Source organism: Trichomycterus rosablanca, chromosome 4 (genome assembly GCF_030014385.1).
Source record: "Trichomycterus rosablanca isolate fTriRos1 chromosome 4, fTriRos1.hap1, whole genome shotgun sequence".
NCBI lineage: Eukaryota > Metazoa > Chordata > Actinopteri > Siluriformes > Trichomycteridae > Trichomycterus > Trichomycterus rosablanca.
The window spans coordinates 41661152-41730039 of NC_085991.1; the positions used below are offsets into that span (position 1 = coordinate 41661152).

The window sequence follows — 68888 nt, forward strand, 5'->3', positions numbered from 1 at the left end:
ACTAGTGTACTAACAGTATGTGAAATATCATACTAGTAATTGATTCTTGTTTTACACACTATTTAGAAAAGTAATGTGCTGTATGGCTATATAAAGTCGTATATCTCACTGGATAAGCAAAACAATTAGTGTTTTTACAGTTAAACTGATTTTAGAAGAAATTTCTGAAGTAACCAGGGTTACAGTGGACTTTATAAATAACGCTAGTTTCCGAAAATTAAAAGGTTAAGTTTAGTTAACTGAATTACTGTATAAAGTTTAACACACTGCTTATTCTCGGGTAATTCTCTCGTCATGTGCAGTATTACATAAAACAATTATACGGTTGTTGTGTAATTAACATGTATGCAAATAACTAACGGTGATGCTAACTGGCTAAGCTAGCTACAGTTAAAACGGCCTTTCATAGCTAAGCTAACATTATCGATCCGCTACTCGGAACAAAGGCTTTTAGCTCTGTGGCTATAGCTAACCGGCTATAACAACATGGCAGTGCAACTGAAAAAAGCTGTAGGGAGTTAATGGCGCTGATAATAATTGTAAACAAAACAGTGTATCGTTGCAGGATTATAAAGATGCTCCATGATAATGAGGCCGTAACGAAGCCTCGCAATGTAAGTAGACTTGCCTCTATTCCGAGTTGTCAATCAGTCACTGTTTGGTTTGTCGCATCTTCAATGTGTGAAAATAGAAGTTGTACGGATTTTAGCTTATTCAAAATAAAAGTCTCAGTACATAGCCTGGGGTCCTTGGAATCTTTCAAAAGATGAGTTTTGCGCTTCGTTCACCGCGAGGTTCGGTTCATATTGCCGCTAACTATGGGGTTTAAGCGCAAATGATAAGCGGCAAACCTGCTTTCTGCTGGCTGTGCTACTGAGTGACTGACAGTGACTCACTGACTACACATTACTGACTGATAGTATTGATTACATGAGGGAAATATTATCCATAAATAAAGATATTATGATTATTTATTCATTCACTGTCTATTTCATTACCATTTTATCCTGGTCAGGGTCGCTGTGGGTGCAATTCACTGAGCAAAAGGTAGGCAGCCCTGTACAGGTCGCCAGTTCATCTCAAGGCAAACACACATGTTTTACACTCTTTGGTTACATTCATGACAGGAACGGTAGTTACTCATCACACAAGGTTCATCAGTTCACAAGGTTATATCAAACAGAGTCATGGACAGTTTTTGTATCTTCAATTGACCTCACTTGCATGTCTTTGGACTATGGGAGGAAACCGGAGCACCCGGAGGAAACCCACGCAGACACGGGGAGAACATGCAAACTCCACACAGAGATGACCCCGGACCGCCCCACCTGGGGAACGAACCCAGAACCTTCTTGCTGTGAGGCGACAGTGCTACCCACTTAGCCACCGTGCCGGCCCCAGGCAATTTAGTATAGTCGACTCTTGACGATACATTTTATATAAAAAGAAGGAAATTTATTATGGTGTATAGTACAGAACACATACTGTGCTGGAAGGTGGTGTGTTTTATGTACTGTACAGTACTACTGTGTATTGTTGTTTATTATTGTTTATTACAGGAATGTCTATTCTATAATTTAAGATTTAAGGTAAAATATACTTGTATTTATAACAAAATAATAATAATAATAATTGGGGGGGGGGGGGTTGGGAGGTCTGGCACGGATGAATTCTATTTACATGATTTCTTATGGGGAAAAATAGGTTTAACTAATGAACATTTTGTCAAGGGTCCACTGTATCTCCAATTAACCAAACTGTGGGAGGCAACCGCAGCACCCAAAGGAAACCCATGCAGACATGGGAAAAACATGCAAACTCCACACAGCAAGGACTCGCCTTCACCTTCACGGATCGAACCCAGTACCTTCTTGCTGCGAGGCGACAGTGCTACCCACCGAGCCACCATGCCGTCCAGATGTTATAATTAATACAATGTAAATTCAAACTCCATTTCATCTTTTCTTTTTCCTGTTTACATTTACATTTTCAGCATTTAGCAGACGTTTTTATCCAAAGCGACTTACGGCTGTAACAGTATATTGTCTAAGCAATTAAGGGTTAAGGGCCTTGCTCAAGGGCCCAACAGTCGCAACCTGGCAGTGGTGGGGGTTGAACCAGCGACCTTTTGATTACAAGTCCAGTACCTCAACCACTAGGCTACAACTGCCCTGTTAAAATTTAAACTTCATTTGTAATTATTTATTTAATTTCTTTATTATTTTTTCACATAAGCACAAGTAATTTGAAATTTAAATTTAAAATGAATTTAAAACAGCTATTGGTCATTTAATTTTTTACATCATCCTGATATTTCATGGCCATATTTAAAATGGGAATGCTAACATGGATAGAAAACCCAAGCTTCACTTTGGCTTTGCCTTAAAACATGCACAATAAATGTCAAAATCAAAATGCAATATTTGTGTTATTTTTTATAGCAATAGGCTGCATATCTGAAAATATAAATGGAAAATTGATGAATCAATAGCAAAATGAAGTTTGCAATTTAGTTTGAGGCGCAGACATGCTTTAACCTTTTCCTATATTGCGACCAGCCTCGCTGGCCCAAACCAAAATGTCATTGCAATCTTTTGGGCCAGCACAAGCACTCCCTATATATTTATCTATAGGCCATTGCTGCTGGCCGACACCGATCAGTAATCAGAAAGTGTGTCCTTCCTGTAGCTATTTATAGACTGTCTTTTGGTAATTAATAGGATTTCTGTGGGCAGGCCTAACATCTTTATTAGTTGGATAAAAGTTAAGTGTCAAAAAAGAAAAGCAGACATGAACAGATGTGCTATCACCTTGTGATTTACTTTTCGTTTCCCACTTTGCTTTCTCGTTTTTTAAGTGCACTAGCATATACTGTATATATTAACAGTGTTAATTAACAGTGGGTGGGGCTAAATATATGCCATCCTTCCCTAAAGCAGATAATAATAATAATAATAAGTTCAACTTATATAGCGCCTTTCACCAAGCTCAAGGTCGCTGTACAGTATAAAAAGTGAAAACAAACGACAACACGCAAAACAAGACAAAACAAAAACAAAACAAAAACAATTCAACAGTGTGTAAGGATAGGTTAGAGATATAAGTTCAAGAAGTAGAATGAAAATGTTGTGAGAAGAGATGAGTTTTTAGAGACACCTTGAAAGCAGAAAGAGAAGAAATAGAGCGAAGAGTCGAGGGCAGAGAGTTCCAGAGTGTTGGGGCGGCAACGCTGAAGGACCTGCCACCCATAGTGGACATCCTAAATCTAGGAACAGAGAGCTGATTTTTGTCTGATGACCTTAGATAAGTCTTCATTGCGTCTATGACAACTTCCAACCCTGACTGACCTCATGTGGGATGGTTTGCCATGGTCCCTGACTCCAAGCTTAAGTGTTCTACCACTTCACATACATTTTGGCAAACAACAGTGTTCACCTCCATGTTTTATATAATCTTCATTCTGGCAATTCATCAATCCTATTCATTATTTAATTTGCAATTTCTAGCAATAGGTTCACCATACTGCTATAATCTGCCTTGAGTGGATTTTGCAGGCAGTTCCATACCTTTGTTTATTTGAAGCTAATCTGTTTATGTGAAGAGAAAGACACTTAAATACAAATATTATTGAAGGTGACAGTGGTGTAATACTACTTTCTTCTTTAACTTGAGAAACAAACAGAAAACACACTGTACCTGCATACTGCTGAAACATCTACATGCAGAGACTAATTATAAAAAGTTAGTCAAAGTATTTGCCCATTTCTAATTTCCTTTGTTTAAGCATATTTGTCATACTCATATATTTCAGATAATCAAACTATTTCCCCATTGGCAACAAAATCAATCGCTCAACCAAATTCAATTAAAAAGTGGGTTTAATTTCACTAGCCACACCCAGGCATGGTTACAGCCAGGCCTGTTCAATATAAACGTCACTTAAAACATGGCAATGTGAATCAGGCTAGAAGGTCTTAAAAAGCAGCACAAAGTCATGTTCTAAAATTTAAATGCAGACATGAAACAAAGTCATTAAAATGTACCAGTCTGGATAGGGTTACGGAACCATTGCTAAACCTCTGAGACTCCAGCAAATACAGTGAGAGCCATTATTCACAAATAGAGAAAACTTGGAACACTGGTAAACCTTCCCATGATTGGCCAGTAACTAATATTTTACCAAAAACGCATTGGTGAATCATCTGGGAAGTCACTACAAAAGAACTACAGGCCACCACACCCCAACCATAGACAAGCATGTCTGCATGTAGATGCCCAACAGCACCGTTTGGGGATTCAAACACTGGATCCAAGTTGTAGCAGCCAAGTGCCTATGCTTACCTTAAACGCATCATAACATCTTTCAGAACATTTTAAATGGAAAATGACCGGGGTCTCAAACAACATTTGTAAGGTGTCTTAGTGTCTTGATGTATACTAGCAGAGATTAGAAGAATTAGAAGAAATTATATATAACATTATATACAGTGTATCACAAAAGTGAGTACACCCCTCACATTTCTGCAGATATTTAAGTATATCTTTTCATGGGACAACACTGACAAAATGACACTTTGACACAATGAAAAGTAGTCTGTGTGCAGCTTATATAACAGTGTAAATTTATTCTTCCCTCAAAATAACTCAATATACAGCCATTAATGTCTAAACCACCGGCAACAAAAGTGAGTACACCCCTAAGAGACTACACCGCTAAATGTCCAAATTGAGCACTGCTTGTCATTTTCCCTCCAAAATGTCATGTGACTCGTTAGTGTTACTAGGTCTCAGGTGTGCATAGGGAGCAGGTGTGTTCAATTTAGTAGTACAGCTCTCACACTCTCTCATACTGGTCACTGAAAGTTCCAACATGGCACCTCATGGCAAAGAACTCCCTGAGGATCTTAAAAGACGAATTGTTGCGCTACATGAAGATGGCCAAGGCTACAATAAGATTGCCAACACCCTGAAACTGAGCTGCAGCACAGTGGCCAAGATCATCCAGCGTTTTTAAAGAGCAGGGTCCACTCAGAACAGACCTCGCATTGGTCATGCAAAGAAGCTGAGTGCACGTGCTCAGCGTCACATCCAACTGCTGTCTTTGAAAGATAGGCGCAGGAGTGCTGTCAGCATTGCTGCAGAGATTGAAAAGGTGGGGGGTCAGCCTGTCAGTGCTCAGACCATACGCCGCACACTACATCAAATTGGTCTGCATGGCTGTCACCCCAGAAGGAAGCTTCTTCTGAAGTCTCTACACAAGAAAGCCCGCAAACAGTTTGCTGAAGACATGTCAACAAAGGACATGGATTACTGGAACCATGTCCTATGGTCTGATGAGACCAAGATTAATTTGTTTGGTTCAGATGGTCTCAAGCATGTGTGGCGGCAATCAGGTGAGGAGTACAAAGATAAGTGTGTCATGCCTACAGTCAAGCATGGTGGTGGGAATGCCATGGTCTGGGGCTGCATGGGTGCAGCAGGTGTTGGGGAGTTACATTTCATTGAGGGACACATGAACTCCAATATGTACTGTGAAATACTGAAGCAGAGCATGATCCCCTCCCTCCGGAAACTGGGTCGCAGGGCAGTGTTCCAGCATGATAATGACCCCAAACACACCTCTAAGACGACCACTGCTTTATTGAAGAGGCTGAGGGTAAAGGTGATGGACTGGCCAAGCATGTCTTCAGACCTAAACCCAATAGAACATATTTGGGGCATCCTCAAGCGGAAGGTGGAGGAGTGCAAAGTCTCGAATATCCGCCAGCTCCGTGATGTCGTCATGGAGGAGTGGAAAAGCATTCCAGTGGCAACCTGTGAAGCTCTGGTAAACTCCATGCCCAAGAGAGTTAAGGCAGTTCTGGGAAATAATGGTGGCCACACAAAATATTGACACTTCAGGAACTTTCACTAAGGGGTGTACTCACTTTTGTTGCCGGTGGTTTAGACATTAATGGCTGTATATTGAGTTATTTTGAGGGAAGAATAAATTTACACTGATATATAAGCTGCACACAGACTACTTTTCCTTGTGTCAAAGTGTCATTTTGTCAGTGTTGTCCCATGAAAAGATATACTTAAATATCTGCAGAAATGTGAGGGGTGTACTCACTTTTGTGATACACTGTATATATTACATAATACTACGTATATACTGTATCTAATTACATTATCTATGCTAACTATGATATAAGGCATCAAAAGTAAACTTATTAAATGCAGAAAGCATTTATGCATTATGCATTTTTACATTGAAAACGAAAAACCTTAGCTATTTAACTTTTTATGTTTGTAATTATACACTAATCCATAATTTGATGCTTGCAACACATTTGAAATAATCAAAAACACTGTCCATATAGTAGAGCTGAGAGTTTTACCACTGCGCTACAGGTGCACCTGATACACTGTTCTAGCAGTGCATAACCAACTCAATTGCCAACTCATTCACTTTCATTTAAATGCAGGTTCTTCTGTGCTGTGGAGGGGGGCAGATACTGCAGCTTCTGTACATACTCTGTTTCCAGCAGCAGTTGTCTGTGCTGCTCCTGCAGTTGCTGCTGGTGGCTGCGCTGAGCATGAGCTCTCTGGATCAGATGCAGTAACTCTTCACGCAGATGCTGGTTTTCCTCTGACATCTTCTGTGTATGAGAGAGCAGGCAGCTAGAGGCCTCCTAAGAGTGAGGCAGAGAAAAAGCACACACAAAAAAGGCGTAAAGAGCTCTTACCAGCATTTCTTAAACCTTTAACTGTTAGTTATTCCAGCTGGATCCACCACAACCCTGATCAGGTTAAACTGGTGGTAGAAACAAGAAAATCAAATAAAATATTTGAATTGAAATTTGAATATTTATTAGTCATTATTTTTGCATTTTCCTCCTTTTCCTCCCAATCTAGTGGTATCCAATCTCCCCGGCTGTAACTTCTTCTGTGGCTACACACCCCCACCCTACCAAGGAAAGCCGCAAACTATCACACATCATCTCTGACATGCCCACAGTCACCTACCGCTTCTATTTTACCTGCCACAGACGGGCCCATATTGTGCCTTGTGTCTAGCAAATGAGCTCCAGACTCTTATATTGTACACATAAGATAAGTTTTAATTAGAGGTAAGTTTCTTATTTTATTATAAAGACATATTTTTGAACACCAAATGTACCAGTATATGCAGGTTCCCCAATACTTTCAGCCAGGTGTTTTGCATCTGAATCCCTAAGGTGATTCTTTTGGACCTGTATATCTCACTACAGGACACTCGGGTGGCGCAGCGGTAAATGACATCCAGGGTTTGAATCCGCAGAGATCATGTTTGCTGGTCAGGTATCTACATACAAATGTTATTGGCTATGTGTGATGGATTGGCGTCCTGTCTGAAGTGTGGTATTGCATTGGACCCGGTGATTCTGGGGAACCCAGACCCATTGTGACCCTGACCAGGATAAAGCAGCAGTAAAACATGAAAATGAAATAAAATTAATATCTTACTGTCTGTGCTGTACAATGATGTTACATACTATTTGGGATTTGACAATAATTTATATCAAATTCACTTCACATTTACTTAATTAAATGCACTTTGACTACAGTCTCTTTAAAGTTATCTAAATAATTTGATCTCAAGTGGTGGGCTTTGATGCAATACTGGTAGGATACATTCTGTTTGTATGTAAATGTATGTGTGTATGTGTGCACCTTCTTCGCTGCAAGGGCGAATTCCTGCACCTTGTTGTCTGCCTGAACCTGGTGACGCTCCATCTCTTTGAGCAAGCCAGCTTTCAAAGCCACCATAGACTCAGAATGACGACAGCGAGCAGCTACCACCTCCTTCTCCAGCTCAGCTATATGACCTAACTGCTGCTGCTGCATACAAAACACACTTTTTAAGGTGGAGCACAGTTAGCAAACTCTGCATGGTGGTGTTCTAAAAATGTTGCTTTCAGTTGTGCGTAGCGTGTGCTTTTCTACTGCAAGGTTTTCCAAATATATTTACAACAGACATGCTACATACTCAGATCTAATTCTAGATGGATGGGTGGATGGGTGGATGGGTGGATGGATGGATGGATGGATGGATGGATGGATGGATGGATGGATGGATGGATAGATGGATAGATGGATAGATAGATAGATAGATAGATAGATAGATAGATAGATAGATAGATAGATAGATAGATAGATAGATAGATAGATCACTTTATTAATCCCAAAAGTAAAGCCAGTTATTACAGCAGCTCAATGTATATTAAAGTACATCAGTGTACATTAAAGTGCATCAGTGAGCCTTGGCCACCCATGATCCTGTCGCTGGTTTACCACTGTTCCTTCCTTGGAGCACTTTTGATAGATACTGACCACTGCAGAACGGGAACACCCCACAAGAGCTGCAGTTTTGGAGATGATCTGACCCAGCCATCTAGCCATCACAATTTGGCCCTTGTCAAACTCGCTCAAATCCTTACGCTCGCCCATTTTTCCTGCTTCTAACACACCAACTTTGAGGATAAAATGTTCACTTGCTGCCTAATATATCCCACCTACTAACAGGTACCGTGATGAAGAGAGAGAGAGAGAGAGAGAGAGAGAGAGAGATCACTTTATTAATCCCAAAAGTAAAGCCAGTTGTTACAGCAGCTCAATGTACATTAAAGTATAAAGTATTAAAGTAAACAAGTATTACTGTACAATACTATGTAGCTGAAATAATAGAATAAAGAAATGGTATATGTAATATAATAAACTATTATTATATTACATATACAAAACAGGCCCAAGAAAACATCAGATAAAACTTGCACAATTAGACTTAGTCTTCAAATGACTGATCAGTTATACACTATATAGCCAAAAGTATTCGCTCGTCTGCCTTTACACATATATGAACTTGAGTGACATCCTATTCTTAGTCCATAGAGTTTAATATGATGTCGGCCCACCCTTTGCAGCTATAACAGCTTCAACTCTTCTGGGAAGGCTTTCCACAAGGTTTAGGAGTGTGTTTATGGGGATTTTTGACCATTCTTCCAGAAGCGCATTTGCATCCGATGCTTTGCATTGTGCTTGATGATGTAAGGCTTGGATGCAGCTGCTCAGCCATGGAAACCCATTCCATGAAGCTCTCTACACACTGTTCTTGAGCTAATCTGAAGGCCACATGAAGTTTGGAGGTCTGTAGTGATTGACTCTGCAGAAAGTTGGCGACCTCTGCACACTATGTGCCTCAGCATCCGCTGACCCCGCTCTGTCATTTTACGTGGCCTACCACTTTGTGGCCAAGTTGCTGTCGTTCCCAATCGCTTCCACTTTGTTATAATACCACTGACGGTTGACTGTGGAATATTTAGTAGTGAGGAAATTTCATGACTGGACTTGTTGCACAGGTGGCAACTTATCACGGTACCACGCTGGAATTCACTGAGCTCCTGAGAGCGACCCATTCTTTCACTAATGTTTGTAGAAGCAGTCTGCATGCCTAGGTGCTTGGTTTTATACACCTGTGGCCATGGAAGTGATTGGAACACCTGAATTCAATGATTTGGATGGGTGAGTGAATACTTTTGGCAATATAGTGTATCAGGTGTAACTCCTCCCTGGTTTGGATTAAAACATGCAGCAACACCAGTCCTTTGCAAAAACAATTCAATAGTGGTGCCCTATTGTATAATTAGACCTCATTTTATTTGAGCCTCCATATTCCTAAAAAGGTAATAGATGAGAATGTTTAAATTATATTCCACACTTCAAACAAGCCCTAATGTCATGCGATTTATTTTTAATACAATAAAATAATCAACTGCAAATACAATTTTACTGAAGAGTAACTAAATAAATTGCCCATTTAATAATATATTAGGAATTCAGTGCATTTAAATATTTCATCAAGGTTACAAAGTAATGGAGAATGTGGTAGAGAGGTGAATAGAAGGTTTATATCAATGCAATGGAGACAAAGACAAAGGGATAAGAGGTCTGTTGGGAGAAGGATGCTGAGGATAAAGCTGCCAGGTAGGAGGAGGAGACGAAGGCCAAAGAGGAGGTTTATAGATGTGGTGAGGAAGGACATGCAGGTGGTTGGGAAGACAAATGAGGATGTTCAGGACAGGGCAAAACGGAGACATATGATCCACTGTGAGGACCCCTAATGGGAACAGCTGAAAGAAGACGACAAACAAGTCCCCACAGTATAGTCTGTTTAAGCCGTCTTTGCAACATTATCTGGCAGTCATTTCTAGCAATGCAAGACTCATATCTCTTCAAATGGAGAAGCTGATGACCACACTGAACTTGTATTCATTTGAAATTACTCTTAAAAATAAAAAAAACTATGAAGATTGACAATTGACAGAAAACCTAAATAGCCTATATACTTCATTACTCATAAAAATAATGACAATAAACACACAGGTAAGAGTGCACATGCAAGTACCCCAAGTCTACCTTAAATTCCTTCAGCTCAGCTAGCTCAAGATTAAGCAGAGCCAACTCTTTTTCCTTCTCCAAAATCTCCCGCTTCAGCCCTTGAACACACACACATACACAAAAACCAAATGAAATCTCTTGTTGTGTATAATAATAAACAGGTTTTGATAATCATTGTTTGACATCTAATTAAGAATTATGATATCAGTCTCTCAGCACACACACACACACACACACAAACCCGAATGAAGTCTCCTATTGTGATGTCCAATTGAGAATTATGAAATATTTGTCATACTCATATCTTTCAGATAATCAAACTATTTCCCCATTGGCAACAAAATCAATCGCTCAACCAAATTCAGTTAAAAAGTGGGTTTAATTTCACTAGCCACACCCAGGCATGGTTACATCCAGACCTGTTAAATATAAATGTCAATTAAAACATCACTGGCAATGTAAATCTGGCTAGAAGGTCTTAAAAAGCAGCACAAAGTCATGTTCTAAAATTTAAATGCAAATGTGAAACAAAGTCATTAAAATGTACCAGTCTGGATAGGGTTACAAAGCCATCGCTAAGGCTCTGAGACTCCAGCAAATACAGTGATTTCCACAAATAGAGAAAGCTTGGAACACTGGTAAATCTTTCCATGAATGGTCAGCTCACCACAATTTCAACAAAATTGCATCAACGACTCAGCTGGAAGGTCAAATGAAATATCTTATTGTGAAGAATAATATGCAGGTTTTGATAATCATTGTTTGATATCTATTGAGAATTAGTCTCTCAACACACCACACACACACAGACACACACCCCGAATGAAATCTTTTATTGTGAAGAGTGATACACAGTTTTTGATAATCATTGTTTGACGTCCAATCGAGAATTATGAAATCAGTTTCTCAGCACACCACACACACACACACACTCACACACCATTGCCTTCTTTCTCATATGTCTCCAGCGTCTCCTCTCGCTGTCTTCTGAGCTCCTCCAGCTCTTGTTGGCTTTGCTCATTTACAGTTACAATAGCTCTCTGGTGCTTCTGCATTCGTTCTGATATGTATGACAGGTACTCTTCCTGCAGAGGTGCAAAAATGTGTGTCAGTGTCTACAGGACTGCATATTATCCAGAGTATCAATCATTAATGAGAAAATGCTTGCTACTGATGAGCGAGAGCAATGACACAACCAAAACGTTTGACAGACAAGTTTGTGATTTGGAATTATGCTTGTGCATTATGCTGTATCATAATGTAAGATGGAAAAGCAGTTTATATTGCACAACATGCATACTTACACCGATCAGGCATAACATTATGACCACCTTCCTAATATTGTGTTGGTCTCCCTTTTGCTGCCCCATACGCAACAAACTGTGATGCACTGTGTATTCTGACACCTTTCTATCAGAACCAGCATTAACTTCTTCAGCAATTTGTGATAGCTCAGTGGTTAAAGTACTGCACTAGTAAACAGAAGGTTGCCGGTTCAAGCCCCGCTACCACCAAGTTGCCACTGTTGGGTCCCTGAGCAAGACCCTTAACCCTCAATTGATCATTGTGTAAGTCGCTTTGGATAAAAGCATCTGCTAAATGCTGAAAATGTAAATGTAAAATTTGAGCTACAGTAGCTCGTCTGTTGGATCGGACCACACAGGCCAGCCTTCACTCCCCACGTGCATTAATGAGCCTTGGCCGCCCATGATCCTGTCGCCGGTTTACCACTGTTCCTTCCTTGGACCACTTAAGCTTGCCCATTTTTCCTGCTTCTAACACATCAACTTTAAGGATAAAATGTTCACTTGCTGCCTAATATCTCCCACCCACTAACAGGTGCCGTGATGAAGAGAAAATCAGTGTTATTCACTTCACCTGTCAGTGGTCATAATGTTATGCCTAGTCAGTGTATGATCCTATAGCTACCAAAGAGCAGGAATCAAGCAAAAGATCAGTGTGTGTGTGTGTGTGTTTGTGTATGTGTGTGTGTGTGTGTGTTTATGTACTTACATTTTCCATTTGTGTTTGATTGACTTCATTTTGGAGAAACTCATGATCTCTTCTTCTGTATTTTATTTACTGTTAAATGGTCAACACTTAAAAAAAGTACATTGTCGTTTATACTATGTTTAGTGTGTGTGTGTGTGTGTGTGTGTGTGTGTTTTCAGCAAGGGGCATCATTTAGTTAGTGAGCTGTACCTGGATTAGCAGCCTATCAGTGTTTATTTGTTTATTTGTTTGTTTGTTTATTAGGATTTTAACGTCATGTTTTACACTTTGGTTACATTCATGACAGGAACGGTAGTTACTCATCAAACAAGATTCATTGGTTCACAAGGTTATATCGAACACAGTCATGGGTAATTTAGTATCCCCAATTCACCTCACTTGCATGTCTTTGGACTGTGGGAGGAAACTCGAGCACCCGGAGGAAACCCATGCAGACACGGGGAGAATATGCAAACTCCACACAGAAAGGACCCGGACCGCCCCACCTGGGGATCGAGCCCAGGACCTTCTTGTGCCTATCAGTGTAGAATCCATTATGCTTGTATCGACATAAGCTAACGTTTAACACTAGCATGTTTACAGACCCAAAATACTTAGACCTGAAACTTTTAAACGTCCATGTGTTTTCTTAGTAATTTTTGTTTGTTTTGAAGTGATTATTTACACATTAATTAAATAGTATGTTTTTAAACACACTATTAAATATGTATCGACTAGTAAAACTATAAAGTTCAATAAATGATTTTGGTAATAAAGAGCTGATTACCTCAATGAGGTATTGCAAGCCATTGCACACTTTCTATACTAATTCACACCTGCAGTCTATTTGACTCTATGAGCAAGCTATCCTCAGTACAGCAAAACCTGAATGTGAATGTTAGGGTTAGGTGTAGGCATAGTGTGTGCAGACATCCCAAGTCTCCTGGAAGTTCCGGGAGTCTCCCGCATATACGTAGCGGCTCCCTGATGCCCGCAAGCCAGATAAAATCTCCCGGAATCTAGAACGAGCGGCCAAGAGGACGCGTATTAAATCCGTTATCTGATATACAATCTAGCGCACTGTGTAGGAAACATAAATCAATTGTCTAATATACTGTCTAGTGCACTATGTAGGGAACATAAATCCGATATCTGATATACAATTTAGTGCACTATGTAGGGAACATAATTAATTATGTAATACACTATCTAGTGCACTATGTAGGGAACATAATTAATTATGTAATACACTATCTAGTGCACTATGTAAGGAACACAAATCATCATCTAGTTATACTTTCTAGTGCACTATGTAGTGAACATGAATGCGTTATCTAATATACAATCTAGTGCACTATGTAGGGAACATAAATCCGTGATCTGATATACAATTTAGTGCACTATGTAGGGAACATAATTAATTATGTAATACACTATCTAGTGCACTATGTAAGGAACACAAATCATCATCTAGTTATACTTTCTAGTGCACTATGTAGTGAACATGAATGCGTTATCTAATATACAATCTAGTGCACTATGTAGGGAACATAAATCCGTGATCTGATATACAATTTAGTGCACTATGTAGGGAACATAATTAATTATGTAATACACTATCTAGTGCACTATGTAAGGAACACAAATCATCATCTAGTTATACTTTCTAGTGCACTATGTGGTGAACATGAATGCGTTATCTAATATACAATCTAGTGCACTATGTAGGGAACATAAATCCGTGATCTGATATACAATCTAGTGCACTGTGTAGGGAACATAAACCAATTGTCTAATTCACTATCTAGTGCACTACATAAGGAACATAAATTCATATCTAAAATACAATCTAGTGCACTATGTAGGGAACATAAATCCGTTATCTGATATACAATTTAGTGCACTATGTAGGGAACCTAAATCCGTTAACTAAAACGCTACCTAAAGCATTATGTAAGAAACATAAGTCTGTTATCTAGTACACTATCTAGTGCACTAAGTAAGGAACATAAATTCTTTTCTAATATACAATCTAGTGCACTATGCGAACAGTTAGCTTAGTAGCTCAGTTAGCAGCTCCTAAAAGTTCTGTTATCACCCATATCCTTTGGTGTGTGCGAGAGGTTTTTTACCTTTTTTTTTTCTTTTTTTTTTGGGGCTTGGGGGGTCAGGGTCGAGGTCCGGGTCCGGGGGTACCTCCCTGAAATGATTTTTTGCAACTTGGGATGTCTGTGTGTGTGTGTGTGTGTGTGTGTGTGTGTGTGTGTGTGTGAGCGCACACAGTGTAAGGATACAGCTGTTCCACTCTCCTCTTAAAACGGTTGAGTGTTTCAGTCAGCATGTCATGCCTAAGTATCAGAAACCAGACACAATGCAGTAAGTTAACTTAGCTTTATAAACTTCATATCGAAGAGTTATGCCAGGTTCACACTACACAAATGGATCTCTTGTAATCTGGAGTCTTTTTAAGTCGTTGTGGTTTTCACACTACACGACTGATCAGCGAAAGGGGGTCACGCACTACACAACACGTTACTATGAGGAATCTCATACGAGTCTATCTGGTCTCCCAAACTACGTGTTTGTCTACGTGTGAGATTGTCTGTTCTGCAGAGACAGTTGGAAGTAAAATGCAACACTGGTATTATGGTTTGGCATGAAAGTCACAAATACTGTAAAGCTTGTGTGTGCTGATGTAATTTGATATAAACTATATTATGCCCCTGTTTCAAAGATTTACAACTCATCCTCCAGGGTTTCCCTTCTGTATTTTGCGTTCATAACAATTACAACATGATCACAACACCTTTCACACTACACGATTTTGAGTCCCAGACAGGTCTAGATATTTAACATGCTAGATATTTTTCTTGAGTCTGCGAGCGCTTGGTGAGCCGCTCGGATCAAGTCGTTGAACAGTTCACACACAGTAATCGAGAGCCAGTACAACAAACCCTACCCTGCCATTACCATGTCAGTGTCAGTGCAGTGTTGAGAATGGTCCATGACCCAAATAATATCTAGTCAGTGGGAGCTCAGTGGGGTTCCTCTTTCATTTACGGACATAGGTAAATGGGACTTCAAAGTGCATTTACAAAGTAGTTGTAAAGGCAAATAAATAATAAATAAATAAATAATAATACTGTAAAAAAAATGTTGAGCATGTAATCTTACTTTATATTTTTTACCGTAACGCCCCTAATATGACCTTGTTCACGGTTGCTTTTAATGTATTTGGATATTTTTAGCAGGTTTTACTTCATACCAATACAATTACTACCACTGAAATTGCACAAATAATTCTATAATACACATGGCCAAGTTTAAACGAGATAGGGGTACAGTGGTACCCGAACTGCTCCTTCTAGGCACTTTAGCTCTGAACAGTCTGTTACCGTAAAGTCTAAGATACACGTGCATTCGTTTTTAAACCCTGACGACTCAACCCAGGAGTCTACCTACCTATAATGGCAAACTACATCGAGAGGTTTGAATTTCCTCATAAGATGTAACTATAAAATTCCTAAACTGCCTATAAAGCTTTCCAACTTTCATAAACAGCTCTTATTATGTTGGTCTGTGTCTTATTCACACAACTTCTCACCTCATAAATATTATGGAATAACCAAGATATAACTTTTAAACACAAATCATTATACATTAAGAGATGGGTTGACAATAACATTTTTCTTGTCAGTCAGCTTTTAAATGAAAATGGATTTTTATTTACTTATGAACAATTTCTATCAGAATTCAAGGCCCCCTTTACTCCTAGACAGTATGCTATTGTCTTTGATGCTATACCAGCTGGAGTTCTTACTCTGCTTTCAACATACCCAAAAAGGAAAAACTGTATTATTCCTACAATAACACTTAATCAGCTCTTTATAGGTAATGAATATGCATTGCTTAATGATAAAACTACTAACCTATGTATTAGGAACATTGTTCAAAGGAATATAATATCTAAACCAGCTGCAGTATTCTTTTGGAATAACTTATATTATGATATACTAGATTGGAAAATAACATGGCTTTTACCAAATACATTTTTTATCACAAATAAGGTAAGGGAAGTAAATCTAAGGATTCTGCATAGATGTTACCCAATCAATAAAACTATTGCTAAATTTAAAAAAGATATAAATACTGAATGTTCATTTTGTCACAAATATGAAGAATCCCTTATTCACTTATTTTGGGATTGCTCATTTTGCTCATTAACTAACTAACTTTAAATTGAAAACTGAATTTATTCTATTTGGAATAACTAAAAGTGACATTGAATTCAGATGAGACTTATATTGTCAACCTTCTCTTAGTATTATTCAAATATCACATTCATTGTTGTAAATTTATGAATAATGGACCAAATTTCAACACTTTTAAAGCATCCTTTATATCGTCCATTAATACGTTAAAACTGTAAAAATGTGAAGGCAAGACGTACTTTAACACTACTAGAAAACTTCTCTATCCCTTTAGGTCTTTTTTAAAAAATCATTAAATGGTATTATTTATAAACTCCTGCTTCAGGTAATTTTATTTATAGTTTATTTCACTTCTATTTCTATAACCTCGAGCAATTATGAGCAATGAGCAATTTTTGAGTTAATAATTGTCTAATTTTCACTGTGTAAGTTACATCTTGGCTGTGATTGATGTATTCTTTTGTAATATATTTGTTGTTCAATAAAGTTCATTAAAAAAAAATAATAGTAAAAAAAATAATAATGGCAAACTAAACTAGTCAAACCATGACATGACCATACATGACTAGTACAATAAGTTTTAACTTTAACTTGTAATATTGTAGTATATAATATGTATACACTACAATAAAATAACAGTATATATACAGATATACTATTAAAAGTTTTAACATTTAGGCAGAACTGGTATTTATGGAAAATTCCTCTTACTCTTTGTGTAAGTGCGTGTCTGGATCTGTGTCTCCTGTCTGCTCAGAATCTCCTGCTGTTTTATCTTTCTGTTTCTTTGGAGGCATTTTAATGAATCATATAATTAAGACGATTTTAAACTCATCTACTAAGCAAACATGTGAAACCACATTATTACTGATCTGCAACACAACTCAGGGCTGCTGTTGCTATTAGCATGTTTCCATTTGTATTGTGCGTCGTTGTAACCAAGCAACGGTGGAACAAACACAATGTAAACGTAAAAATGGAATAAATAAGTCAATTTTCAAAGTGTCAGGTAAATGTTTATTCTATTTAAATAGCGTTTAAATCGATTTTATTAACTTTGAACTGCAGCACGGTTAATATGTCAGATAAAGTCTCTAACCTAACCTGCAGCAGGACTGTTCCGTTTAAATACAAGAGAAACTGTCAGGTGACCTTAAGGACACAATACTTCAATTCTTCAAACACTACCGTAAATGAGCTGTTTTTATGGATATTAAATGATGCTGGAATATTTTTACCACTATATTACAGTAGCGTGGTATATTTTTACTGTAGGCAGGGGGACCTGAAAGAGAAACACTAGCAGCGCAGCGCACAGTTGTTCATTTAAAGGATCCGAATCATGTCGCATGTATGAATCATTTCGGTTCACTGATTCGTTCAGTGATTCAACCGAGCAGGACAGTGAATTGCTTCATTGTCTGTGAACCTTTTTCCACGTGCATCGAAAATCTTGAAAATAATTAAAAATGCGTCCAAAATGATTTAGTTGATACCATATGTAATATATAAGTAGTAGATAAATACATGTATACACTGATCAGCAATAACATTAAAGCCACCCCCTTGTTTCTACTGTCACTGTCCATTTTATCAGCTCCACTTACCATATAGGAGCACTTTGTAGTTCTACAATTACTGACTGTAGTCCATCTGTTTCTCTACATACCTTTTTAGTTTTCACCCTGTTCTTCAATGGTCAGAACCCCCACAGGACCACCACAGAGTAGGTATTATTTGGGTGGTGGATCATTCTCAGCCCTGCAGTGACACTGACGTGGTGGTGGTGTGTTAGTGTGTGTTGTGCTGGTATGAGTGGATCAGACACAGCAGCACTGCTGGAGTTTTTAAATACCGTGTCCACTCACTGTCCACTCTATTAGACACTCCTGCCTAGTTGGTCCACCTTGTAGATGTAAAGTCAGAGACGATCGCTCATCGATTGCTGTTGTTTGAGTTGGTCATCTTCTAGACCTTCATCAGTGGTCACAGGACGATGCCCATGGGGCGCTGTTGGCTGGATATATTTTTAGTTGGTGGACTATTCTCAGTCCAGCAGTGACAGTGACGTGCTTAAAAACAGGGCAGTTGTAGCCTAGTGGTTAAGGTACTGGACTAGTAATCATAGGGTTGCCGGTTCAAGCCTCACCTCTGCCAGGTTGCAACTGTTGGGCCCTTGAGCAACCCTCAATTGCTCAAACTACTGTAACTGTACTGTAAGTCGCTTTGGATAAAGGCGTCTGCTAAATGCAGAAAATGTAAATGTAAAAACTCCATCAGCATTGCTGTGTCTTATCCACTCATCTACCACCATGTCATTGTCACTGCAGTGCTGAGAATCATCCACCACCTAAATAATACCTGCTCTGTGGTGGTCCTGGGAGAGTCCTGACCATTGAAGAACAGGGTGAAAACAGGCAAACAAAGTTGCAGAGAAACAGCTGGACTACAGTCAGTAATTGTAGAACTACAAAGTGCTTCTATATGGTAAGTGGAGCTGATAAAATGGACAGTGAGTGTAGAAACCAGGAGGTGGTTTTAATGGCTGAACAGTGTATGATTTGAAGCACCCTGATATATGAACAACTATTGGTTTTATTCTCTCTGTTAGTGCATATATTTGTCAGTCTGAATTATTTCAGATCATTAAACAAAAGAAGATGTAACACAAAGTTCAGAAAAAAAGTTAGTTGGTTCATCAATAAATCGAATGCTTCTTCTTCCTCTGCCTTTGTCCCGTTCGGTTGTGGGGTCGGCTCTCGGCGGATCATGATCTGCATTGATGTGGCACAATTTTTACGCCGGATGCCCTTCCTGACACAACCCTCCCTAATTATCCGGGCTTGGGACCGGCACTACAATGCAATGGTTTGTGCATCTAGCAGCTAGGTATCTATAGGACAATGTTTCCAGTTAGCCTGGCGGCATGTTTCCAGTTAGCCTGGTGGCACCCGGAGGAAACCCACGCGGACACAGGGAGAACATGCAAACTCCGCACAGAAAGGACCCGGACCGCCCCACCTGGGGATCGAACCCAGGACCTTCTTGCTGTGAGGCGACAGTGCTTCCCACTAAGCCACCGTGCTGCCCTCATCAATACATTGAATTATGCTTTAAAAAATAAAATTAGTATTAAAATAATTAAATTTAATTAGCAATTATTTTTCACAACACTATAATTTTATAGTTTTGTTTAAAACGTTTCAAATCAATGCATCTGGTTACAAAACAAATTATTTAATAATTAATACAACGGTCTGGGCAAAATGAATCTCTTTACCGAGTCGAATCTGTTTGAATCGTTCAGCTGAAAGATTCACTTAAACCGAGCGACACATCAGCAAGAGTCATAAAGCCAAAACCGCAGAGAAACACAAACAGTATCGGCAATAACATCCACGCTATTTGTTTACTTTTTGTTAGTTTGCCGGTGATCTTTATACTGCAAACTGTCTTGTTTACTTCTTTGTTAAATTCGGTTTTGAATAAGCTCAGCACTGGCCACTTAGCCGCTATTCGAGAGATGATGGAGATGAGGGCAGTGAACGCACCGTAGTGTCTGCTCAAAACACTAGATTTAGATGTTTTCTAGCTCGGAGACCAGAATCACAGAGATGGAGAGAAGACATGAGTTCCTGTGTGGTGTGGTCGAGGGTAAGCAATGCTTTGTTCTTTTTCAATAAACCGAGTTTGATCGATTTGGTACAGTAAATACGATCATATGAAGCACATCTTATTATTTCATGCAGCGTTAGACAACAGAGAGTGTCCATTCATTATTAAAACATGACTGATTGCATTTGATTTGTCCAAATATATGAATGAGTACCAGCTGATCCATCTCATGAAGCCTAATTACATTATACACATACAGATTCAGTGTGAATGAGAGTGAATAAAGGCTGTTAAGGATGTAACACACACACACACACTTTATTCTTGGTCATCTGTCATGTTATAGACTTAATGTTATTGTCCTCTTTATTGTGGATTTTTTTTAAATATACATAAAACAAATTTTTGTCCAATGGCCCATCAACAATATGTTCTATAGTGATAGATAGATAGATAGATAGATAGATAGATAGATAGATAGATAGATAGATAGATAGATAGATAGATAGATAGATAGATAGATAGATAGATACTTTATTAATCCCGAAGGAAATTAAGGCCTCAGTAGCAAGTTACATAAATCAAAAAGTCAAAACTAATAGTACACACTACAGAGATTCACATTATACAAACAAGTATCTGTATAACCACAACAGGACCTGAGGATGCAATGTTATTTCGGTTAACACTACAAGGCTGGTATATAGTATAAGTTATAAGTTACAACAGCTGTAAAATATAAATTATTAAGTAAAGTAAATTATAAAATGAATTATAAAGTGAATAAAGTAAATTTAAAGTGAATTGATACATCTCTGACAGCTCTGGTTGGATCTGTGACCACTCTTGTTGACAGAATTCAACCAAATCCAGTGGTTAGATAAAGATAGGACTTTAAGAACACTAATCCAGCTTATTATTAGCCTAATTTAGGCATTCCAAAACCAGTTGGGATGTGTTTTAATTCTTTGCTTTGTTGGCACACCAAATTGGATTAATGACGCATGATTTGTGTCTTAGCCTTTTTATTAATTTGTTTTCCATTCTATAATGCACCAGTTCTACTGGCAAATAGCCAAAAGCAAAATACTACCACATAAGACTCAGTATTTATTGGCTGCTCAGGCATTATCTGGGAAATGAGGGTGGAGATGGAACCTGTGAACACATAGGGTGTGTTCGAAAACCTAGTGAGCTGCCTTGCTGTCTTATTGCCTACATAGGCAGCTGCCTCAGTAGAGAGGATTCTAATAAGTCAATGACTTATAAGTCAGGTTATTCGAACGCGCTACTTAGACAGAGATTCCATCGGGTTTCGCATTTAGCATTTAGCATCTTGCCATTCAAACCAATGGGATGGGGTGGCACAGAGCGCTAGCATGTGAACTAACATCTCCCTCCGTGTACCGAAAATGGTTACATTCGCTGACAAGCCCGAACTTGCAAATAAAAACACTTGTGCAAGTTTATACAAGTTAAAAATCAATAATAATTTATTTACGTTTGAAAATAACTCAGTTTCTTCTCACCGTCAGCCATGTTTTTTTTATTTTTCTGTGAGAAAAGAGCTGCCGCACTGAATGCTGGGATTGCCTTGATCACTAAGGACGCTTCCGATGCTCACTCGTTCTTCAGTCAATATAACATTGAAATTTTAAGATGCCTTAGTAGACAGCTTATTAAGGCATCTAGGATTTCGAACAGCCTCCTTCTCGGGAGCGCGCATAGGATGACGTAAAATGCTGCCTATGTAGAGAGCTCCCTAGCTTTTCGAACACACCCATAGTGTCTGCTGACAGCACAAGATTTAATTGTGTTTCCAGCTCGGAGACCACATTCACACAAATGGAAAGAGAAGAATTTATGTGGTGCCAATGCTCTTCTTTCCTACACATCAACCATTAAGCCTATAGTGATGTAAAGATCTGGAGTGGCGTGACTAGCCTGCTGGAGGTCTTATATACAGAAAGCCCTTTCCACATGGGTGCTTGTGCAATTGTTGATTAAAAAATATTTAGTGAGACAAATATGGAACAATACAGGTAATACATATTCATACTGCACATCTAATATGTACATACTTGCTGCACACATGCTGGACAGTGAACACTGTAAATGGTGTAATATTTTGCATAGCAAGGGAAATAACAGTCTGAAAGTCTGTGCGGGAAATCTGTGTGTGTGTGTGATGAAGGTTTGTACTGGCTGCACTTTACTCTATTGACAAGCTCTGCAGCACCATACACTTAGCTTATTGAGCTGAGGCGTATGATATTCTACTGTACATTAACCCTGTACATTTATACTCTGCTTGTACTGATGATGCTGATGATGTATACTGGACATTAATGCTTAATAATTATACTGCATATACATATAAAGGTGTAGGGATGTCTTTGTCTGATACCAAATATCATCAATCATTTTTTTTTTTTTTTTACTGTGGATCCCTCAGATGTCAATGCATACAAAACAGATTGTCCACATGACCACACCCATTGGGAAAGTCCCTTTTCTTGTTCCAGCATGACTGTGCCCCTGTACTTTACCACTTGGTGTAGAGGAACTCTATTGGCCTTGCCACCTTTGGGGTGAATCGGAATGTCAATCTCAAGTCGTGGCTTCTTGCCCAATGTCAGTGCCTGCATTCTTATTACTACACATTCATACTGCATAGTCATAGTAGATTCATACTGTAGATTTATAAAACGCAATGGGGAACTCCCATTTACGGCCCTAAACGGGTGAGCGCCCCGACCACGCTACTCACACTTCCTCTGCGCCTGCTGTGGATTTACGGCCGTGTCTCACCCCAGGAAACTGTGATATCTCACTGCTACTGGGGCATTTAGCTCTCCCAGGACTTGCGTCACGCGATGCCAAAACCCACTGAGAAACCATGAGAATGCTGACCATCCTAAGTCAGTGGAAAGCCAGAGCGAACTGAGCTATCCAGCATCAAGGCTTCTGAAACAGGTGTGCCAGCCAGTTTACTGACAAAGAAGCAGAAAGTAGTCGTGATGCTATAGAAAACCTCCCACCTGGAGCGCTTCAGAACCCACGAGTCACAGGTGACTGTCATTATGTAAAAGACATCACAAGCTGTGACTCCATGCTCACCTCCACAAGCCAAACTAGGCCTCCAACAGGACAGGACAGCTTTTAACTGTTCTTCTTGTTTCTTTGAATGTGTTCTAGGCATTAAATTAGAAATTGATGTATCTTTACGAAAATTAATACTGTTGCTGAGGTAAAACCCAACTTGTACTGGAAATGGGTTGTTATTAGTAAGCGTACTTTTGGGCTAGCATTTTTTAGAAGTATATCTTTCTCTTCCACAGGTTTCTATGGACGACCATGGTCCATGGAGCAGAGGAAGGTGTTGTTTCAGTGGTGAGTATGCAAGAAAGTACAACATTTAACATATTATTTAAGGAAAATGGTTCAGTAACACACAAAACGTGATAATAGGAGTGCACATCCTCGTGAACACCCATCACCTTTAGTTTTCACCAGGTTCTCAATGCCTTACTTTAAATCAGGCACTGATGCACAATGGTTTGGGTGCAATCAACATCTGGTCCATCATTTTACATTATTTACAGTATTATAACTGTCTAAGCAAATTAATGTTAAGGGCCTTGCTCAAGGGCCCAACAGTGACAACCTGGCCTTTTGATTACTAATCAAGCAGATCAACACCTAGCAGACTAGCAGATCACAAACGGGGAACAAAAAAAGGGCAGTTGTAGCCTAGTGGCTAAGGTGCTGGACTAGTAATCAAAAGGTCGCTGGTTCAAGCCCCACCGCTGCCAGGTTGTCACTGTTGGGCCCTTGAGCAAGGCCCTTAACCCTCAATTGCTTAGACAGTACACTGTCACAGTACTGTAAATTGCTTTGGATAAAAGCGTCTGCTAAATGCTTAAGATGTAAATGTAAACAGGGTTCAAATACACAGGGAAATTATATGAATTAACCCTCAAGTTCATCCCCCAGTCTCCTCTCTTCTGTTGCAGTCCTGAGCTTAACTTCACCCACCTGTCACAAACGTGTGTAAGCATTTGATTCTGAAATGATCTGCCAATACAATAAGCTACGCTATACGTTGATCATGTGCTTGTTGGGCATCCTATTTCAAAACCATGGACATATACAGTATATATATGAGTTGCTCATTTTTGCAGATACAACAGCTCCTACTAGAAAGTGTGTATATACATTTGTGCCCATTCAGTCAAAATATGATGCAAAGAGTGTGTGCCTGAAACCCAACAACTCAATAAGTAGGTGTCCCAAAACTTCTGGTTGATTTTTTTGTATTTAGAAAAATAAAATCCATATTTCTGTAATGTAATGTTTCACTTGCAATCATTTCTACTATGTACAGCCCCCTAGGGTGTTTTATAAGCTATAAAAGGCAAAGCAATTCTTCCAGGCACAGGAACATTTACACTACCTGCACTAGAGCTTTTAGCAGAGTGTGTTTAACAAATTCTAACATCTGAACATAAAACTCTTGCTATTTAGAAACGTGTGCCACGTTTTTATTTGTTAGCAATAGAAATTGCAGTGGTGTGACCGGCTTTTCTATGTTTTTTTTGTTTATTACGCCATGTTTCACACTTTGGTTACATTCATGACATGAACGGTAGTTACTCATTACACAAGATTCATCAGTTTGAACACAATGATGGACAATTTTGTATCTCCAATTCACCTCACTTGCATGTCTTTGGACTGTGGGAGAAAACCGGAGCACCCGGAGGAAACCCATGCAGACACGGGGAGAACATGCAAACTCCACACAGAAAGGACCTGGACCGCCCCACCTGGGGATTGAACCCAGGACCTTCTTGTTGTAAAGTGACAGTGCTACCCACTTAGCCACCGTGCTGCACGTTTTTTTATGTAAAATGACTAGCAGGAGGAATAGAAACAAACCGGGCCAACTTAGTCATTTTTTAGTACTGTTTTCTCAATTTTATTATACACTTGATAATAAAATAAATATAAAACACAGTAGACCCTTGAGTTACGAACGGTTTACCATACGAACATTTCGGGTTACGAGCAATCTTTTTAAACTTAACGTATGAACAAATTTTGGATTACGAACCAAAATTCGCGAAACACGAACAAGTTGAATTTGACCGTCTCTCTCTCTCTCTCTTTATAGATATATACAGTGTATCACAAAAGTGAGTACACCCCTCACATTTCTGCAGATATTTAAGTATATCTATTCATGGGACAACACTGACAAAATGACACTTTGACACAATGAAAAGTAGTCTGTGTGCAGCTTATATAACAGTGTAAATTTATTCTTCCCTCAAAATAACTCAATATACAGCCATTAATGTCTAAACCACCGGCAACAAAAGTGAGTACACCCCTAAGAGACTACACCCCTAAATGTCCAAATTGAGCACTGCTTGTCATTTTCCCTCCAAAATGTCATGTGATTTGTTAGTGTTACTAGGTCTCAGGTGTGCATAGGGAGCAGGTGTGTTTAATTTAGTAGTACAGCTCTCACACTCTCTCATACTGGTCACTGAAAGTTCCAACATGGCACCTCATGGCAAAGAACTCTCTGAGGATCTTAAAAGACGAATTGTTGCGCTACATGAAGATGGCCAAGGCTACAAGAAGATTGCCAACACCCTGAAACTGAGCTGCAGCACAGTGGCCAAGATCATCCAGCGTTTTAAAAGAGCATGGTCCACTCAGAACAGACCTCGCGTTGGTCGTCCAAAGAAGCTGAGTGCACGTGCTCAGCGTCACATCCAACTGCTGTCTTTGAAAGATAGGCGCAGGAGTGCTGTCAGCATTGCTGCAGAGATTGAAAAGGTGGGGGGTCAGCCTGTCAGTGCTCAGACCATACGCCGCACACTACATCAAATTGGTCTGCATGGCTGTCACCCCAGAAGGAAGCCTCTTCTGAAGTCTCTACACAAGAAAGCCCGCAAACAGTTTGCTGAAGACATGTCAACAAAGGACATGGATTACTGGAACCATGTCCTATGGTCTGATGAGACCAAGATTAATTTGTTTGGTTCAGATGGTCTCAAGCATTTGTGGCGGCAATCAGGTGAGGAGTACAAAGATAAGTGTGTCATGCCTACAGTCAAGCATGGTGGTGGGAATGCCATGGTCTGGGGCTGCATGAGTGCAGCAGGTGTTGGGGAGTTACATTTCATTGAGGGACACATGAACTCCAATATGTACTGTGAAATACTGAAGCAGAGCATGATCCCCTCCCTCCAGAAACTGGGTCGCAGGGCAGTGTTCCAGCATGATAATGACCCCAAACACACCTCTAAGACGACCACTGCTTTATTGAAGAGGCTGAGGGTAAAGGTGATGGACTGGCCAAGCATGTCTCCAGACCTAAACCCAATAGAACATCTTTGGGGCATCCTCAAGCGGAAGGTGGAGGAGCGCAAAGTCTCGAATATCCGCCAGCTCCGTGATGTCGTCATGGAGGAGTGGAAAAGCATTCCAGTGGCAACCTGTGAAGCTCTGGTAAACTCCATGCCCAGGAGAGTTAAGGAAGTTCTGGGAAATAATGGTGGCCACACAAAATATTGAGACTTCAGGAACTTTCACTAAGGGGTGTACTCACTTTTGTTGTCGGTGGTTTAGACATTAATGGCTGTATATTGAGTTATTTTGAGGGATGAATAAATGTACACTGTTATATAAGCTGCACACAGACTACTTTTCATTGTGTCAAAGTGTCATTTTGTCAGTGTTGTCCCATGAAAAGATATACTTAAATATCTGCAGAAATGTGAGGGGTGTACTCACTTTTGTGATACACTGTATACTGGCAGGAGTAATTATACAACAACACATAGTGATTTTTTTCATTTTCTCACCACTGCGCTTTCTCTGCACCATCTCTGGGGACATTTTAATATAGAATTTTACAAAATATAAAGAAAACACCGGAAAAACACCGTCCGCTGTCCGAATGTTCGCTCACTGTATATATATACAGTGTATCACAAAAGTGAGTACACCCCTCACATTTCTGCAGATATTTAAGTATATCTTTTCATGGGACAACACTGACAAAATGACACTTTGACACAATGAAAAGTAGTCTGTGTGCAGCTTATATAACAGTGTAAATTTATTCTTCCCTCAAAATAACTCAATATACAGCCATTAATGTCTAAACCACCGGCAACAAAAGTGAGTACACCCTTAGTGAAAGTTCCTAAAGTGTCAATATTTTGTGTGGCCACCATTATTTCCCAGAACTGCCTTAACTCTCCTGGGCATGGAGTTTACCAGAGCTTCACAGGTTGCCACTGGAATGCTTTTCCACTCCTCCATGACGACATCACGGAGCTGGCGGATATTCGAGACTTTGCGATCCTCCACCTTCCGCTTGAGGATGCCCCAAAGATGTTCTATTGGGTTTAGGTCTGGAGACATGCTTGGCCAGTCCATCACCTTTACCCTCAGCCTCTTCAATAAAGCAGTGGTCGTCTTAGAGGTGTGTTTGGGGTCATTATCATGCTGGAACACTGCCCTTCGACCCAGTTTCCGGAGGGAGGGGATCATGCTCTGCTTCAGTATTTCACAGTACATATTGGAGTTCATGTGTCCCTCAGTGAAATGTAACTCCCCAACACCTGCTGCACTCATGCAGCCTCAGACCATGGCATTCCCACCACCATGCTTGACTGTAGGCATGACACACTATCTTTGTACTCCTCACCTGATTGCCGCCACACATGCTTGAGACCATCTGAACCAAACAAATTAATCTTGGTCTCATCAGACCATAGGACATGGTTCCAGTAATCCATGTCCTTTGTTGACATGTCTTCAGCAAACTGTTTGTGGGCTTTCTTGTGTAGAGACTTCAGAAAAGGCTTCCTTCTGGGGTGACAGCCATGCAGACCAATTTGATGTAGTGTGCGGCGTATGGTCTGAGCACTGACAGGCTGACCCCCCACCTTTTCAATCTCTGCAGCAATGCTGACAGCACTCCTGCGCCTATCTTTCAAAGACAGCAGTTGGATGTGACGCTGAGCATGTGCACTCAGCTTCTTTGGACGACCAACGCGAGGTCTGTTCTGAGTGGACCCTGCTCTTTTAAAACGCTGGATGATCTTGGCCACTGTGCTGCAGCTCAGTTTCAGGGTGTTGGCAATCTTCTTGTAGCCTTGGCCATCTTCATGTAGCGCAACAATTCCTCTTTTAAGATCCTCAGAGAGTTCTTTGCCATGAGGTGCCATGTTGGAACTTTCAGTGACCAGTATGAGAGAGTGTGAGAGCTGTACTACTAAATTGAACACACCTGCTCCCTATGCACACCTGAGACCTAGTAACACTAACGAGTCACATGACATTTTGGAGGGAAAATGACAAGCAGTGCTCAATTTGGACATTTAGGGGTGTAGTCTCTTAGGGGTGTACTCACTTTTGTTGCCGGTGGTTTAGACATTAATGGCTGTACATTGAGTTATTTTGAGGGAAGAATAAATTTACACTGTTATATAAGCTGCACACAGACTACTTTTCATTGTGTCAAAGTGTCATTTTGTCAGTGTTGTCCCATGAAAAGATATACTTAAATATCTGCAGAAATGTGAGGGGTGTACTCACTTTTGTGATACACTGTATATATATATACGTATAGAGAGAGAGAGAGAGAGAGAGAGAGAGAGAGAGAGAGACGCTCGGAGTGAACTTGTTTGAGAATTTCGGTTCGTAATTTTGTTCGTACGTTAAGTTTGATTGTACGTTAAGTAAGATTGTTTGTAACCCAAAATGTTCGTATGGTAAACCGTTTGTCACTCAAGGGTCTACTGTACCGCGGTTCTACCTTACTTAAATATAAAATAATTGGTTGACAGCCCCTTAGTTCTTAACGCTTGTATACCTGCTGTAAAAAGTAAGTAAAATAAAAAATTTACCTATTTATGGAGATGGAAGTGCATGAGTACATAATATAACATGAATTCTTTTTGGTGTGGTGCCACATACAATACAGGACTGTACAATACCATTACGATATCACTACTAATAAAAAGAAAAACACAATTCAAAGACGCAGAAGACTTCTCTGTATTTCATCGTCTTTATAAAACTGATAATACTGTATAGTAAATGCACAATGCTTACTTAGCTGTAGGACTGTAGGCAGTAAGGGTGCATCTGTGTGACACTAGAGGGTGTTTCCCTGTTTACATTCTACCTTACCAGGCCAGTTGGGAACATCTGAAAAAGCTCCTGACTAGGGCTGGGCGATTTTCACGATTAATTCGGTTAATTCGCATGAACGTTTTCACCCGATGTTAGAATGTGACAATCGCGATTGTTTACATACTTTATATTTTAATTAAAATACCAACATGTCACGAGTCAGAAACTGAGCAGACGCTCGCGGATTATAAATCAGGGAAAGTTTAATATAAAAAGGGCGAAAACTGTACAAAATCAGGTAGAGTCCAAAACCAGTGAAAACCAAAACAGTAAACGGAAGACAACAAGGATTATACACGGTAACGGTTAGATTCAGTAATAAGGAGCGCAAACACGATCGGCAAAACGAGACACAAACAGAAGAGTTTAATTAAGATTCACTGAATCAAACACCGCTGAACTGAATCAAAACACGGAGCCGATGAGCACGATCAGGATTGGCTGGAAAGTAACGAATGACATTTACTCGCGTTACTGTAATTAAGTAGTTTTTTTGCGTACTTGTACTTTTTAAAGTAGATTTTACAACCTGTAATTTTACTTTTACTCAAGTAAGTTTTGTACTAAGAATTGTAATTCGCTACATTTTAAATCACATCCGTTACTGAGTAAAAAAATTGCGTCTGGTAAACTGGTGCAGTGAATTCTGCGATAGGGAATCAGTTGATATGACAGGAATGTTTTAGAATGACAGAGAACCCCCCCATCCCGTTAGATTTGCCCCCCATGTTCAAATCATCGCTATGGCCTTGCTGTATACCAGTTACACTACACTGATGCATAGCCATTTCTGTTTATGATTTACAACATTCCCTGTTTATAAATGAAATGCATAAATAGTTTTTGTGCATGTGATTTAAAATGTTAAGCATGCTTTCCTGAGTGGGGTTGAATATGCCGACTGGTGCAGAATTCAGCACAACAACAGGGTTGTGGGTAACTGAAGAGTGTCAAATTTCTGATGAGTCTGATGTCCCCATGCAAATCTCAACCACTAGTCAATAGCAATGAATTTCTTTATTCTGTTGTCAACACGACAATATATCATTAGTATTCAGTTCCAGATAAGGCAAGTATGTTATCAAAGGTGAACGGCTAGGGGTTGCAGTTTTACAGCCCTAATGCTTTTAATGTCATCTTTCAGTGAAATAAGTGCCACAGACTGGCTCCATTCCCTTAGGAGAGCAGAAAATCAATAATGCGATGATTAGTGTGGTGATGTAAGGGATTAAATGAGAGTTGGAGTGGCTGGGGAGAGAAGGAGACGAAGAAAGAGAAGGATTGATAAAGTGAAAATGAATTTTATAGCTGCCTGTGAAAGTGAGAGGATGAGAAAATAAATTAATTACACCAAGAGGGAAATGTGTGGACATGCACCGAGTGTTTATATCTGTAAGCTAAAATTCGTGATGAGCTTTATAAGAGGTGCAGCTGCCAAAAATAGAGCATTTATTCTCTATAGGACTTGATTAGCTGTTTATTAAACACATACACGGACTAGGCATAACATTATGACCACTGACAGGTGAAGTGAATAACACTGATTATCTCTTCATCACGGCACCTGTTAGTGGGTGGGATATACAGTGCCTTGCAAAAGTATTCAGCCCCCTTGAACTTTTCAACCTTTTGCCACATTTCAGGCTTCAAACATAACGATATGAAATTGTAATTTTTTGTGAAGAATCAACAACAAGTGGGACACAATCGTGAAGTGGAACGAAATTTATTGGATATTTTAAACTTTTTTTAGAAATAAAAAACTGAAAAGTGGGGCGTGCAATATTATTCAGCCCCCTTGCGTTAATACTTTGTAGCGCCACCTTTTGCTGCGATTACAGCTGCAAGTCGCTTGGGGTATGTCTCTATCAGTTTTGCACATCGAGAGACAGAAATTTTTGCCCATTCTTCCTTGCAAAACAGCTCGAGCTCAGTGAGGTTGGATGGAGAGCGTTTGTGAACAGCAGTTTTCAGCTCTTTCCACAGATTCTCGATGGGATTCAGGTCTGGACTTTGACTTGGCCATTTTCACCTGGATAAGTTTATTTGTGAACCATTCCATTGTAGATTTTGCTTTATGTTTTGGATCATTGTCTTGTTGGAAGATAAATCACCGTCCCAGTCTCAGGTCTTTTGCAGACTGCAACAGGTTTTCTTCCAGAATGGTCCTGTATTTGGCTCCATCCATCTTCCCATCAATTTTAACCATCTTCCCTGTCCCTGCTGAAGAAAAGCAGGCCCAAACCATGATGCTGCCACCACCATGTTTGACAGTGGGGATGGTGTGTTCAGGGTGATGAGCTGTGTTGCTTTTATGCCAAACATAACGTTTTGCATTGTGGCCAAAAAGTTCGATTTTGGTTTCATCTGACCAGAGCACCTTCTTCCACGTGCTTGTTGTGTCTACCAGGTGACTTTTTATAGATATCTTTGAGAAATGGCTTTCTTCTTGCCACTCTTCCATAAAGGCCAGATTTGTGCAGTGTACGACTGATTGTTGTCCTATGGACAGATTCTCCCACCTCAGCTGTAGATCTCTGCAGTTCATTCAGAGTGATCATGGGCCTCTTGGCTGCGTCTCTGATCAGTCTTCTCCTTGTTTGAGCTGAAAGTTTAGAGGGACGGCCGGGTCTTGGTAGATTTGCAGTGGTCTGATACTCCCGTCATTTCAATATGATTGCTTGCACAGTGCTCCTTGAGATGTTTAAAGCTTGGGAAATATTTTTGTATCCAAATCCGGCTTTAAACTTCTCCACAACAGTATCTCGGACCTGCCTGGTGTGTTTCTTGGTCTTCATGATGCTCTCTGCGCTTTAAACAGAACTCTGAGACTATCACAGAGCAGGTGCATTTATACGGAGACTTGATTACACACAGGTGGATTCTATTTATCACCATCAGTCATTTAGGTCAACATTGGATCATTCAGAGATCCTCACTGAACTTCTGGAGTGAGTTTGCTGCACTGAAAGTAAAGGGGCTGAATAATATTGCACGCCCCACTTTTCAGGTTTTTATTTCTAAAAAAAGTTTAAAATATCCAATAAATTTCGTTCCACTTCACCATTGTGTCCCACTTGTTGTTGATTCTTCACAAAAAATTACAATTTCATATCTTTATGTTTAAAGCCTGAAATGTGGCAAAAGGTTGAAAAGTTCAAGGGGGCTGAATACTTTTGCAAGGCACTGTATTAGGCAGCGAGTGAACATTTTATCCTCAAATGAGCAAGCGTAAGGATTTGAGCGAGTTTGACAAGGGCCAAATTGTGATGGCTAGACGACTGGGTCAGAGCATTTCCAAAACCCCACCTCTTGTGGGGTGTTCCCGGTCTGCAGTGGTCAGTATCTGTCAAAAGTGGTCCAAGAAAGGAACAGTGGTAAACCAGCGACAGGGTCATGGGTGGCTAAGGCTCATTGATGCACGTGTGAAGCGAAGGCTGGCCCGTGTGGTCCGATCCAACAGATGATTGCTCATCTATTGCTGCTGTTTGAGTTGGTCATCTTCTAGACCTTCATCAGTGGTCACAGGACGCTGCCCACAAGGTGCTGTTGGCTGGATATATTTTTGATTGGTGGACTTTTCTCAGTCCAGCAGTGACATTGAGGTGTTTAAAAACTTTATCAGTATTGCTGTGTCTGATCCACTCATACCAGCACAACACACACTAACACACCACCACCATGTCAGTGTCACTGCAGTGCTGAGAATGATCCACCACCCAAATAATACCTGCTCTGTAGTGGTCCAGGGAGGGTCCTGACCATTGAAGAACAGCATGAAAGGGGGCTAACAAAGCATGAAGAGAAACATATGGACTACAGTTAGTAATTGTAGAACTACAAAGTGCTTCTATATGGTAAGTGAAGCCGATAAAATGGACAATGTGTGTAGAAATAAGGAGGTGGGTTTTAATGTTATGGCTGATCGGCGTATAAGCTGTGTTTGCTGTGTCCACACACCTACCCACAGTGCCTCTTCATGTATAACCGCAGCTAAAAGCTAAAGATATCTAAGAAGAGAGGCAGGTTACTGACAGATGGACAGCTAGGGTTTCCATCCAGACTTCCTAATCACATCAAAGATGAATTACCGTTCAATTGCTCCATTTAATATGATATTTCTCATTTCCGTGGCGTTTGGCAACTGGCTAGTCATTGATTAACTACTTACCCAGTGTAACTGGACTACATCGGACATGAGCTTGTGTGTATCACAGAGGAACATTTTAAACTGAAGCCTATTCTGAATCAACCTGCTTGCACATCTACACCTCATGCAGCTTTTGTGAATGATAAATGTGTAAAGGAAAAAGAACAATTGATTTTTGCCTTTATTGATTTTAAAGCCTTTTCTTCTTTCACAAGAGCTATCCACAGGTTCATAGTTTAGTGCTTTTGTAACAGCATGCCGTCAGGAGATGTTCTGTGTTAGCGGTGGACAGACGTGTATGCATGAGCGTGAGTCTATGTAGTTAGTGAGAGAAGATCACAAACGCCTAGGATACCATCTGTACAGGAAGAGCAGAGAGAACAGACAAAGAGGGCATCTGGGCACTTGTTCAAGTAAAGATTTGGATGGCAGGATTGCCAGCTGAATAATTCTAACCAAAGTAATGTTACTGTTGGTACCAAAAGCTCTTTAAAATAGTGGTTCTCAACCCTCATGTGTTTAAAAGTTTTTTCTCAGGCCCCTTTGACACTGGTCATTATATTATTCCTATACACCAGTGGTTCTCAAACTTTTTAGACCGAGTACCACCCATTATCAAACCAAAAGTTCCAAGTACCACCTATGTTTCTCATCACAGAACCACATATGGCACACATTATTTAGGTGTGTATGTGTATATATTAGTGATGGGAATTATGGCTTCTTGAAGGGATCTTTTGGCTCGGTTCCTTTTAAAGAGGCGTTCAAAAAAACGGCTCTCCGTTCTTTGAGAGGCGCTACTAGGTAAACTATAAGACACCCCCGATATTAATATAAAATTTTGCTACCTTGCCTTAAATGTATTCCTAATTCAAACAACACTTAAACGAGAAAAAAAAGATTTATTTTTAAAAGGAAAAAAAACTACAGGGAAGAGACACACTGTGGTTGCATTGCATTAAGTTTCAGAAAAATACTGTGACTGTGTTTGTTTCTGCTTTAAAACATAAGCACAATGAAATAACCAGATTTAACACAATTAAACAAGTGTATAGTTTATTTCTCAATTATTTATCATTATACTACTAGCTCTGTGTGAGTGTGTATGAGTATGCATGAGTGCGAGAGTGTGTTTATGTGTGTGGTGTTAGTGTATGTGAATGTAAGTTTGTGTGTGAGTGTGTGTGTGTGTGTGTGTGTTGCTCACTCTCCGTGATACTGAAAGTGTTTTCAGATTTGAATATCGACAATAAACAGCTTTTATTACGAGTTACGATTAATTCCCTCTACTGATGCGAAGCTTAATGGGTTGATTACAGCCAATAAGAACTGTGCAGAAATAAAAGACTCGGTTCCTTTTGTTCATTTCAAAGATGCGTTCAATAGAATCGGATCATTCGCGAGCGACCCATCACTAGTATATATGCAGTTAGCACTGAGCATGTGAGTGAGAGGGGTGCGCCTGTTTAGCGGAGCAGCCTTGTGATGTCAGGAACGAGATCAGTGAGCTTCAAACGCAGATCTGGCTCTGACAAAAGTGAGAGAGCTACTGATAACTTTACTAATAACTTTACTGATAACGTTTCGGAAATTTAGAGATGGAAACCGCAATCGTGAAGTATAGATGTAATAAAGTACGGTGTCTGCATAGCCCCGAATATTTCTAAAAACACCTTCATTTAAATTAAACTGATTTTATTAAAACAGAATCATAAGAACTTTGAAACAGATTTTATTAGTAATTTACACATTTTGTTTCATTTTTTTTTCATAATTATTCAATTATTTATTTTTTCGGTGCATGTAATTACTTTTCCAAGATTATCTGGCGTACCACCTCGTGCTGCTTCACGTACCACCAGTGGTACGCGTACCACAGTTTGAGAACCACTGCTATACACCGATCAGCCATAACATTAAAACCACCTCCTTGTTTCTACACTCACTGTCCATTTTATCAGCTCCACTTACCATATAGAAGCACTTTGTAGTTCTACAATTACTGACTGTAGCCCATCTGTTTCTCTGCATGCTTTGTTAGCCCCCTTTCATGCTGTTCTTCAATGGTCAGGACCTCCACAGGACCACTACAGGTATTATTTAGGTGGTGGATCATTCTCAGCACTGCAGTGACACTAACATGGTGGTGGTGTGTTAGTGTGTGTTGTGCTGCTATGAGTGAATCAGACACAGCAGTGCTGCTGGAGTTGTGACCACTGATGAGGGTCTAGAAGATGACCAACTCAAACAGCAACAATAGATGAGCGATCATCTCTGACTTTACATCTACAAGGTGGACCAACTTGGTAGGAGTGTCTAATAGAGTAGACAGTGAGTGGACACAGTATTTAAAAACTCCAGCAGCGCTGCTGTGTCTTATCCACTCATACCAGCACAACACACACTAACACACCACTACCATGTCAGTGTCACTGCAGTGCTGAGAATGATCCACCACCTAAATAATACCTGCTCTGTGGAGGTCATGTGGGGGTCCTGACCATTGAAGAACAGGGTAAAAGCAGGCTAAAGTATGCAGAGAAACAGATGGGCTACAGGCAGTAATTGTAGAACTTCTGTATAGTAAGTGGAGCTGATAAAATGGACAGTGAGTGTAGAAAAAAAGGAGGTGGTTTTAATGTTATGGCTGATCAGTGTTATGGCTTTCAGCAAGGTTGACAAAAGATGTTGTTTTCATAATGAATGAATCTTGGTATTCTCTGATTTTGGTTGATGTAGTGGGTTTTACTGCTTGTGTAACTGGTGGTGGAGTCTTTCTCACCTGAATCTACTTCAGTAGGAGCTTCATCAGCAGCTTAATCATCTTAATCATTTATAGTGCCCATCTTTTGATCTTTGCACTTTTAAGGAAGTTGAATTAAATATTTGTCACACAGTCTAATGACAAGTTAATTAGAGGAATTGGAGCTACTAAAGGGGGGGGGGGGGGGGGGGGGGGGTTGTGCTGGAGCCTATCCCAGCTTTTTTTCACAGTAACACCCTGGACAGGGCGCCAGTCTATCGCAGGGCAGACACACATACACACACACACACATACCCATACACACCCAGCTTTTCAATGGGCACAAAATACATGGTAACACCCTGGATGGAGCGCCAGTCTATCACAGGGCAGACGCACATACACACATACATACACACCCATTTATCTATAGGGCAATTCAGTGTCTTCAGTTAACCTGACTGCATGTTTTTGGACTGTGGGAGGAAACCGGAGCTCCCGGAGGAAACCCACGCAGACACGGGGAGAACATTCAAACTCCAGACAGAAAGGACCCAGACCGCCTCACCTGGGGATCGAACCCAGGACCTTCTTGCTGTGAGGCAACAGTGCTTCCCACCGAGCCACCATGCCACCCTAAATAGGATTAAGTGGTGGTAGAACAGACAATTAATGAATTATTACTGTTACATAGGTATGAGTACTGAGTGCTTGTGTATATTTAGATCAGTTATGTATTATTCAGATGTGTAAGTCATCAGTGCCTATCATCTGTTTCATCATGTGACACTTTAGCAGTTGAGTTTGTCTTAATTGGCAAATGCGTTTTGACTGTAAATCCTTAAATGTTTCTGTTTCCTTTTATTGATCACATGAAAAACAATCTTAAACTAGAACCATTTCTTCTCAATTGGGGGCGGCATGGTGGCTCTGTGGGTAGCAGTCAGGTGAATTGAAGATAAAAAATTGTCCATGACTGTTTTTGACATTAAAAACTTGGAACTGATGAATCTTGTGTAAACCTGTCCTGTCATGAATGTAACCAAAGTGTAAAACATGACGTTAAATCCTGATAAATAAAATATTCTCATTTGAAGCAGTTTTGTTTTACACAGTTGATACTACAGAGTCTCTGCTGGGTTGAGATTAAAAGATGAAGTGTGTGATGGGGCTAAGAGCGTGTGGGTTATGCGTGACGGTGTGCTGTGGGCTTCACGTGTTTGACGGTAGGTCAACCTTCGGGAGGTGTGCTTTAATATTTCAGAGCTGCACAAACTTAACTTTAGTATATGCCGTCTCATTAAGAGTAACACACATACACACTTAAGCATTCAGACACACCACTCATTAAGTACTGAAACTGAGACATTGTACACACGTATTATAATACACTTTGACTTTTTCACACTATTGATGATTTGATTGTGAATCAGTACTATTGCCGTTTTATTACACATTCCTGTTTATCTTAAATGTCTTCAAAGGGGTTAAGGTCTGGGTTCCACATCAAACTCATCAAACAATTTCTGTATGGGCCTCACCCTTATAGGCCTCTGTGCAATGGGGTACCATCATCTTGGTCTCTCCATATTGCATGGCAACTACCAGTCAGTCTGCTTTTTTTCTTCTCAGGTGTTAATACAGAAAGAAAATGACCAGTCGCTATTGCAGACATTTTACACTGGAGCAGGTCTCAGGTCTGTCTATAACCATGCAATTAATCCAGACCTCCAACTGTTCACTGCAGCTAATTCATTATTAATGATAGAGGAGAGCATAGCATCTCTCCTACTGTCCTAACGTCTGTTAGTAGCACGTGTTTTATACAGAACTGGAGATTTTTTTAGTGCTTGTGGATTCCACTTAGTAAAGGCAAAAAAAACCTGGTTTAAAATATACACTGATCAGCCATAACATTAAAACCACCTCCTTGTTTCTACACTCACTGTCTATTTTATCAGCTCCACTTACCATACAGAAGCACTTTGTAGTTCTACAATTACTGACTGTAGTCCATCTGTTTCTCTACATACATTTTTAGCCTGCTTTCACCCTGTTCTTCAATGGTCAGGACCCCCACAGAACCACCACAGAGTAGGTATTATTTAGGTGGTGGATCACTCTCAGCACTGCAGTGACACTGACATAGTGGTGGTGTGTTAGTGTGTGTTGTGCTGGTATGAGTGGATAAGACACAGCAATGCTGCTGAAGTCACTGCTCCACCTCACTGTCACTGCTGGACTGAGAATAGTCCACCAACCAAAAATATCCAGCCAACAGCACCCCGTGGGCAGCGTCCTGTGACCACTGATGAAGGTCTAGAAGATGACCAACTCAAACAGCAGCAGTAGATGAACGATCGTCTCTGACTTTACATCTACAAGGTGAACCAATTAGGTAGGAGTGTTGAATAGAGTGGACAGTGAGTGGACATGGTATTTAAAAACTCCAGCAGTGCTGCTGTATCAGATCCACTCATACCAGCACAACACACACTAACACACCACCACCATGTCAGTGTCACTGCAGTGCTGAGAATGATCCACCACCTAAATAATACCTGCTCTGTGGAGGTCATGTGGGGGTCCTGACCATTGAAGAACAGGATAAAAGCAGGCTAAAAAGGTATGTAGAGAAACAGATGGACTACAGTCAGTAATCGTAGAACTACAAAGTGCTTCTATATGGTAAGTGGAGCTGATAAAATGGACAGTGAGTGTAGAAACAAGGAGGTGGTTTTAACTGACCAGGGCCCTAAACCTTAACTTGTTTTTGTATCCTGTCAGTTGTAGATTGCTTTGAATCGAAGCATCTACCAAATATTAGAATGTAAATGGTAAATTAGCCATTATTCAGATAAAAAAAAAATCATATGTAAAAGGGACTTTCTTTTTTGCACAACAGGATGCAGAAATGGGGGCTGAATACATACCTTTATGGTCCTAAAGATGACCTGAAGCATCGACTGCTGTGGAGAGAGGTGTACTCCTCAGAGGAGGAAGGTAGATGCTCATAAATAATTTTATCAATACTTTTGGCATCAATCCCTCTTTTTAATTCTTGGTTCTGTATTTTGGCTTTCTAGCCCAGTTAAAAGCTCTGGTGTATGAGGCTGAGTCAAGAGGCTTAAGGTTCATCTATGCTCTGTCTCCCGGTCAGGACATTGTCTTCTCCAGTTCCTCTGACCTAACGCTGCTCAGGCGCAAACTCCGACAGGTACCAGTACATGGACATAATTTTTTACATGTCATTTTTTGTTATAGGAACTATCACCACATACAGTATCTTACAAAAGTGAGTACACCCCTCACATTATATCTTTTCATGGGACAACACTATAGACATGAAACTTGGATATAACTTAGAGTAGTCAGTGTACAGCTTGTATAGCAGTGTAGATTTACTGTCTTCTGAAAATAACTCAACACACAGCCATTAATGTCTAAATGGCTGGCAACATAAGTGAGTACACCCCACAGTGAACATGTCCAAATTGTGCCCAAAGTGTCAATATTTTGTGTGACCACCATTATTATCTAGCACTGCCTTAACCCTCTTGGGCATGGAATTCACCAGAGCTGCACAGGTTGCTACTGGAATCCTCTTCCACTCCTCCATGATGACATCACGGAGCTGGTGGATGTTAGACACCTTGAACTCCTCCACCTTCCACTTGAGGATGCCCCACAGGTGCTCAATTGGGTTTAGTCCATCACCTTTACCTTCAGCTTCCTCAGCAAGGCAGTTGTCATCTTGGAGGTTGTGTTTGGGGTCGTTATCCTGTTGGAAAACTGCCATGCGGCCCAGTTTTCTAAGGGAGGGGATCATGCTCTGTTTCAGAATGTCATAGTACATGTTGGAATTCATGTTTCCCTCAATGAACTGCAGCTCCCCAGTGCCAGCAACACTCATGCAGCCCAAGACCATGATGCTACCACCACCATGCTTGACTGTAGGCAAGATACCGTTGTCTTGGTACTTCTCACCAGGGCGCCGCCACACATGCTGGACACCATCTGTGCCAAACTAGTTTATCTTGGTCTCGTCAGACCACAGGGCATTCCAGTATTCCATGTTCTTAGACTGCTTGTCTTCAGCAAACTGTTTGCTGGCTTTCTTGTGCGTCAGCTTCCTTCTGGGATGACGACCATGCAGACCGAGTTGATGCACTGTGCTGCGTATGGTCTGAGCACTGACAGGCTGACCTCCCACTTCTTTAACCTCTGCAGCAATGCTGGCAGCACTCATGTGTCTATTTTTTAAAGCCAACCTCTGGATATGACGCTGACCACGTGGACTCAACTTCTTTGGTCGACCCTGGCGAAGCCTGTTTCGAGTAGAGCCTGTCCTTGAAAACCGCTGTATGACATTGGCCACCATGCTGATGCTCAGTTTCAGGGTGTTAGCAATCTTCTTATAGCCCAGGCCATCTTTGTGGAGAGCAACAATTCTATTTCTCACATCCTCAGAGAGTTCTTTGCCATGAGGTGCCATGTTGAATATCCAGTGGCCAGTATGAGAGAATTGTACCCAAAACACCAAATTTAACAGCCCTGCTCCCCATTTACACCTGGGACCTTGACACATGACACCAGGGAGGGACAACGACACATTTGGGCACAATTTGGACATGTTCACTGTGGGGTGTACTCACTTATGTTGCCAGCTATTTAGACATTAATGGCTGTGTGTTGAGTTATTTTCAGAAGACAGTAAATCTACACTGCTATACAAGCTGTACACTGACTACTCTAAGTTATATCCAAGTTTCATTTCTATAGTGTTGTCCCATGAAAAGATATAATGAAATATTTGCAAAAATTTGAGGGGTGTACTCACTTTTGTGAGATACTGTACATGTTTGCACCGAAAATGTCCAGAACTCACTACGGACTTTATCACAGACTAGACTGAATAATGATGAACTCAAATTGCTTGTTTATTCTTTTCACTAATTATAACTTTAGTTTAAATTAATTTTGGGCATGTATTATTTGTGTAAGTCTAATACATTAAAATTAATGTCCAGACCACCCAAGGAGGACCCTGGTTCCTCTCAAGGTTTCTTCCTGTAATTTAAGGGAGTTTTTCCTTGCTATTGTCGCCCTTGGCTTGCTCATTTGGTCCTTGAATTGCTCTGTTGGTCCTGTATCCTGTAAAGTTGCTTTGAGACAATGTGTACTGTAAAATGTGCTATACAAATACATTTGACTTGACTTGATACATAAAAGACTATTTTTGTTAGCTTCCACCTTCTAAACTGCACACACATCCTCCTACACTCCTACACACCCACACAGACCTACTTTATCATTTAGCTTACCAGCAGCCCTCTGAGATTAAAATGAGCTCTGCGATTCCCAAAAGTGTTTCCGAAGCCTGAAACTTGCTCCATTTTTTGTTGTTTCTTTCTCGTCTTCACTGCTAGGTGGCAGATCTGGGCTGCCAGGCATTTGCCATCCTGTTCGACGACATTGACCAGTCCATGTGCCAGGCTGATACAGAGGTTTTCTCCTCATTTGCTCATGCTCAGGTGTCTGTGACTAATGAGATCTTCCGTTTCCTGGGAGAGCCACCTGTCTTCCTGTTTTGTCCCACTGGTAGGCCAGTTTTTTTTACCCATTCAATGCACTTGCACCCTTGTAGTCGTTGTTTGCAATGTGTTTGCTTAGGTGTGTAGGCTGTGGGGTGTCTTGTTTTTGTTTAGTGTGTTTGGATTTTACTTAACATGCACTCCTAATGCAAGTCCTAATTAGTCCATGCTTTCATGAAGGCTGTTACCCATGTTTTACTGTGATGTTTCACTGTGATCCTGTGATATTTAACACATTTAACACAATTTGTTGTGTTTTTTTCTTCGCTCAGTTGTTACAAAACTCGTCAAGCATCCAAAGAAAATATTTAGAATAAAGAGTAATTAAAACAATTATATCCACATATTAGTCTAATACTAACCCATACATGCTGCTTTTTTACCTTTCTGCCTTATATTAAGCTTTGTACACCGTATAGCTAAAGGTATGTGGACACCCCTGCCAATTAATGAGTTCAGGTGTTTCAGCCACACGCATTTCTAACAGGTTACAAACAGGTTCTAATACAATAAAAAAAAGGCTGCACAGTGGCTCGGTGGGTAGCATTGTCGCCTCACAGCAAGAAGGTCCTGGGTTTAATTCACAGGTGGAGCGGTCCAAGTCCTTTGCACGTTCTTCCTGTGTCTGCGTGGGTTTCCTTCGAGAGCTCCAGTTTCCTCCCACAGTCCAAGGACATGTAAGTGAGATGAATTGGAGATGTACAAAAGAAATGTACAAAAACTACCTGTCCTGTCATGAATGTAACCAAATTGTGTAAAACATGATGTTAAATCCTAATAAAATAAATAAATGAACAATAAAAGAAATCCACAGATTAGCAAATAAATTCCTCCAGGTTTGTTGCATCAGTCTGTAAAAGAACTTTTTTTGTTCCAGCATGACTGTAACCCTGATCACAAAGCAAGGTCCATCAACACATGATGTGCTGACTAAAATCATAATAAACTCTTCTGGAATGAAGTGTAATATTGTAAATATTTATAAGAAATATAATTATGAACCAGGCCTTTTCATCCTTTATTAGTGCCTAAAATCACAAATGTTGTTTTTAACAGAATGAGACACACTCTTAAATATTCCCTGACGAGTAGAGGCTGTTATTGCTGCAAAGTTCAAGTAATTTCAGCTATTTAAGTACATACTGAAAGGAAATAAGATCTCTACAGGACCATGGTGCAACACAAAGCAACATAAACAGTGCAGACCAAAGGGAGTGTAAAAAATACAAGGAACATTTTCGGGATCTAAAAAAAAGGTTAAAAGACTCTATAGGACCAAAAGACAAGTGTGATGTTGTGAGGTCAAGGACAAGTAAATGTGAAGTAAGAAATGAATATACAATATTTTGATATATAAACAGTGACACAAATTCTGTCCATGACTTTTATCACAACTTAGACAACCCAAACAACTGCATTAAAACTAAACACAAAACGAAAATGTACTTAATTAACAATTAAATGGTGGCCAATCTGGTCCACTGTGGTTTACAGGATGTAATCGTAAAGACTCCACAAAGGGGCGTTTGTATATGCCTGTTAAAATTAATTAATTGAATCCTTATTATTTTTCTCTGATCTGTCTCGCGTGTGTCCCATTGTCCCTCCAATCGTGTGTGCTAATGTTATTATTTCTTGTTCATTGAATTTCTGTTTTGAACCTCAATAGTTAACAAATGTAAAGATGGTGTTACTTTTTTTTCTGTGTTTTGCAGAGTACTGTAGCTCGCTCTGCTCTCCCAGCGTGTCCAAGTCTCAGTATTTGCTAACAGTGGGTGAGGACCTGCTGCCTGGTATTTCAGTCATCTGGACAGGTGAGTGTGCTGATTTGTGATAGGTCTGTCTTCCTGTCTCATATTTTCACTGGTTCAGTGTTTGGTTTCAAATAATCACTGAGAGCTGAAGTAAATCCAGATTCCTAAACTTATTCCAGGAAGAAGGACCTGGGTTTGATGGACTGGTGACCTGTCCAAGGTGATTCCTACCTTTTGACTAATAAATCAATCCCACAATGAGCCTGACCAGGTTAAAGCGGTGGTAAAACAAACAATGAATGAATGAATATTTGCTATCTGGTCTTTTATCCTATATGGACAAAAGTATGCAGACTCCCATTTTTTTTTATTTTTTTGGCCGTAATAGCATTAACCCTACTGGTAATTTTTTTTTTTTTTTGCAAGAGTATGTCTGTGGGGATTGGTGACCATTTAGTAAAATAAAAATATATTTATGGTACATGCACAATTAACAGTAATGGTAAGAACCAAAGAACAGAACAGTAAGACCTTGTCATGTATTCTAAATACCACTGATCATTCAAAATCAAGTTTGTATATGCTGCAGTGGGGGCTTTGTTATGTCTTGGTCTCAAAAATATTTTCTACCATTATTGAAGCACATAAAAGCATCAGATGAATTAAAACATGATTATACCTTTGTAAACTGTACAGTTTAGAAGATATGCCTTTGGTACATAAGCTTACATTTGCTCAGTATTTGTACTCACCATTACTGCATTATTCTAATTAAATCAAAATATAGTTTATCCTAAGGTTGGTAACAAATAGCTGATGTGTTGATTCGTTTTCTCTCCCTTTAACAGGGAACAAGGTGATCTCACGAGAGCTGAGCACTGATTCTCTGCTGGAGGTAGAGGCAGTTCTACAGCGTCCACCTTTGCTGTGGGACAATCTTCACGCGAATGATTACGATTCACGACGTGTCTTCTTGGGGCCTTTCAAAGGGCGTCCATCTGGCCTACAGTCTCATCTCAGGGGTCTGCTGCTAAACCCCAACTGTGAATTTGAAGCTAACTACATCCCCCTTCATACACTGGGGACCTGGCACAAAGCAGGGAAGGAAACGAGTAAAGGTAAAGTAGTGGGCACACTACTGCACACATGGCATGTATAAATGCAATCGATCGGATGATTGGATATGACTAAATTAGAAGGAAAATTGGGAAAAAGCTCATGAAGTTGTAAATAAATGACCATTTGAAGCTGCTTTGTTGGTTGGTTACAGATTATGAATAAATGTCTTTTTTTTGTTTTTGTGCTGGTTGAGGTAAAATAAAAGCACTTTCTGAGTTATATAGGTTTCCTGTTTTTATGTGTAGTATATAAACTATCAATTACAGTAATGACTGTTATATTTAAGGCTATTATAAAATAATAAAACTGCCTTCAGTGTCCATAGTTATACAGAAAATATTAAAGTATTCACTACAGTCGACAGGTAAAACCATTATTTCATTTTCTATAAGTATACAAATCAGAATCAGGGTTGTTTTTTAAGTAGCAACCTGTATTAGGACTTGAACAGACAGTCTTTTTTAGGTCATGAACTTTGATACACAAAGCCATCCAGCCATTTCTTCACTTGTTTGGGAACAAATCTGTTCTGTTATTTTCCAGCATAGTTTGAGAGTCATCTGTTTGATTTCAGAGTAATGTATATCATTAGGTTCATTAGCACTGTTTGCAAGCCTCCCAGACGTTATGATTAAACTGCAGTATGATTACACTTGATACTTATGGTTCTCAAATTTCCTATTTCCACTAGAAGAACTAAATTTAGAATTTTTGTAATAGCACACTAGCCTTTCCACAGATGAGTCACTTATAAGAGGTTAAAGCAGATACCTTCAGTAAAATGTTACATTTGATTCATCTGCTGAGTAATAATGCTGAGGAATTCTAGCAAATCTGTTGTATAATGCCTGTTTTATTTTTTTTATAACACACTGTCTGTGTGTGTAGGTGAAGGTCAGTACTGTCCACAGCGAGCTCTTTCAGCAGCACTGAAGGACTGGATGACTGACTTGAATCAGCCTTTACAGCCTGGTAAACATGCATCACTTATTCAAAGACACGTCACTTACTTTTGGTACACAGCAGTTATTCTGGATGCTGTAAATAGGAAATACATGCTGTTTGTATATTGTAACTATTATTAATGGTTTGCTTATTTAAGCAATATACACTATTAAAATTAATGGAACACAAATCACACATCAGCTCTTGATGAGAGGAAAAAGGTTGAAAATCTGTACTAATATAAATTGTGTCATTTATTGAGAACAGAATGATGTAACAACAGTCAGTGGAAACCAAAATCATTGACCCATTAAGGCCTGTATTCAAAATCCCACTGAAAATCAAAGTAAAAATTAAATTTAGGCTGATCCAGTTCATCACAGCTACTCATGATGTATCTCAGTAGTGTGTTGGCCCCCACATGCCTGTATGTATTCACGACAATGCCTGCGTATGCTCTTGATGAGACTGGTATGTGTCCTCCAAGAGCTGGATTAGGACATTAGTGAGCTCCTGGACAGACGGTGGAGCTACTTGGCAGAGTCTGATGCACTGATACGTAACGTTTCAGAGGTTCTCAATTATAATTATAAAGATATTTTAGTTAAACATTTTTGACTGATTCTGATAAGGTAGGTTGGGGTTTAAGTAACATTTTTCTATTTAAAACAGCCATTTACCAAGTGCTTTTAGCAAAAAACCCTTTTAATGTAACAGGGTGGACACTGTATGTATATTCCGTTCAGAGACGTGCCTTCTGACCAGCCTAGTCTGGCTGGAGGAGGGAGCACAGATTCACAGTGTGAATTGTCATTCTCTTAATGACATTCACCTGTGACTCATAAGTGCTGATGCGCTTCAGGTGTAAGGTTACTTATATAGATCCCAACTTCTTACTTTCCTCCTTGTCAGCGCATTGGCTGACACACTTGGCTTTTTCTGAAGCAGTGATGCTGGATTGCGGAATTTCACTGATATATGAAGGTCAGCATTCTTCTATTACTAGGAACTCACCTTGGTGTATTGGTGTAGGGCCTTGCATAAGGGATGTACTGGATAAGCAGAGTGTCGAAGTTGTACCTAGTAATTTTTTTGGGGTGCGAGCATGCCTAAAAACCATAAAGATTGGTAGGGTTGTCCAAAGTGGCGCCCCCAGAAATTTTTATCGGGGTGGCCAGATGGGGCCAGTGAAAATTTTGGGGTGGCACACATAACTACATTTCAGGAAGTCTATTATTGTAGTATACAGACTAACTGATAACTGATTATCTGATGTGCATAGACTAATATGGTACAATTAACATTTTACTGTACAACAACAATCCTGCACCAGAGAAACGAGCCCGTGATTAGCTGCTGCACTCTGTGAGGCAAACTTACCTGCACAGTACACCGCACAGCATCGGGCGGGGGTGTTGGGGGGTGGCGGGTGTTTGGAGTGTGATAGAGCGATGGCGGTTGGCTGCCTGCATTTTAATTTTTACATGAACTATTGTAAAAATTGACAGCGCCGCTGGTTGTCCACCTAGAAAGGCCGGACCAGGGTGGCGCAGAAAGTGCTCTTCTATTCTCTGTTCCGAAAGCTTGGCGGCAGCGGGGTTATGTAAATCCATCACATATCACAACATCCAGCTCTCCCTCCTTACGCAATCACTATTATAGCCCCTTTTTCATAGCAGGGTGTGGTTATTATATTTTGTACAGTTATTCCTTTGTTATTTTGTGTTCTAATTGATTATTTTATTTCTAAATTCTCCTATTTAGTGTGTGTTTTTTTTTAGCTACAGTATTATTCTGCTTTGTATTTGAGATCTGCATGTTGTAGTTCCATTTTATGTCATAAACCCTCATTTAGCCCATGAAGGCAATGAAACACAAAGCCACCCATACTTCTTTATTTCTAAGCCAGACGCTTGTTTTCCACAGGACGGCAGAACAGGCCGACAGATCAAAAGCTGTCTGCTCCCCTCTCCAAATCATCTGAGAGCTTAGACAATCAGCATGGAGCTCAGTCCAAACCTCCATTTGCTGCAGAAGCTTTGGCTCTTTCATCCAACCCTGGGCTGAAGCCCTCAGCTGAGACTCAGCATGAGGAGCGAGCCTCAGGAAAAGGCTTATGTCCTGGCAAATCTCCACTAAGTGAGGCTCAGGTGCGACTGCTGGTGGGACTGTACTACCTGCCTTATGAGCATGGACCACCGGCTCAGAAACTTCTACAGGAGCTCACCTGGCTCAAAACCCACAGCCATTACGTCAGCGTCAACGGCAGCAGCAAGAAGACGCAACCTCAGAAGGTGACTATTATATAATTTATTAATTTACTTATTACTAGTAACTTCTTTATTCTTTTAAAGTTGTAGTGGCTTTAGAGTCTAGCCAGAAACACTGGGATAAAGGCAAACATACACCATGGACTGGGCGCCAACTTACTGTACACTGGCATCATACACTTTCTCATAAACTCAATAAGCCAATCATTTACATTTACATTTTCAGCATTTTATCCAAAGCGACTTACACAATGAGCAATTGAGGGTTAAGGGCCTTGCTCAGGGACCCAACAGTAGCAACTTGGTGGTGGCAGGGCTTGAACCGGCAACCTTCTGTTTACTAGTCCAGTACCTTAACCACTGAGCTATCACTGGCCCATGAAATCATGAAAGGTTTCACTTTCTATATGACTGTTTTCCTGTTAGGTTTATTCACTGTTGTCTGTTTTATCACTGCTTTATCCTGGCCAGGGTTACGGTGGGGCTTATTCACTGGGCAAAAGGCAGGAAACACCCCAGACAGGTCGCCAATCCATCTCAGGGCAAACACACACACACTCAGGGCAATTTTAATACCTTCAATTAGCCTGACTGCATGTCTTTGGACTTGGACACCTGGAGGAAAACCACTAGACACAGGGAGAACATGCAAACTCTACACAAAAGGCACACTGGCTGCCCATACCCTTCTTGCTGTGAGTTGACAGCGCTACCCACTGTGCCACCATGCCACCTTGTCTAGTTTATCTGCTATTTCTGTATCTGTAACATTACTTAGATAGATACTGAATAATTTCTTATAGTCACATTCTCCCAAGGGGGGGTGGCACGGCAGCTCGATGGGTAGCACCGTTTCCTCACAGCAAGAACAACCTAGGTTTGATTCCCAGGTGGAAAAGTCTGGGTATTTTCTGCATGTTCTCCCAGTATTGCATGTCCGGGTGCTCCAGTTTCCTCCCACAGTCCAAAGACATGGAGTCAGGTTAATTGGAACTATTAAACTTGACCTAGGTACAGTATGAGTGTGTTGGTGTTTGCCCTGTGATTTTCTGGCAACCTGTCCAGATTGTTTCCTACCTTTTGCCCAGTAAATCAGACCCACCACAAGCCTGACCAGGATAAAGCGGTGGTAAAACAGACAATTGATGAATAAATGAACACTTATTTTATTTTGTCTATTCTACAATAAATATCTGTATTCCTGGAATCCATAAAGCTGCTTTATGTACATAAATACTTGTAAACTGACTTGACTTTTTTTTAGGTGGAGGAGTGGCGGGTGCGGGCTGGCAGGTTTCTGGCTGCATGTGATGAGATCACAGCTCTGCATGGAGGTGTGGTGAACAGTGTGAACAGGGCTATGCTCTACGATATTTATCCCTATGTGTGGGACCTGCGAAACACATTGCTCGTTGCCAAGGCCTTCATCAGCTGGCTGGGTGAGAGAGAGAATGAGTGCAAGGGAGAAATAAATAGGTTGAAGCGAAAGCAGGCTAAAAGTGTGTGTGGGGGGGTAGGTTGGATGTATTTCAAATCAAATAACTAATTAATAAAGCTAAGTTAAAGTTAGAGCAAAGAGTTTAGATGCTCTTACAATTGTAAATACATTTGAGCAATTAAGGGACCCCTGCTCAGGGGTCCAATAGTGGCACTAGTGCAGTAGTGGGACTTCTGATTACCAGTCTTTTATCTTAATCACTAAGCCACCATTGTTATTTGTGACTGAATATACACCGATCGGCTATAACATTAAAACCACCTTCTTGTTTCTACACTCACTGTCCATTTTATCAGCTCCACTTACCATATAGAAGCATTTTGTAGTTCTACAATTACTGACTGTAGTCCATCTGTTTCTCTGCATGCTTTGTTAGCCTCCTTTCACCCTGTTCTTCAATAGTCAGGACCCTCCCAGGACCACTGCAGAGCAGGTATTATTTAGGTGGTGGATGATTCTCAGCATTGCAGTGACACTGACATGGTGGTGGTGTGTTAGTGTGTGTTGTGCTGGTATGAGTGGATCAGACACAGCAGCTCTGTTGGAGTTTTTAAATACCGTGTCCACTCACTGTTCACTCTATTAGACCTACCTTGTTGGTCCACCTTGTAGATGTAAAGTCAGAGACAATCGCTCATCTATTGCTGCTGTTCGAGTTGGTCATCTTCTAGACCTTCATCAGTGGTCACAGGACGCTGCCCACAAGGCCCTGTTGGCTGGATGTTTTTGGTTGGTGGACTATTCTCAGTCCAGCAGTGACAGTGAGGTGTTTAAAAACTCCATTAGCGCTGCTGTGTCTGATCCACTCATACCAGCACAACACACACTAACACACCACCACCATGTCAGTTTCACTGCAGTGCTGAGAATGATCCACCACCTAAATAATACCTGCTCTGTAGTGGCCCTGTGGGGGTCCTGACCATTGAAGAACAGGGTGAAAGCAGGCTTAAAAGGTACGTAGAGAAATAGATGGACTACAGTCAGTAATTGTAGAACTACAAAGTTCTTCTATATGGTAAGTGGAGCTGATAAAATGGACAGTGAGTGTAGAAACAAGGAGGTGGTTTTAATGTTATGGCTGATCAGTGTATACAGTGGGGCCAAAAAGTATTTAGTCAGCCACTGATTGTGCAAGTTCTCCTACTTAGAAAGATGAGAGAGGTCTGTAATTTTCATCATAGGTACACTTCAACTATGAGAGACAAAATGAGGAAAAAAAATCCAGGAAATCACATTGTAGGATTTTTAAAGAAATTATTTGTAAATTATGGTGGAAAATAAGTATTTGGTCAATAACAAAAGTTCAACTCAATACTTAACATAACCTTTGTTGGCAATGACAGAGGTCAAACGTTTCCTGTAAGTCTTCACCAGGTTTGCACACACTGTAGCTGGTATTTTGGCCCATTTCTCCATGCAGATCTCCTCTAGAGCAGTGATGTTTTGGGGCTGTCGCTGGGCAACACGGACTCCACAAATTTTCTATGGGGTTGAGGTCTGGAGACTGGCTAGGCCACTCCAGGACCTTGAAATGCTTTTTACGGAGCCACTCCTTCGTTGCCTGAGCGGTGTGTTTGGGATCGTTGTCATGCTGGAAGACCCAGCCACGTTACATCTTCAATGCTCTCACTGATGGAAGGAGGTTTTGGCTTAAAATCTCACGATACATGGCCCCGTTCATTCTTCCCTTAACACGGATCAGTCGTCCTGTCCCCTTTGCAGAAAAACAGCCCCAAAGCATGATGTTTCCACCCCCATGCTTCACAGTAGGTATGGTGTTCTTGGGTTTTTCTTCTTCCTCCAAACACGACGAGTTGATTTTTTACCAAAAAGTTCCATTTTGGTTTCATCTGACCACATGATATTCTCCCAATCCTCTTCTGGATCATCCATAAGCTCTCTGGCAAACATCAGACGGGCCTGGACATGTACTGGCTTAAGCAGGGGGACACGCCTGGCACTGCAGGATTTGAGTCCCTCTCGGCGTAGTGTGTTACTGATGGTAGCCTTTGTTACTTTGGTCTCAGCTCTCTGCAGGTCATTCATCAGGTCCCTCCGTGTAGTTCTGGGATTTTTGCTCACCATTCTCATGATCATTTTGACCCCACGGGATGAGATCTTGACCCCAAGGGAGATTATCAATGGTCTTGTATGTCTTCCATTTTCTTACAATTGCTCCCACAGTTGATTTATTCACACCAACCTGCTTGCCTATTGTAGATTCACTCTTCCCAGCCTGGTGCAGGTCTACAATTTTCTTCCTGGTGTCCTTCGACAGCTCTTTGGTCTTGGCCATGGTTGAGTTTGGAGTCTGACTGTTTGAGGCTGTGAACAGGTGTCTTTTATACAGATAACGAGGTCAAACAGGTGCCATTAATACAGGTAACGAGTGGAGGACAGAAGAGCTTCTTAAACAAGAAGTTACAGGTCTGTGAGAGCCAGAAATCTTGCTTGTTTGTTATTGACCAAATACTTATTTTCCACCATAATTTACAAATAAATTCTTTAAAAATCCTACAATGTGATTTCCTGGATTTTTTTTTCTCATTTTGTCTCTCATAGTTGAAGTGTACCTATGATGAAAATTACAGACCTCTCTCATCTTTCTAAGTAGGAGAACCTGCACAATCAGTGGCTGACTAAATACTTTTTGACCCCACTGTATATAACATAATAATTTTTAATTCTTTGTTAGTAATTATAAATGACTACATGTGGTGACTTCTCTGTGTCCCTAGAAGTAGGTTTAGCCACACTTCTTTTTCTTGCTACAAACCCCACTTCCAGAAAACTTGGGACAATTTGTAAAATGCAATAAAAACCAGAATCTGTGACTTGTTCATTCTGTTGAACATCTGTTTAACTGACAACTGTGCAAAGAAAAGATTTCCAATGTTTAACATGTTTACAGCTGTATTACATGGTTTTAGTAATGTACCAATCTGCTAATTAATCCTCTCATTCTATTTCTAGCCTGTTCCTAACGTTACATTCTACGATAAACCACAGTTCCACCTGTTAAACCAGCAAATTATGTTTATTAGTCCTAAAAATGTGTAAGTTTAGGGTACCTATCTTACTGCACTATCAGGTATATTTGGTGTTTTCATGCCTGTGAACTTGGACAATGTTGAAACCTTTGCAGATTTCCTAGTCAGTTCTTTCAGAGTTCTTTTACGTTTTTCTGAATTTTGTGAATTTTTTCTTTTGTGAATCTTTTTTTTTTTTAGAGGGCCGTGTGATGAGTGAAAGTTCCTCCCTGGGTTCCTGGAAGAACTGCTTCCACTGTGAGTAAAAAAGTTCCTTTTTATATAATATCCCATGTTTTAAAGTCACGGTCACATAATTAAAACAGTTGTGCGATCAACTACGCGTTCACTTATTAAAAGTTAACGGCGCCCAGGTGGTGCAGCTGGATATTCCGTTAGCACACCAGCGCTGAGATTCTGAACTCCTTGGCTCCTTGGCCACCGGTCAGCTGGGAGCCATCTAATTGGCAGTGCCTGCAGCAGACATGGTTTTGCTAGGGCGGGATGACCGGACTATGTGGGTGGGGTCTTCAAATGCTGTGTAAGGACCCTGATTGGCAGAAAGAGAGGCACGTGTGCAGAGTGCATGGGTGAAAAATGGTTCCGCTAAGGGCTGTGTGCGCGTCGGAGGAGGCGTGAGCAGCAATATACCCACCTCGACTGCAATCAGGGATCCCCCAGCAGTGGAAGACAAATTGACTACACTAAATTGGGAGAAAATGCATAATTAAAATGTTAAATTATAAAAAAAGATAGTTTGTGGTAGTTTTAGAACTTGTTTTGTTTATCTTGCACAAGGTGCTATACAGTGCTGTAAAAGTTCTAGTATTTGATGTTTTTCTTAGTAATTTGGAAATATACCCTACAGTCAAAAATGTTAGAATGCCCATATTTCCCTCTGTTAAAATTGCCAAAAATTACTGTTCTTCTATAAATGGTTTGCTTTCTTAAATTAAGAGACTGAATGACTGTTTCTTAACAGGGTGTGGAGCCTCGTCAGGGGCAGAGCTTCTTGGGGTAGAGGCCGAACCCTGGGTATTTAAAGGAGGGCTGTCAGGGGAAGTACAGGTAAGATTTACGTTAACATTAAGCAGGATAAAATTTAATAATAGCAAAAGTCTAATCTTCTGTAGCCAGATTTGATCTCTGCAATTTTTGCTTGTCTTTTCTTAACCCACTTCATCCGGGTCATGTGTGTGGTGTAGATGCTTCTGCCTGTGGGTACAAACAGTGAGCTGTTCAGCCATCCTCCTCCTCTTTTCCCTACTTCTCGCCTTTACAACATCCGTCCCTTCCAAAACAAAGACAAGGTAAGATGTATACAGCAGTTTTTGAGAGCTTTAAAAGTATTTAATTAAAAAATAGCATTTTACTGAGCACATACTTAACATGACAATGTGTCTTTTATCTAAGAAATGCTCATATTAGATGGCCAAAAAAATTGGACACCCCTCATAATTGTTAGTTTCATATGTTTTAGCCTCACTCATTGATGACGGGGTGTCAAATAAATTAAATATGCTTTGAAGAGCTTTTTCTGTATCACCATGACAGTACCCCTGTTTACAAAGATACCCATAAACACATGCGCTGTGTTTAAAATAGCCTACTACATACTACTCACATACTGATGGGATCCAAAAACCAAAATCAGTATGCAGTATACAGTATGCAACCAAAATATAGTTTTTCCAGTATGCAAAAGATACCTGGATGACGTATTACTCCGGCCAAAATTTTCATTATGTAACTAGAACTATCGTCATGGGGTACTGCATCCAATCATGCAATGCAGCCAATTTTGACATGACATTAAAAAGTGTGTGGAACCTGTTTGTGTGCCCCTTAGTATGATTTGCTTTAGTCGCATACTAGAGTCTGTACTGCACTGAGTGCAGTATGTAGTATACAGTATATTGAGTGCAGTATGCAGTATGTAGTATACAGTATACTGAGTGCAGTATGTAGTATATACTGAGGGCAATATGCAGTATACAGTATGTAGCAGGCGATTTTGAACACAGCTATGGTTTGACAAGTTTGCTGTGGAGGAACTGCAGATCCCTGACCCCAACCCCAGTGAACATCTTTGATATGAATTGGAACATTAATTATAAACAAGGCCATCTTGTCCAACAGCAGTGCCTGACCTCACATTTTAATACCCTTGGTTTTGGAATGAGATGACCCAAGCTTGTGGTCAGGTGTCCACATACAATTGGCTACATACAGTATAATGTACTTGATTTAGTCACTGAAAACAAAGTGGCTCAGAGGTTAAAGTACTGGACTGTTGATCATAAGCTGTATGATTATTGCACCACCACCAGGCTGCCACTTTTGGGCCACTTAGCGAGGCTTTTAAGCCTCAGTTGCTTGCCTTGTAATCTTGCTTGCCTATAGTAAGTCACTTTGAATTAAATAGTCCTCTAATTAACATGAATGGAAATTGGAGACATTGTTTTTTTTGAAGTTTGTACTTATATACCGATATATGACAATAATATTTATGTATGATAATATATTATATATGATATATGATAATATTTATAAGAAATACTTACTTCTGTATGCTATGCATGCACCATAAAAAGTTTACATGTATATAGTACCATACTGTACATTTTTATCTTATTGCTTGTTTTTGCACTGTAAGTTAATGTTGTATGTATAAAAGAAGTTGTTGTTGACTGTTGTCTGAGCTGCTGTAACAAAGAAATTTCCTGCAAAGGATCAATAAAGAATCTATCTATCTATCTATGACATTTTGTGATATTTTCCTGCATTCTGATAGGTGGAGCTGTATCACATGGTGCGTCAGTTGTATCAGAAGACTAGAGGCATCCAGGAGTCGACTGTGGTTCATCCAGACGTCATCGGTGACAGGTTACATATGGTTATGTGTCTGAAAGTATTAAAAGATGATAACATTTTACTCTCATTACTGTTCTTAGTCAAGTCTTTTTCCTTTTATCAATTAAATAAAGGTTTGAAAGTATTAACAAATTACAGAATCTAGTTTTTATTGCATTTTTTCCCCAAAATATCCCATCTTCTATGAAGATGAACATGAAGATGCTTTGCTACAGATCCTTAGTGGTCTTTTTGTTTTTGTGTGTGTTTTCAGGTACCTGGGTGCGTGTCTGGCTCTGTGCCCAGAGTACAGTTTTGTTTTGGAAGATGAGCTTGGTGTGTGTGGGTGTGTTGCTGGCGTTGTGGATGTACGATCTTTTACCAAGCGGTGCCAGGCCACCTGGCTGCCTGCTATGAGAGACAAATACCCCACACGTCCACATGGAGCCAATGGACATGCTGCCCAAAAGGTCAGAGTGTAAAATAGGAGGTGACCATATGTTATTGTGTAATGTCTTGAACAAGTGAAGTTTTCAGTTCTCCGCTGTATTTCTAGATTTACTTTCTATGCAGGGATCATCCCACATTTTAACTGAGTGCCAGTCCTGTCTGTAATCAGATGTGGGAGCTTTGTAGTAGTATTCGAAATGTCAAATAACATGGTTGTTTAAGGCCTAGACTATTGATTCTATTGATTCTCAGCACATTCAATGATACCTTCTGAGCAGCTTTTAAAAGCCTAGACAATCCTAAATCCGTAACACAAAAACAAGTTTAAAGCCAAAAATCTAGTTTATCGCCAGTACAGTCTGTCAGTGTAGACAAGAAATCAACTCGGAGATACAAGAGGTCAATTCAGTGATACAAGAGGCCAAATCAGAGATACAATTGGTCAATTTAGTGATACAAGAGGTCAATTCAGAGATACAAGAGGCCAATTCAGAGATACATTTGGTCAATTCAGAGATACATTTGGTCAATTCAGAGATACATTTGGTCAATTCAGAGATACAATTGGTCAATTCGGTGCAACAAGAGGCCAAATCAGAGATACAAGAGGCCAATTCAGAGATACAATTGGTCAATTCAGTGATACAAGAGGTCAATACAAATACAAGAGACCAAATCAGAGATACAAGAGGCCAATTCATAGACACAAGAGGCCAATTCAGATATGCAATTGGTCAATTCAGAGATACAAGGGGCCAATTCAGATATACAATAGGTCAATACAGTGATACAAGAGGTCAATACAGAGATATAAGAGGCCAATTCAGAGATACAATTGGTCAATTCAGTGATACAAGAGGTCAATACAGAGATATAAGAGGCCAAATCAGAGATACAATTGGTCAATTCAGTGATACAAGAGGTTAATACAGAGATACAAGAGGCCAATTCAGAGATACAATTGATAAATTTTAGAGATACAATTGGTCAATTCAGTGATACAAGAGGTCTATACAGATACAAGAGGTCAATACAGAGATACAAGAGGCCAATTTAGAGATACAAGAGGCCAATTCAGAGATACAATTGGTCAATTCAGTAATACAATTGGTCAATTCAGAGATACAAGAGGCCAATACAGAGATAAAAGAGGCCAAATCAGAGATACAATTGGTCAATTCAGAGATACAAGAGGCCAATACAGAGATACAAGAGGCCAATTCAGAGATACAATTGATCAATTTTAGAGATACAATTGGTCAATTCAGTGATACAAGAGGTCAGTACAGATACAAGAGGTCAATACAGAGATACAAGAGGCCAATTCAGAGATACAAGAGGCCAATACAGAGATACAAGAGGCCAATTTAGAGATACAAGAGGCCAATTCAGAGATACAGGAGGTCAATACAGAGATACAAGAGGCCAATTCAGAGATACAACTGGTCAATTCAGAGATACAATTGGTCAATTCAGTGACACAAGAGGTCAATACAGAGATACAAGAGGCCAAATTTTGACCTAGCTTAAAGAACAAGCAGACATGATGATAACAGGCAAATCCATTTTTAATCCATATTCACTATCAATGTTCAAAAAGCAGTAAAAAAGATAGCAAAGAATAAGAACACACTAAACGCAGTAACAAAACTGTAATGCTAATGTTAGAATCATACAATACTTTACTGAAAACAAGAGCTTCATTCTATTGCACAGGGTTCGTAAGCAGTGCCCTTGTGTTTCCTATACATGGCTAAAGGAACTTCAGTTGGTTAAATCCCTTCATTCCACTCCTTTGCTTTATACAATAATATTTCGGCAAAACATGCTACTAGTCAGCATTTACCTCAGGATAACTAATCTAGCTAACTTTAGCTTTGAAAGAGTTAACAAGCTTTTCTGGACATTCACTGGTTACTTTTACATTGTTGGTAGTTTTTAGCTAAAAAAATGAAACATTAGGTTCAGACATAAGTAAACACTGACATAATCCCGCTTGTATCATTTGATACTCTTTGATAATGCACCAGCTGTCCTAACCCACATACAAGACACACAATGGTTGATGGGTAAACTTTACTGTTAACTTCTTGCATAGTGACAAACCTTTACTCACTAATCCCTACACAGTTTGAAGTTCCCTTTAAACTGAACTCTTTCACAGTGTATGGTTTAGAATCTCACCCAGTTGGCTGAATTCCATGTGTCGTCCACTTCAGGGGGAACTACTGGGGTGATGGGAATGTACCTATAATGTTATAAAGTTATAATGTTATAAATGCACAAACTACCTGTGAAAAGGATAAGAAGCAGGACAGAACGATTAACAGAAGAACCAATAATATTGAGTTAAAGTCAGAGTTTATGTTACAACATGTACACAAACATTGATCTTACACTTTATGCTTTGAGTGCAGGAGGCACTGCTGAGTTTGCACGAGGAGCAGGATTACCCAGACTCCCTGCTGTATCACTTCCCCTCTCAGCTCAGACTTGAGGCGCTTCCTGAACTGGTGGATTGCAGTGTCAGCAGAAGTCTCCTTACATCCCTGCTCGCGGCACTCAAAGCCAACGGTGAGAGAAATCATGTGTGTAATGAGCTGGGGTCTGGTATTAGACACTCAGCGTGGTTGGACTACTACTTACTGCTGGACGTTTCTTGTAAATTTAAAGGACCAGGTGCAACTTTTCATTTGTGTGTTTTTTGGTGCGGGGTTCATTTTGTTCTATTTTTTGCTTTTTTTTTTTTTTACCCAGTGTAGTCATTTCCATTCCCCCATTGTGCTTCCATTGCCACTTACACCAAAGGAAAGCTGCAGACTATCACATGCTCTTGCCTATATGTGCACATGATCACCTGCCAGTGGTTGGATTCATACACAGCCCCTATCTACCACACAAGGAGAGCCATGCTCTGCTCCATTTGGCTCCCACTTCCCATTTGGTCCCAGGGCTAGCATATCGCATCGGCTGCAAGGATTAAGCTCAGCCAACCTTTCCTTTGCTCAGACATGGCCATTTGTGTCTATTGGATGCCTAGCCAGTTTGGTAGCGCTGCATAGACTTGAACTTTGAGCCAGAACACTCAACACTGGTATGCTAGCATAGAAGACCACTGTGCCACCAAACCATGCCATAAGTCACTTATTGTCACCATTGCTGGAATTGTTGTACCTATTTTATTAGCAAATACACCGATCAGCCATAACATTAAAACCACCTCCTTGTTTCTACACTCACTGTCCATTTTATCAGCTCCACTTACCATGTAGGAGCACTTTGTAGTTCTACAATTACTGACTGTAGTCCATCTGTTTCACTGCATGCTTTGTAAGCCCCCTGTCATCCTGTTCTTCAATGGTCAGTACTCTCACAGGACCACCACAGAGCAGGTATTGTTTAGGTGGTGGATGATTCTCAGCAATGCAGTGACACTGACATGGTGGTGGTGGTGTGTTAGTGTGTGTTGTGCTGGTATGAGTGGATCAGACACAGCAGCGCTGCTGGAGTTTTTAAACACCTCACTGTCACTGCTGGACTGAGAATAGTCCACCAACCAAAAATATCCAGCCAACAGCGCCCTAAATAATACCTGCTCTGTGGGGGTCCTGACCATTGAAGAACAGGGTGAAAGCAGGCTAAAAAGTATGTAGAGAAACAGATGGATTACAATCAGTAATTGTAGAACTACAAAGTGCTTCTATATGGTAAGTGGAGCTGATAAAATGGACAGTGCAACATCAGTTTTTTGTTGACTTGCTAATAATGATGTGTCCAGAGCCTAGTGAGGCAAAGTTTGCCAAAGCAGGGAGGGGTGTAACAACTGAAATGCAGGTTGCTTTTAATATACATGAATAACAGAAAACACTCATATCTCTGTGTCTGTATTTCTCTGCAGGTTCTCAGGGTGTGTTTTGTGAGGTGCAACCCACTGACCGGTTAAAGCTGGAGTTCCTCACTAAGCTGGGATTTCTGGAGATTGTTAGGGGGGAGACACACTCCACGGAGGGGTTGATTTTGGGCCGGCTGCTTTAGGGCCTTAGAGCTCTCAATCAGTTACAATTTTGGTGGTAAGATTTAACTGAAGGGTTGTCACAAAGCTAGTCCACATTTCAGTACTGTTTTAACACCTCACATTCTTTCTGATGCGTCTCTGGGGGGGAGCTGGGGGGGTCTGTTTTTTTTTTCTCTGAACCTGTAACAGGGCGAGCAGCTTCTGCCGCTACCGTGGGAATTAAAAAGCGTTTGGTTATTATTTTAAGTAGTATTCACTTTAAGTCTTAGTAACGCCGTGTGTGCGCAGGCATATCAGTATAACAACCTGTTCATAACTCTGCTGTTTGAGTAGCGCAGTGGGCAGAGCAGAGCGCATTGCGCATATTTTTCCGCCCTAGGTTCGAATCTGGCTTAGGGCAAAACTAAAGTAACACAAGCAGGGCCGGTGCTATGGGGGCGCTGATTTTTTTGGGGGCGCAAATTTTTTCACTGCCCCCCCAAGCAACGCAGTCCAGAACCAGGGCTGCTCTGCGATGTATTGTTCTGTGACCAGCCTTTACTATAATGTAATAATAATAACAGATTGATAATAATGATGATATGATAGATACTACAATTATTCACAATTTTCCTCCCAATGTAGTCATATCCAATTACCCAATGGCATTCCTTTATACTACTGCTGACTACCACTCTGACCAAGGAGAGTCGTGACTAACACACGCCCCCTCTGACACGTGTGCAGTAGCCCACTGCATCTTTTTTTACCAAGTTTATATGGAGCTTTTATTCAAGCATACAAAAACCTTAATTACTGCATTACAGTGCACAATGTGCATTGTGTGCATTATAAGAATAGCATAGGTAATGTTTTTAAAGGCTCTGTACATGGTCTATGTTGCTTCATTACTTTTTCTAGCAGGATAACTTAGTATGACTTTTATTACATATGCAAAATCCTTTTTTTTTTTTTATACTTTTTTTATGCATTTTCTCCCGATTTTTAGCATGTCCAATTTTTACCCAATTGCGTTATGCTTCCTCTCTACTGGTGCTGACCCCCGCCCCTGATTGAGGAGAGCGAACTGACACACGTCCCCTCCGATAAGTGTGCAGTAGCCGACTGCATTTTTTCACCTGCACCAGCCGAGTTTATATGTGAATCAGCTTTGTGTACGGAGAGCCACACCCTGATCAGCATCATTCCTCGACTCTGTGCAGACGCCATCAACCAGCCAGCAGAGGCCGTAATTGCATCAGTTATGAGGTCCCTATCCGGCTCCCTTACCCTGTATGAACAACAGCCAAACGTTGTTCATATAGCTGCCCAGCCCAGCCGGATGGCAGAGCTGAGATTCGATATGATGTATTCGAAATCCCAGCTCTGGTGTGCTAGCGTATTTTACTGTATTTTAAGTTGCCACTCATGATGTAAGGCAGTGGTTCCCAACCTTTTTTTCTGGGACCCCTTTGACACGGGTATTATTCTTTTTATTCTATTCTTTTCTGTTCATTATTCAGCAAGGATTACAAAAGGTGTTAAGTTTTTGTTTATGTGAAATTCGATGAATCAACGATGAAGCTATATTATCTTGTTATTTTCTGATGTTGATTAATGTAGTGGGTTTACTTTGGGTGGACCAGTGGTGATAGTTTCCTTACCTTGGTCTGCTTCAGTGAGATCTGCATTAACAACTGAGTCAGAATTTTTCATAGTTGCTGTCCATTGACCTTTACACTTCTGAGGTGGACAAATCAAAAATGTGTCTATTCTTCAAACCCCAACATAGGCTACAGACAGAAATCTCTCATATGCCAATAGCCTATTGATTTTCCTGTCCCATCACATTACTTAACTTTATTAAATTCAATGGGACTTTCCTCTAAGCCCCTTGGTTGAGAACCACTGATGTAAGAGATCAGCACTTCAGAGTAATTAGAGGAGTTAACAAAGATCTGTTGAAACAGTACTGGAATGCTGGGCTAGTCTGAGATTAAAAGAGCACTTTGCAAAAAAAGTTAACAAATTGGTCTGTTTAGCGAGATGCTAACTGCCATCTTTTAGCAATCATACATTTTTGGCACTATTACCATTATAAGTGGTGCATTTCTTAAAAGCGATGAATAAAATTTACACTATTCATTGTCATTAAAGAATCATTAAACCATTCAATATCTTCACTAGAGCTGAACAAAAAGTTTTAGTTATTTTACCAGACTGGATCTGTGCCAGTTGATGCATGTACAAGAGTTCTTGTTGTTGGTATTCATTAAGAATTTACAGTTGGAAAGCTGAATCATAATCACTTGGTACCATGCTGTCCTAAATTAGCCAGTGGGCATCTAAGACTCACTGTCCATTTTATCAGCTCCACTTACCATATAAAAGTACTTTGTAGTTCTACAATTACTGACTGTAGTCCATCTGTTTCTCTGCATGCTTTGTTAGCCCCCTTTTCATGCTGTTCTTCAATGGTCCGGACCCCCACAGAACCACTACAGAGCAGGTATTATTTGGATGGTGGGTCATTCACAGCACTGCACTGACAATGACAATGACACGGTGGTGGTGTGTTAGTGTGTGTTGTGCTGGTATGAGTGGATAAGACACAGCAGCGCTGCTGGAGTTTTTAAACACCTCACTGTCACTGCTGGACTGAGAATAGTCCACCAACCAAAAACATCCAGCCAACAGCGCCACATGGGCAGCGTCCTGTGACCACTGATGAAGGTCTAGAAGATGACCAGCTCAAACAGCAGCAATAGATGAGCGATCGCCACTGACTTTACATCTACAAGGTGGATGAACTAGGTAAGAGTGTCTAATAGAGTGGACAGTGAGTGGACACGGTATTTAAAAACTCCAGCAGCGCTGCTGTGTCTGATCCCCTCATACCAGGATTTATGAAGACCTTTAACTGTCCTGTTCTGTGTATGACCACACAATGGGGAAAAAGCATTTTATTTGCTTAATGAAATATCTATAATAAATGTCTTAGCTTGCATAGCCTGACTAAATTAAAGCCTGTATGGGAGAGCTTAATATCTACAGTTATTTTGCTGTGCTTCAACAGTAAGAAACTGATTTTTATTTTATGTTGAAAATGAATTAAATTATTTTAGAAGGAAACATCTGTGTTATGTAATTCTATTGTATAATTGGACACTGAGTGAACATAATATTACACCGTGCGTCATAAATCTGGACAATATCATTTTAAATAATGTCATATACAACCCAAAATCAGAAAAAGGACAGTATTAAAAACGCTAATTTGAAAACAATTTTCTTACATTTATCTTTTATTTAGTGACCCTTATTTTATCTGTTAATACAGGGGTCTTCAACTTGTGGGGCGCGAGTACTTGCCCGAGGGGGCGCGAGCGGCTGTCCTGGGGGGCGTGGCAGTACGAGATTATTATTATGAACCGGTGGCACACGAGACTGGCGGAGGATGCGGCAGGCATCTGCGATTGAGCCGTGGTCCACTAAGGGGAGGGGCGCGTGGCGAAAGCCGTGCTTGGCATCCGTGCTCGAGCCATGCTTTATCCAGGGGAGGGGGGGGGCGTGGCAGAAGCAGCGCTTTGTACACGTGACCGACTGCTGTTCCACCAAGGGGAGGGGGGCGCAACTCGTGCTCGGCACACGAAGGGGGGCGCATGCCTAAAAAGGTTGAAAACCCCTGTGTTAATAGACATTCATTCCTGCATGATGCAGCACATTCCAAAACAAGTTGGCATGGTAAAGCAAACATTTTGTAATGTTTCTATTTCTTCTAACACTTAAAAAAATGTTTTGGCACTGAGGACACCAAGTGATAAAGTTCTTCATGTGTTATTGTGTGTCAATATTGTTATTGACACACACACAGCGATGATTTAAGAAAACGTTTAATAATAACAAAACAAGACAAGGGTACACAAGACAAGACCAGGCCCATACACATGACCTAAGTTAAATGCTAATTTAAATGCTAACGCTATTCTAAACACAAGAAATATAAACCTAAACCATCCTAAATCTAAGCTAACAATGCTAAAGCTAAACATGAACTGACACAGACATGTACGAGACAATAACACTAATCAAGACTTTTAAACAAGATTCAGCATGAACAACCTTAACATACCAAACCAAACCAAAATCATGACAAACCAAACCAAAATAGTCTCCGCTGTAGGGTTGGCAATTGCCTCCTTAAATGCCCTGAGCTTGCTGGGCATAATTAGCCGGGGACCAATTGTCAAGGAGCATTGTCTCGTGACTGAGAGTGCTCCCGGAGAGAGGGGCGTGGCACATAGGAGCACTCCAGAGGCTAGATTCATGACAAAAATGCAGGAATGAATGAATTTAAATGACCATGGGCGGTTTGTTCCTTAGGATGATCGGGCGACGCACCACCAAAGGGCGAAAGGGAAGAAATTTTTCTATCACATTCAACCAGTGTTAAACTAGCTGTGACTGTTCTGGACAGTCTGTCTTGCCTCTGAATATCGTAGTCCAATCAGCGTCAAGTTGTGTTCTGTACAGTACCAAAAATCGCCCCAGATTGCTCTGATAGACTCTCATATTAAGGCAGTTTTTTTCTAACTGTAGGCACAGCAATACAACCTGTATGGGTTCCGGGAGGGCTCGCACTTACGTGCTTGCGTCACACGTAACCTGGTGTAGCGATAATTGGAGCAGCTAGCGATCTCGTCAACATGACTACCAATACCTCAGTTTGGAGCAACTTCATCGTGTCATTAAGGGAAATGCCATTCAGTCATTGTAGTAATCAGGATAAATTAGCAACTAAAGAATTAGGGCCACCCAGACCAAATTTAAACATCAAGCAAGTATCTACAAAGGGGGGAAAATCATATAAGTTACAAGTAAATTACAAGTAAGTAATATAATTTTTAAATTGTGATTGCACTTATTGTATCTCCCCAATTGTTTAATTGTACTTCTTTATTCATTGCACATCAGCCCCGATGCCAATCTTTATTCTGGATCTGCTGCACCTAAAATAAAATGCTATCTAATGAAGACTGAATTAAATGGTTAGTGTGAAGGCTTTACTTAATTTTATGATTAACGGTAAAGCTGATCTCTCTCCATGTTCAAAGTTATTGGTGAGGGCAAACTGACAGATGACTTAAGATGTTAATTATTTAAGCTTTAATTTACTCATTGAACAGGTCACCCTGGCCATCATCGCAACACTTGCCCCCCCTGAGAGATTTGGCAGGAGCCACCACTGGAAATGACCAGACAAAACATGTATCATTTTAGCTTCATGCTGTCTGCAATTACATAAAAGTCAAAGAAAGAAACACTGCATTTTTTGTCATACTGTCCCAACTTTTTCTGATTTGGGGTTGTAGTTTGACAGATAATGATTTTAAAAGACGACTACAATTTCATTTTGTAAACTTGCTTTGGGGCATTAAATGCTTTCACTCTTATACTTGCTTTGGTCACTTTACTTCAACAACTGAGTTCATCAGATATTGCAAAATAATTGATTATAATAGGAATAAAATACTAACAATAAAATATTGACCTATTCATTATAAACTCTACCCTCAATTTAACCCTATTTTAAATTAAATGTGTTACTGTTTGGTGGGTACAAAATCTTTAAATGTTGAGGATCAAATTTAGTACAGCTGGTCAGCACTGATTTCATTTACTGTAAAACAGGAGGAACTGGTCAGCACTGCTTGGAGATGCTTTATAATTAGACTACATCATTACTACGTAATCCATCTTAATTTAATTTACATTTTGGTGTTTTCTTCACTGATCTGTCACTTTATTGTTTACTGTTTCTTATAGCTATGGTGGTGATTCTGTGTGGCTTGTTATAAATGACTGCAAGCTTCTGGTAATTGTGTAAGGAACATAAAGCACCGTTAGTTGGTTAATGTAGATGGTGTTTAATTCATAGCAATGCCATTCTCACTATGTGCATACAAAACACATATTTGCTTATCCATAACGGATTTGCCTCCCCTCTCCTTATATTAGACATAGCCAATCAAGTCTGTGTAAAAGCCTGGCTGGCCGATAGCACTGTTAGGATTTAAGCCTGTTGAGATTTAAGGTGGTACACTAACCTAATAGCCACCTGAGCACTCATAGCAGTCCTGTGCATCTAAATAATTTAATAACTTTTAATAAGTTTTTAAATATAAGGCGCCCAGGTGATTCAGTGGGATATTCTGCTAGCACACCAACGCTGGGATTCTGAACTCTCCGAGTTTGAATCTCAGCTGTGACACCGGTTGGTCGGGCGCTCTTATCAAGCAGAATTGGCAGTGTCTGCACAAGACAAAATTGGGTGGGAAAAGACTGGACTAAAAAAGGGGGTGGGGTCTTTGATGCTGTGTACCTTATGCCAAGTTCACACTACACGACATTCCAAGTCGTCAGGTGACTGTACAGTTCACACTACACAACTGGATCTCTTGTAATCGGGAGTCTTTCAAGTCGTTGTGAAGTTCACACTACACGACTGATCGGCGATAGGGGGTTTCACACTACACCATCTATCACCAACTGGAATCGCAGGCGAGTCCATCTGGTCTCCCAAACTACGTTCTGTCACGAAAACAAACGCGAGAAGTGACGAGGGGTTTAATGATACCACATCCAAAAATGCACGTCAGCAAGTAGCGAGCGATCAAAGTTTGTGCTCTGATGTGCAGCGTAAAAGCAGAGAGAAAAAATAAATGAATCTGAGTGGATTTGGCTACACGAGCAGCATGGCTTGTTCTAGAGTGAGTTGGAGGTTAACAAATATTTTTGCAATGCAACGTTGGTGTTATGTTTTGTAGAGAACGATCAGGTCAGAAATACTGTAAAACTTGTGTGTGCTGATGTATTCCGATATAAACTATATTATGCCCCTGTCCCACCTTTTTACAATTTCTCCCCTGCGCTTCCCTTCACCCCGTATCTTGTGTTCTCATTGGCTGTTCGACATAGCACTCATTGCCAGTCGGGCAACTCAGATTCAGATATCTGTCATGCTAGAAATCTCGCTTCGGTCGCCGAGTGCTCAGTGAGCTGCTCGGATCGAGTTGTTGAGTAGTTCACACATAGCGATTGAGAGCCGAGTTTCGATCGCCGAGCGAAAGCCGAATTGCTCCCGAGCCGGCAAATCTAGCGCCGACCAGTCGGTGAATATAGGTGAATATACCCTCCTCAAACGCTATAGGGGTCCCCAGCAGCGGAAGACTAATTGGCTATGCTAAAAAAAAAGGTAGAAAATGCATAAATAAAAGAGCACAAAAAGATTTTTAAAAATGATTGAAATCACAAGACTGCTGTGACATACGTATATCATACATCTAACATACGTCTGACTTCAGCTGTACACACGCACATACACAGCTTACGCAGCATGAACAAGTCCACTTTCTTTCTTACAGAAGCTAATTTTAAAAGATGCGATGTAACTTTTGTGCTGGATTTATCACTTCCTACACACACAAACACACACTACTGAGTGTATTCACAACATAGAACTGTTATCAGATCCACCCCCTTGCTTACTGATACACCTACCCACACACACACAGTACAACTTCCTATGGCACTACCTTTTAGCAACGTTACTTTATTGTCATAGCAACACAACTTCATAAGTCCACTCAAGGTTGCTTTCTTTTTTGTTGGAAGTTTGTCATTCTTCTAGCATTACACACACAAAAAGTCACTATTATGTGCTTGTTTGCATTTTCAACATTGTGTTTTACCTAGTCTGAATATCGCTGCCATCGTTTCTAAAAATAAAGGGCCTCAGAATCTGGCTGGTGATGTAATTTAATGTAATACTTATGTTGGATGTTTTTATGATTATGGCCAAACTTTTTTGTACTGGAATTAAGTCTGTTTACAGCACCATTAAAAGCTTTTTGTTTGAACTCAAACGTGTTGTAATGGTTTTTATCTCAGTAAAACCACTGTATCTGCTGGCTTTATACATATCATATAGGATTATTCACCTGATTCCACTAGTCAGTAGTTTATAAAACAAGACCAACTGATTAAGTCAGTGAAATCAGATGGAGCTCAAACCTGGGCTACATGGAAACCTACTGGATTACCTACAGGATTACTATTACTGTAAATTAGTATAAAGTTCTAAAGTTTTTTAACCTTTTAGCTTATGTTTTATTAATGTTTTAATCTTAGGAGAACCTTAACCTGCAGTTGTACCTAGAAAATGTACACTATATTGCCAAAAGTATTCACTCGTCTGCCTTCACACGCATATGAACTTGAGTGACTCCCATTCTTAATCCATAGGGTTTCATATGATGTCGGCCCACCCTTTGCAGCTATAACAGCTTCAACTCTTCTAGGAAGGCTTTCTACAAGGTTTAGGAGTGTGTTTATGGGAATTTTTGACCATTCTTCCTGAAGCGCATTTGTGAGGTCAGACACGGATGTTGGACGAGAAGGCCTGGCTCGCAGTCTCTGCTCTAATTCATCTAAAAGGTGTTCTGTCGGGTTGTGGACAGGAGGTGCAGGCCAGTCAAGTTCTTCCACACCAAACTCGCTCATCCATGTCTTTATGGACCTTGCTTTGTGCACTGGTGCGCAGTAATGTTGGAACAGGAAGGCTGTCCAAAATCTCTTGGTATGCTGAAGCATTAAGAGTTCCTTTCACTGGAACTAAGGGGCCGAGCCCAACTCCTGAAAGACAACCCCACACCATAATCCCCCCTCCACCAAACTTTACACTCAGTACAATGCAGTCAGACAAGTACCGTTCTCCTGGCAACCGCCAAACCCAGACTCATCCATCGGATTGCCAGACAGAGAAGCATGATTCGTCACCCCAGAGAACACGTCTCCACTGCTCTGGAGTCCAGTGGCGGCGTGCTTTATACCACACCACTGCATCCGACGCTTTGCATTGCGCTTGGTGATGTAAGGCTTGGATGCAGCTGCTCTGCCATGGAAACCCATTCCATGAAGCTCTCTACACATTGTTCTTGAGCTAATCTAAAGGCCACATGAAGT

At 40.4% G+C, this 68888-nt stretch overlaps 2 protein-coding genes across 3 annotated transcripts; one reads left to right on the forward strand and one right to left on the reverse strand.

The window, feature by feature from the left end:
* Positions 1 to 6357: 6357 nt before the first annotated feature.
* Positions 6358 to 17507, reverse strand: ccdc166 (coiled-coil domain containing 166). 2 transcript variants are annotated; one of them, XM_062993332.1, is made up of 7 exons: positions 17334 to 17507; positions 14706 to 14759; positions 12433 to 12487; positions 11360 to 11504; positions 10438 to 10517; positions 7696 to 7860; positions 6358 to 6674 (listed from the first exon to the last, which is right to left on the reverse strand). In XM_062993332.1, exons 1-7 carry the CDS (start codon positions 17417 to 17419, stop codon positions 6444 to 6446), a joined length of 816 nt encoding a protein of 271 aa, XP_062849402.1. In that variant the 5' UTR covers positions 17420 to 17507; the 3' UTR covers positions 6358 to 6443. The 2 variants fall into 2 exon arrangements, with proteins under 2 accessions (XP_062849402.1, XP_062849401.1); XM_062993331.1 differs by having other exon boundaries at positions 7696 to 7863; positions 17334 to 17506.
* A 2663-nt stretch (positions 17508 to 20170) lies between these two features.
* On the forward strand, positions 20171 to 60012 carry si:dkey-183c6.8 (protein O-GlcNAcase). The gene is made up of 17 exons (XM_062993333.1): positions 20171 to 20276; positions 23579 to 23630; positions 39261 to 39358; positions 39442 to 39572; positions 41785 to 41956; positions 43665 to 43763; positions 44552 to 44821; positions 45711 to 45794; positions 47694 to 48061; positions 49302 to 49476; positions 52769 to 52825; positions 53550 to 53635; positions 53773 to 53877; positions 55362 to 55453; positions 55695 to 55890; positions 58288 to 58444; positions 59769 to 60012. The coding sequence occupies exons 1-17, from the start codon at positions 20204 to 20206 to the stop codon at positions 59903 to 59905; spliced, it is 2352 nt and encodes a 783-aa protein (XP_062849403.1). The 5' UTR covers positions 20171 to 20203; the 3' UTR covers positions 59906 to 60012.
* Positions 60013 to 68888: the final 8876 nt, after the last annotated feature.

Coding starts and splice junctions, on each gene's coding strand:
- ccdc166 (XM_062993331.1), bottom strand. CDS start 17,419: ATGCCTCCAAAGAAACAGAAAGATAAAACAGCAGGAGATTCTGAGCAG. Junction 14,760..17,333: donor GACACGCACTTACACAAAGA/GTAAGAGGAATT, acceptor TCTGATACTTAG/GCATGACATGCTGACTGAAA. Junction 10,518..11,359: donor ATATGAGAAAGAAGGCAATG/GTGTGTGAGTGT, acceptor TGTGTGTTCAAG/GGCTGAAGCGGGAGATTTTG.
- si:dkey-183c6.8 (XM_062993333.1), top strand. CDS start 20,204: ATGTTTTCTAGCTCGGAGACCAGAATCACAGAGATGGAGAGAAGACAT. Junction 41,957..43,664: donor CTTCCTGTTTTGTCCCACTG/GTAGGCCAGTTT, acceptor TGTGTTTTGCAG/AGTACTGTAGCTCGCTCTGC. Junction 55,891..58,287: donor ATGGACATGCTGCCCAAAAG/GTCAGAGTGTAA, acceptor CTTTGAGTGCAG/GAGGCACTGCTGAGTTTGCA.